Below are 67205 nucleotides of genomic sequence, written 5' to 3'. Positions count from 1 at the left end.
CGTATAACAAACGTATGAGACGCGAATAAGAAACGAATAAGTAACAGGGTAACAGTCGAGCGCTCAAAACGGGTACATACGCGCTTATAGGGTTAAATCACCCCTTAGAACCCAAATTTACCACCAGTGATAAGAAAACGATTGAAAATCTTTTTTTTTTAATGTGCAACGCATAACACACGTATTATACGCGAATAAGGAACGAATAAGTAACAGGGTATCAGTCGAGCGCTGAAACTGCTACATACGCGCTGATAGGGTTATATCACCTCTTAGAAACGCAATCTACCACTAGAAACAAGAAAACAATTTAAAATCCTTTTTTTAAAAGGTGCAACCTACACCACGCGTATTAAAAGCGATTAAGGAAATCATAAGTAACAGGATATAAACCGAGCGCTGGAACGGGTAGATACGTGCTAATAGGGTGATTTCATCTCTAAGAACACATAGTTTCTTTCCACCAGAGACAAGAACACAATTGAAAATCATTTTCTAAAAGATGCAACGTATAATACGCGTGTTATAAACAAGGTATTAGTCAAGCTCCGAAACGATGTACACCCAGCTAACATATTTTATAGCTGACCATGCGGTATGGGCTTAGCTTATTGTTGAAGGCCATATCGTGACCTGTAGTTGTTAATTTCTGTGTCATTTTGGTCTATTGTGGGGAGTTGCCTCATTGGCGATCATACAACTTCTTCATTTTTATACAAGCGCTCAAAGGTGATTTCACCTCTTCGAACCAAGAACCAGATCTTCAAACATACGAATATAAAACATTTAAAAGGTAGAACGTATAAAAATCAAATAAGAAACAAATAAGTATCTAACATAGAGCAACAGGATCGGTTAAGCTGAAACACATATAAATAGGTCATGAAAAAGGTCATTTTACCTCAACAAATTAAGAACTAAAACCACAAATAAGAATATAAACAATTTAAAAGGGGGAAGGATATCAAAAATCGAATAAGTCACGAATAAGGAATAAGTAATATGTAACGAATAGGTAATAAGGAATAAGTAACGAATAGGTCACGAATAGGAATAAGGAATAAGTAACGAATAGGGAATAAGGAATAAGTAACGAATAGGGAATAAGGAATAAGTAACGAATAGGTAACGAATAGGGAATAGGGAATAGGGAATAAGTAATTAATAGGTAACGAATAGGGAATAGGGAATAAGTAACGAATAGGTAACGAAAAGGGAATAGGGAATAAGTAACGAATAGGTAACGGATAGGGAATAGGGAATAAGTAACGAATAGGTAACGAATAGGGAATAGGAAGTTAGTAACGAATAGGTAACGAATAGGGAATATGTAACGAATAGGTAACGAATAGGGAATATGTAACGAATAGGTAACGAATAGGGAATAGGGAATAGGTAACGAAGGAGGAATAGGGAATAAGTAACGAATAGGGAAAAGGTAACGAATAGGTAACGAATAGGGAATAGGGAGTTAGTAACGAATAGGTAACGAATAGGTAACGAATAGGGAATAGGGAATTAGTAACGAATAGGTAACGAATAGGGAATAGGGAATTAGTAACGAATAGGTAACGAATAAGGAATAGGTAACGAATAGGGAATAGGTAACGAATAGGGAATAGGGAATAGGTAACGAATAGGGAATAGGAATAGGGAATAAGTAACGAATAGGTAACGAATAGGGAGTAGGGAATAGGTAACGAATAGGGAATAGGGAATAGGTAACGAATAGGGAGTAGGGAATAGGTAACGAATAGGGAATAGGGAATAGGTAACGAATAGGGAGTAGGGAATAGGTAACGAATAGGGAATAGGGAATAGGTAACGAATAGGTAACGAAGGAGGAATAGGGAATAAGTAACGAATAGGGAATAGGGAGTTAGTAACGAATAGGTAACGAATAGGGAATAGGGAATAATTAACGAATAGGTAACGAATAGGGAATAGGGAATTAGTAACGAATAGGTAACGAATAGGGAATAGGTAACGAATAGGGAATAGGGAATAGGTAACAAATAGGGAATAGGGAATTAGTAACGAATAGGTAACGAATAGGTAACGAATAAGGAATAGGGAATAGGTAACGAATAGGGAATAGGGAATAGGTAACGAATAGGTAACGAATAGGGAATAGGGAATAGGTAACGAATAGGGAATAGGTAATAGGTAACGAATAGGTAACGAGTAGGGAATAGGGAATAGGTAATGAATAGGGAATAGGGAATAGGTAACGAATAGGGAATAGGGAATAGGTAACAAATAGGTAACGAATAGGGAATAGGGAATAGGTAACAAATAGGGAATAGGGAATAGGGAACGAAAAGGGAATAGGGAATAGGTAACGAATAGGTAACGAGTAGGGAATAGGAAATAGGTAACGAATAGGTTACGAATGAGGAATAGGGAATAAATAACGAATAGGTAACGAATAGGGAAAAAGTAACGAATAGGTAACAAATAGGGAAAAAGTAACGAATAGGTAACGAATAGGGAATAGGGAATTAGTAACGAATAGGTAACGAATAGGGAATAGGGAATAGGTAACGAATAGGGAATAGGAAAAAGGTAACGAATAGGTAACGAATAGGTAACGAATAGGGAATATGGAAGTAGTAACGAATAGGTAACGAATAGGGAATAGGGAATAGGTAACGAATACGTAACGAATAGGGAATAGGGAATAGGTTACGAATAGGTAACGAATAGGGAATAGGGAATAGGTAACAAATAGGTAACGAATAGGGAATAGGTAACAAATAGGGAATAGGGAATAGGGAACGAAAAGGGAATAGGGAATAGGTAACGAATAGGTAACGAGTAGGGAATAGGAAATAGGTAACGAATAGGTTACGAATGAGGAATAGGGAATAAATAACGAATAGGTAACGAATAGGGAAAAAGTAACGAATAGGTAACAAATAGGGAAAAAGTAACGAATAGGTAACGAATAGGGAATAGGGAATTAGTAACGAATAGGTAACGAATAGGGAATAGGGAATAGGTAACGAATAGGGAATAGGGAAAAGGTAACGAATAGGTAACGAATAGGTAACGAATAGGGAATATGGAAGTAGTAACGAATAGGTAACGAATAGGGAATAGGGAATAGGTAACGAATACGTAACGAATAGGGAATAGGGAATAGGTTACGAATAGGTAACGAATAGGTAATAGGGAATAGGTAACGAATAGGTAACGAATAGGGAATAGGGAATAGGTAACGAATAGGGAATAGGGAATAAGTAACCAACTTGACGTCCATTATAGTATAGGGGAGGGTTGAGATCTCACAAACATGTTTAACCCCGCCGCATTTTTGCGCATGTCCCAAGTCAGGAGCCTCTGGCCTTTATTAGTCTTGTATTATTTTAATTTTAGTTTCTTGGGTACAATTTGGAAATTAGTATGGCGTTCATTATCACTGAACTAGTATATATTTGTTTAGGGACCAGCTGAAGGACGCCTCCGGGTAATGGAATTTCTCGCTACATTGAAGACCTGTTGGTGATCTTCTGCTGTTGTTTTTTCTATGGTCGGGTTGTTGTCTCTTTGGCACATTCCCCATTTCCATTCTCAATTTTATTCAGAGAACTAAATAAATGTTCAACTCACAAATTTTAAGGCTTGTTGAAGACCAATACTATTGCTTTTACACGCAATCAAGAGACAAATTTTAATACAACATTTTATATCTTACAACAAAACGTTAAAGCAAATACATAGAATAAAATAAAATAGCATTCTGTGTGTGTTTACTTTTTCACAGACAATTGCCTCTTATATAAATCTATCTGCAAAAAAAAACGTTTTGTGGCTCAAATGATACTGCGTTAGACGGGAAATCAAATTAAACTTTTGAGAGATTGTTGTAAATTATATGAAACAAGAATGTGTCCCTAGTGCACTGATGCCCCATCCACACTATCATTTTCTATGTTCAGTGGACCATGAAAATCGGGTAAAAATCTGTAGTTTGGCATTACAATTAGAACGATCATATCACAGGGAACATGTGTACTAAGTTTCAGGTTGATTGGACTTCAACTTAATCAAATAATACCTCGACCAAAAACTTTAACCTGAAGCGGAACAGACGGACAAAAGGACGGACGAACGGACGCACAGACCAGAAAGCATGCCCATAAATGGGACATAAAACCGACCTGCGACAGTCAAATTAACTAAAGCAAATAAAAGTACACAGATACTAACTTTTGGAATGTCCTTACCCTTCATGTGTCTCTCAGCTTTTAGGTTGTTGTATATTTGAGTAATAGAGTATGAGGCATCACTGATAGTTTTTGCATACAGGTACATAGACACGGGATTAGGAGGTACTGGTTTTGTTTCATTTAACTCCTCTGTCAGCTGACTTCTAATGCTTAATGATATTCTGAAAGCATAAATAAATAACTTTTTGATTCTCTGAAAGCACAAATAAATAACTTTTTGATCTTCTGAAAGCACAAATTAATAACTATGTGAAAGTCAAATAAATATCTTTGTGATATTCTAAAAGCACAACTAAATAACTTTGAGATATTTTGAAAGCACAAAAAAAAATTATATTCTGAAAGCACAAATAAATAACTTTTTTTATATTCTGAAAGCATAAATATAAAACTTTTAGATATTCCGAAAGCGTAAATAAATAACTTTTTTGATATTCTGGAAGCACAAATGAATAACTTTTTGATATTCTGAAAGCACAAATAAATAACTTTTTAATATTCTGAAAGCACAAATAAATAACTTTTTTGATATTCTGAAAGCACAAATAAACATATTTATGCCCCACCTACGATAGTAGAGGGGCATTATGTTTTCTGGTCTGTGCGTCCGTCCGTCCGTCCGTCCGTCCGTCCGTCCGTCCGTTCGTTCGTCCGTCCGTCTGTCCCGCTTCAGGTTAAAGTTTTTGGTCAAGGTAGTTTTTGATGAAGTTTAAGTCCAATCGACTTCAAACTTAGTACACATGTCCCCTATGATATGATCTTTCTAATTTTAATGCCAAATTAGAGTTTTTACCCCAATTTCACGGTCCACTGAACATGGAAAATGATAGTGCATGTTATTTATATATATATATATATATATATATATATATATATATATATATATATATATATATATATATATATATATAGCGTTACCTGTTCTTGGCCAGCACTCATATCCATGTTATTTTTTTCAAGTTTATTGTTATCTTATATATAGTTTTTCATATATAGTTTTGCATATAAGTCAATTGACAATTTTAGCCATGTTGTTCTTTAAATAGATAGAAAAATGATCATTTAGACCAAGTTTGGTTTCATTAGGCCTAATCATTAAACAAAAGAAGGCTTTTTGTGCAAAAGTAAATATACGATCGGCGACGGTTGCTAATTGATGAGAAAAGATCACTTATATTGTTATAATTAGTTAGGTCGGGGCCATGTATAAACGTAACGGATTTTTTCGTATTGTTGAAGACCACACGGTGACCTATCATTACTTAAATCTTCGTCTAAAAATTTCATAATTTAAGAAGAAGAAAATGATATTCCAAAAATAAATGTAGAAATTATTTTCAGTAAAAAAAGTATGAGATCGAATAGTGTCTTATAACTGGTTTTTATGTAAAACAACATAAAGAAATCACAATGATTACCTTTTTAAAACTTCAATTTTTAATTCCTCTTGTCGAATGAATTTATCCATATTTTTCACCAATTTAACGGCAGTCTTTTTGGATTCCTGCAAATTTTCCGTGCACGTGAACAAATGTCCCAGAACACAATATAAATTAAATAAAAAGACGAAAGAAATCCACATTTTGTCCACTATCATCGTTATAAGTAAACTCTTCCGCTACATAAATCTGACAAAAAAATGATTGATTGTTATATTACATGTAATACACTTCTGTGTGTTCGAAGAGACGACCCCACTTAAATTTACCTCTATGAAGGTACTAAGTACAACCAGTCTGGTTAAAGTTTTAACCACATTTTAACAAATATCGAATACATACCGGTATATATCATACTATAAACTCATAATATAATAGTTGTTTGTCGCTTCTGTTTTTTTTTTGTTTTTTTTTGTCTTTTCTGTTATAAGCTATTAAGGTTTGACAGATACAAATATATAATAATATAGGTATAGTCCGTAGAAAAATTAACAGAAATGATATTTTAATCTCAGAAAAGAATTTTAACCTCATTTTTTCAAAATATTTATCAAACTATAATACATTTATGATAGATTTTGGCCTTGATTTATCGCTTCTGCTTCTCGGTCTTTTCTGTTATAAGGTTTGATAGAGAATACTTATATATACATGTAGGTATAGCCCGTAGAAAATTGACACTAAATAATATTCTATTCTGGAAACGATTTAACACTTAACATAGACGGACTATAATATCAAGATATCGTGAAGGTTTAGACGAATAAAGCTTCAGGAAATATTGGTATTTTAAATATTACGAATTATTACTTAGAAAATTTATACATTTACAGATATTATTCATTCTGATTAAATTTTCAAATTAGATGATTTGCTTGAAAGTGACTTGGGAATTCACCATCTGCCAATTGTCTTTGATAAAAGTTTGGGAAATTGGTTTTATTTATTTTGGTCAATAATTACATAATTGAAAATTCCAATAATATTTTACAATGATAATCAAAAAGGGTTGCGCAGAGGAAAGGGCGAAAGACGGAATATGTATATGACTTGTTCAAAAATATCATAATGTGCCTCTGGCTCAGTTTTATTTCGAATAGAAATTGAAATTAGTTCTGCGTTTAAATATAGGAATAAAATGTATTCCTTTTATTATTTCATTTCTAAAATAGGGCCATTTTATTTTTTTTTAAATTCTAAAAACAAATTTTTCCTTTCAATGTATTGCGAATTAATCTATTTATTAGTGCATTTGCATTGCATGTTTTTATTTGGGAGGTATGATTTGTCCACATTTGTTTAAAACAGACCACTACGATGAAGTCAAAGTATTGAAAATAGTATTACACACAAACTATCAATCGATCTTTCACATATATTTAGTTTTACTGTGATTTATTTTACATTTGATTAAAAAAAAAAAAATACCTGTCAACAATTTTAAATTAAGCGTACCAGATGAAGATAATACCAGAAACCGTAGAAATACGCATGGAATATAGTGAATCGGCAAACTTCGGTACATTCCGCTACCCTACATGATTGGTACATTTGCCGAGATTTGCCGATTTGGAGTTTGATAATTCAATATAACAGATTATTTCGTTACTAAATGTGTAAACTTATTTTGTGTAATCTAAAGAAAAGTATGTATCAGGATAACTTGTATTTTCATACTTGAAATCATGCAAATCTGTTAACCTATATATGGTATATTTCTAAGAACAGTTTTGGACACATCAGAACTATTTTACATAGTATCTCATTTGAATATCCGAAATACAGTTTTGTATTTTTCGATTATTGTAGGTAGATTTCCTGGTAGAAAAATAATCAACACAAAACATTAAAAAAGAAGATTAACAGGAAAACCCATTTTCAGTGATATTGTTTGCCTCAAATTACAGCCGAAATTCGGCCTTTTCCCCTAGAGAAAATTCCCAAATTTACAAAAAAAAAGGGCTTAAAATTCCTCCCAATTTTTTTGACATTTTCCCAAAACAGTGATGGCATTGGTAGTAATGTTTGTAAATTTCGTATTCATGTTATTATTTTGATATTAGAAAGCACTTTTGAGATCCAGTGTTCTGATCAGAATCATCATGGTGTTTGTAACACATGTGGTTTTTTAATGCATTAAGTACCATCATTGTTTTGGTTTCTTCCCCCCCTCTGAAAAGTACCTTTCAGGTTGAAAATGTATGACAACCAAAATATGCATGAAAAAACAGTGCAAAAAAGACAGCAAAGTTCAGCAAAAAATCGGAAATGTGTTAAGAATAAAAAATACAAATTTCCCAAATTCAATAAAAAATATGCATTTTTCCCAATAAAAAACGGTAGAGGTAGTTTTGAAAAAAGACAACAATATCACTGATTTTATTATTTTTTTCGGAATCATTTATATTTTAGATTTATATTTTAGATATAAATATATCTTATTATCATTCTCCTCACAATATGCATATAAGTTTACAATAAATGGGTATTTATATTCATGATTTAATCACGTCACTCAAGTCAGGAACCAACAGGTGTAATATCCTTGATAATAATCGATAGTTAAATCTCAATGTCAGATGTTTGCCTGAGGATTTTGTTCTCCTTGTATGTATCATGTACAACATACATGTTTTGAACATCTATATATATGTACAATATTTATCACTAATAAGTAATTTCTAAAATATCAATTATATTGCTTGTAGATTGAGAGATAACGGAACTTCAATATTTGTCGAAGATGGCACATTATATTGCTTCTGTAAGCTGTATGAACTTGTTTTCTCGAGAAATGAATAGTATATGCTATCCACAAGTTTTCCCTGGCTTAGGGATAATATGCATAAAACCACTTAAGTAAAGATATCCAATCAAAGTAATAATGTATCATGGAACATGTAGAACAAATCCACCCGTTCGGAACAAATCTGACTTAAAAAGTGTTATTCATATCAGCTCTTTAAATACCAGGAAAGTCGTCTGATATGTAAATTTACTTCGTGACAAATCGGTCGATCCGTACCTCCATCACGAGGGTTTGCCGATAGGTAATTTTACTGATTTTGTCTTTTTCCAGATTGTGACATTTTGACTGAGTGTGCAATATACATGTAGTGTATCACGAAGTGAATTGATGACCCCCCCCCCCCCCCCCCCCACCCCCCCCCATTGATAATAAGACATTGAAAATAATGTATATACTAGCTAGAACCTGATGTTCTGTGGTTGTCGTTTTGACGTTTTTGACCACTGATGTTCTGTAGTTGACGTTTGCTGCTGTTCGGTCTGAACCAAGATTCCGTATTAAAGGCCGTACAGAACATTGACAAATTATAGTTTACTTTACAAGTTGTGACTTGGATTGAGAGTTGTCTCATTGGTACTCATACCACGTCTTCTTATATCTATATAGTTATATGTACATGTTTGTCACATTAGTTGGGTTTTTTTTTTCTCTTCTAAAAGTGATAATTGATTTGTGTTCATTTCCCGTACCTGATAATTATACCAAGAACAACAATATGTTATTTACTTGCTATCAATATATTATTGTTTCGGTTAATATAATACTAATGAATTCATATAATAGTAGCTTTGTTTCGATGTTTCCATACGGTTACTGGCAATAATGAATATAAATGAGGATGTGGATCTTGTTAACACAATATAAAATAACCGTTCAGGTCTAAAGAAAAATCTACTATGAAAAATATGACAAAAAAAATAAATAAAAAGAGAATAGTGGTGTGCTGAAATAAAAATAATATTGAACGAAAGAAAAACTATATAAATAATAGAAACAAATTATTTAAATCATTAAAGAATAAGAAATGAAAGACCCCCCATCAAGCCCCTCACAAAAAAATAATATACCCAACGGCAATACTTACAGACTACAACCACCTGACATCGAAAACCGGAAGACATTTTTTTTTTTTTTCATTTTTTTTATTTTAGGATTTTGCATGATGTCTGTCCGTAAATTATTAGTATTCGTAATAATAACAGTGAATATTTTCTCTTGTATTGGAATATTGTTTACGTGCACACAACATTTTGAAGATTCTAAGAGGATAGCATATAATCTATCGGAATACATAGCATCTTTAAACGGTTATAACGAGTTAAAAAGGTAAATAAATAATTATATTATACAGTGACGGATTCCTTGGGGAGAGGCGAGAGGACTCTCTTTTTTAATTAAGTTGGTCAGCTCACTCTCCGACTATCACGACAAGCCAAGTTACTTTTATTTTCATGGGAGTGAAGCACTGTTTAACTGTGACAAGATATTTCATTTACATACTTTTTAATTTTTGATATATTTTGATGAGGTGCATTCAATACTCTTCCACCAAATTGACCATTATTCCGACGAAGCGGAACATATTCGGACATCTTTTTGCATTTTTGCGCCTGTCCCAAGTCAGGAGCCTCTGGCCTTTGTTAGTCTTGTATTTTTTTAATTTTAGTTTCTTGTCACGGTACAATTCGGAAATTAGTATGGCGTTCATTATCACTGAACTAGTATATATTTGTTTGGGGGCCAGCTGAGGGACGCCTCCGGGTGCGGGGGTGTCTCGCTGCATTGAAGACCTGTTGGTGACCTTCTGCTGTTGTTTTTTCTATGGTCGGGTTGTTGTCTCTTTGACACATTCCCCATTTCCATTCTCAATTTTATCTTGAAAACATTTTTTCTGGTGTACGGGAGATAACTCCCATAACAATAGACGTCGATTTTCCCGTTTTCCGCTAGAGGCGTTCATTTACGTACCTCTCACCTTAAATAACTTTGGTTTGTTTAAATAACATTGAAACAGGAGCTATCTTCTTACAATCGGCCGAAAGTTCCAGTGATGAAAGAATCAAGCAATTTTGAAAATATTAAGCAAAAAATATCCCAGAAAAACTCTCTGCCTAACAATCATATTTTTAAGTTATCTTCATCCTGGGTAAAAGATAGTACGTTTTTCGTTTTTGAATGTCTGGAAGATTATTTTTGCAAGAGTTAAGTAAATTACGGGGTTAGCTCCCCTTAATTGTTTATTTCTAATGCATTTGTTGTAGAATATCAGAACAGTAAAATGACAAGAATGTTATATTTGTGCAACATTATACAATTTGAACATACATTAATGTTTTCTTGAATGGGTTTTTCATATTTTCACCACCGTCTGATTCTTAGGCAGAATTTCACTTCTTAATTGAAAAATCATAACCTTTGAAAAACGACACGATAGAAACTTTATTTCGATTAGATATTGAAACAATTTCGGACGTTTTTATAACCCCATTATTTAATTAGAGAAGCAATGTAATTTATGCTTTCGTTCACAGAATTTCAGAGAGATTAAAGGATCAAATATCAGAGGAATGTAACAGAAACACAACAACACTTCCTAATCCTGTTTCTATGTACAAATATGCTAGAACAGTCAACGAAGCTGTAAGTCCAATCAGAGATATAATTAATAAGACAGACGATGTTTTACTAAAAGGTAATTATTTTTAAAACGATGTGGTTATAATATGAAAATCAATGCTTTTCATTACCGTCCAAACTTTGTAAGTGCCAAAATCAGACCATTTTTTTATAAATTTTTGCAAGTAGTTTTCGTAAAAAGACCCCCCAAAAAAGTAGATCTCACTCCCCGTCTCATTTTTTTAAACAAAATCTGAATAAATTGTTTTTGTTTGACATTTGAATGATTTGGTATGGCGTTGAGATAACTTTCTATTATATTGACAGCATGTGTTAAATTTGTTTGCTCGGCGAAGTAAATCGGCAGATTTCGCTACCTTATTGTATCAGATTTCCAGAAGTCTTTCTACGTCATAATAAATCGGCAAATCTCGGCAGATTCCTCTACCCTTCAGATTGTTATATATGCCGAAGTGTGCCGAAGAGCCGTTGCCTGAACGTTGTATACTTAACCCTTTATTGATAACTCCCAAATCATTAAGCTCAAATTGGTGCTACGGGATCGTTTTGAACATGCAGACTATTGTGCGATTTTGATCTTTGAACGCTGTGACTGTGAGATCAAACACTTCAACGTACAAAACACAGCACAAATAATTTTGCTGACACCTCGTTCATTTTGATATACATTTAAGTAAATGAAAACACTTTTTGATATCTAGACAGAAGAGGCTACAAGTAACCATTCTACAGAATTATTTAGCAAAATTTCACATTTTTTACAGAAACAATGACATCATTCATTTCAAATTTACCGACGGGAGCAGACTTAGAAGGTGTTCTACTGTCATTCGTAAGGTTACAAAACACGTACAACGTATCGTCACGTGACATGGCTAGTGGTTACATACTTGGAATTAAAGTGCCAACTTTAACAGGTAACATCACAATTTTTTTGTTTAACAAATGGATAATTGTTTGTATTCTTTCATAATTTCAAGTGTTAAGAGTGACAAAGCTATACATTGTATCTATATTCAGAGATTTACCTGTATAATCAAACTTAAGAGAACTCTTAAAAGAAAGGTTGGCATGCCTTTTTTAATTTATTTGTGTCGTTTGTTTGCTGTCTTGTTGATGTATACCCGAAATCTCACCATGCAAGTGACATACCGTTTGATAAATACAACATAAAAAAGAAGAACGGGAAATAACTGTCATGTTCCTGATCCAGTAAGTTGGTTTAGCGAATGGGCTCAAAAATGCGCCATATTGTGTTGGGCAGCTGATATTGTAAGTTCTAGTTTTAGCCATGGCGACCATCTTGGTTGGTTGGCCGCGTCACTGGACATATTTTTTAAACTAGATCTAGTCACTTGTTTATGTACAAACGTATAGAGATTTAAATTCACTGTCTGTAAATTTACAACATATTAACAGTAGAATTAATAGGCATTATGAATACTTTTTACAAAATTATTTTACACATCTTGAACAATAAAAAGTATTCATAATGCCTATTAATTCTACTGTTAATATGTTGTAAATTTACAGACAGTGAATTTAAATCTCTATACGTTCGGCCGTTTTAGGCTATATTCTCACAAATTAGAGACAACCCAGTTCTCGTTATTTGCTGTTTTGTTGTTTGTTTGTTTAAAACTACGATAAATTCACAGTAATCTACACATGATAGTACTTAGTTTTCAGTCAGTATCACAGACACGTAATATAAATGCGGTGGTTGGAAAACAGTGCGTTGTACAAAAGTACACACGAATGCTTCTGTGAACATTTCATTTCAGGTTATTCATAGTGCTTACGTGTTGAACAGAAATTCTTTTTAAAATAGTGAAGACATTTTATATAATATCATTGTTCAATCAAAGTACATCTGAAAGACAAGACAGAATTTTGCTTCCGGTATCATGAATTTTAATTTCGTTTAGGAATGTTGTTCCTTTTTATTTTGATGATAATTACTCAAAATCATTAGAAAATCTAAGACTCCGTTTCCAATAACAATAAAGATCGATCATTTCTGAGATCGCCGATCTTTAGTATTGCAAAAATGAGAAAGGTCGATCTTCAATCGGACGTAAACATTCCATCCCCATGCAGACGTAGTTTTAAAAGAACGATTTTTTTATGAACCGATTTTTCTTCAAGTGAAAACGCTTTAGATACATCGCGATCGACTTTTCAATCAATCAATCGATATAAAATTCCAGGTGTTTTATGTAGATATGAAAATAAATCTGCGCATGGTCAGTTTAAAAATGTTTTCAGTGTTTATTCTCAAATGATTTGACAAAACGTGCCTTGGACATAATAAAAACCAAATTAATATATTCGACGTTGTTTGCGTCATTCTTCTGAAAATATATTAATAAAAAAAGAAAATGTGGTATGAATGCAAATAACAAAATGCTCCACAAATGACCAATTGACACTGGAAATATTAACTATGGGTCACCGTACTGCCTACAACAATGAGCAAATCCCATACCGCATACACAACTATAAAAGGTCCCGAAAGGACAAATGTAACACAATTCAAACTAGAAAATAATAAAAAAAAAATTAATGAAAAACAAATGTGTGACTCTTTTGCAAACAACAACCACTTTAAATTACATACTCCTGCGTTGAGACAGGACCCGTTACAGTGCTCGACTGATACCGTTACTTATTCGTTCCTTATACGTTGAAACACATTGCACCTATTACGAAACAAATCTTTTAAATTGTTTTCTTGTCTCTGGTGTTAGCTATAGGTTCTTAAAAGTGAAATATACCTATTAGCGCGTAGGTTCCAGTTTTAGCGTTAGACCGATGTCCTGCTACTTATTCGCTTACAATATGCTTGTTATAGGTCGCGCCTTTTTTGTTCTTGTCTCTGATGCTATATAATGGTTCTAAGAGATAAAATAACCCTATTCTAAGGCGTAAATACTCTTTTCAGTGCTCGACTGATGCCCTGTTACTTATTCGTTCCATATTCTCTTACTATACGTGTGATATTCGGTGCACCTTTTTAAAACAATATCTTTTCAATTGTATTCATTCAGTATGTTTTTTTCTGCAGATTACTCATCTTCAAACGAAATGAGCGTTATAAGTAATTTTTTTCTGACAATTCTTTTTTTTTTAATTACTTATGACATGTTAATCAAATATAATATTAATAAATGCAGAAGCATATAATTATCTAATGAACCAAATATTTCCTTATTCAATTTTTTACGATTTTTTGTCAACGAAATGGTTAGGCTGATTATTTTAGATATGCAATGTATACTAAATGTAAACGCACAAGTTCTTTTAAAAAGATCGAAAACGCGAGATGCTCTTCAGAGATCGATTTTATTCAATTCCGTGCAAGTATAAACGGGGTTTAATTAACACCATTTCTGTTTTGATCACTCATCCTTAGGCATCTATGAATATCGAAATATTCCGTAATGAGGGCCCTCATGGGGTTTTTGATTATGTGATTAATTGACCGTTTTTTTAATGATTATTTGATTATTAAGCCAAATATTTCATGATTATTTGATTACCTAGGACTGTATTTTTAGTTTATGATTATTTGATTACTAAAGATAAGCAAATATTTAATGATTATGTGATTATATTGGCAAAAAAATGGTGATTACGTGATTACTAGGACCCCCCATGAGGGGCCTCCGTAATGTTGCTGGAAACTCAGTCTATTTCGTTTCTTTACGGTCATTTTTGTGTATTTGTTGTTGTTAGATTGCTGTATAGTTGACTCTCTTTTCATTCTCATATGTTATCCAATTCTGGAACATGTCTATTATTTAAAAACAATTTTCATTTTTTTCTTGGCAAATTAACCTATCAAAACGATTGTCACTCTCTCCATCGGCTCAAAGAGGAATAACTCTAATAAATGTTTCCAGTTCGCGGAAACCGCGACGTCATAAAACCACTGGCAGATGGCAGTTAGGTCCGCTGCTGTATGCCCTGAGGTAATCGGTGCCCTCAGGTAATCGTGGCAATAGTGCCCATTTGCGTAGTAATAACATGATCTAAAAATAGAATAAACTAAAAATACATCATTGTACTTTCTATTTCGACTGACAGTATATGTGCGAAAAATAGGAGAAAACAGGAACACATACAATTTTTTACAATAAGTTACGACAAATAATTCACGAAAAAGAAATCAAATATTTGGTTTATTTGTGATCATTGCAACGTGAACAGATATTTATTTAGTGAAACGTAAATGACTTAAAATAATTAAAAAGAAAACACTTTTTGAATGGCGATTTAAACTTTTATAATAATAGTTGTCAAAAACTGGTTTCATAGAGATTTGTGTAAATAAATGTATATACAATTATTTAAACTAACTATTAAAGAATAAAAGTTATCCACACATGCCTAAGGCAGCAAACATTTGATTTTCGGGGGGGGGGGGGGGGGGGGGGGGCGGCTATGGATTTTTTTTCCTTCGGCGAAAGACAATATTTTTTGGAGACAGGTCGAAAACATTTTTTTCTTTCATTTCAATTTTAGCATTACATATAGTGGCAGAACAATTAGAAGCAAACCATAGCCCCCCCCCCCTGAAAATGAAATGAATGCCTAAGTTTCGTGAATGTCCTGTTGAAAAGTATTCTATCAATTATATCAAAGTATATTAAGCAAAGCATACATTTATAGATCCGTATTTTACTCGATTGGCTTTAAAATACTAGTAGTTAATAATATATGACACTAACATATGGACAGATTACGCATATATTGATTTTGGTTACTTCTTTTAAAGTAACATATATAAGTAGAAAATGATAACATTTAATAGATAGGTTATTGAAAATCAGTCCATCTTGTCCGACTGCATGAGGGGCAGTGGCGGATCCATCCATTTAAAAAAGGGGGGTTCCCAATTCAGGACACAAGGAGGGGGTTCCAACTATATGTTTCCATTCAAATGCATTGATCTAAAAAAAAAAAAGTGCCTATACTCAGAACACCCCTGGACCCGCCACTGTCCATTGTTCAACTACTAAATTGTCTGTTTTACTTACTAGTACACTTGGTACAATAAAAAACCTGATAATAAATTGTTCAAATAAGGCCCTTGAAAATAGTGGAATTAATTACTTTTGGAGTGTCAAAAAATTGCATGCATATAATGGTGATTTTAAATCTGTTCAAAGTTTAGATTTTTCTACTCTATATACCACTTTGCCTCATATTATTATTAAGAAAAAATTCACATCCCTAATTAACTGGACATTTAAAAAGTCGGAATGCGAGTACATATGTTCAAACTCTTTGCGATTATTTTTTAGTAGCAATAAACAAAAGAACTATGTCAATTGGACATGCTTTGATACTATTTATGCGCTTGAATTTTTATTTGATAACATTTTTGTTCGCTTTAGAGATTCCGTATATCGTCAAGTTATTGGAATTCCAATGGGGACTAACTGTGAACCAATTATTGCGGATCTATTTTTGTATTGTTATGAGTTACAATTTATGACTTAAATTAGCAAAGACCCATCAAAACAATATTTGATACAAAAATTTAACAATACTTTTAGATATTTGGATGATATATTGGCTCTCAATAATAACGACTTCCGTATGTATAATAAAGAAATTTATCCTGTAGGACTTACTTTAATTAAAGCTAATGATAACAATGGCCACTGCCCTTTCCTCGATCTTGGTATCTATATCATAAACGGGAAGATTAATACAAAAATTGTTGATAAGAGAGATGTTTTTTCATTTCCTATTGTTAATTATTCATTTGAAGATGGTGACGTTCCCTTGTCATCATCTTATGGTGTTTATATATCTCAACTTGTACGCTTCTTTCGTGTATGTAACAACGTATTAGATTTTAGCGAGAGAAATTTATGTATTACTAAAAAATTATTACACCAGGGTTTTCGATATCACAAACTGGTCAAAACATTTACTAAATTTTATCATCGGTATAAGGAAATAATTCGTAGATTTAACTCAACATGCAGACATCTTATACGTTCAGGTATTTCACATCCAATTTTTTATGGAAATATTCTATATAAAGAACAAAAATGTCAGTATTCTCCTCAGAAACTAACAAAACCTTTAAATAGACTTATTAAAAAGGGATATAGTTACGATACTGTTGTCAGGTCATTAAAGATTGCATATTTTGGCTTTAATATTGATTCACTGATAGAGTCTTTGAATCGGAACTAAACACATCTATTTCTAAAAAAAACAGTTGTTGGCATGACACGGGTTATGTTCTTCTCATATATTTTATGATAGTATAATACTAAATCCCTAACGGGAGGGATTGTGCCTGATATTCATATGATGAACACATAATCTTTCAATCAGTTTAATTGAGGTCTGGAGCTGGCATGTAAGTTAACTGCTAGTAGTCTGTTGTTATTTATGTACTATTGTCATTTTATTTATTTTCTTTTGTTACATCTTTTGACATCAGACTCGGACTTCTCTTGAACTGAATTATAATGTGCGTATTGTTATGCTTTTACTTTTCTACACTGGCTAGATGTATAAGGGGAGGGTTGAGATCTCATAAACATGTTTAACCCCGCCGCAATTTTGCGCATGTCCCAAGTCAGGAGCCTCTGGCCTTTGTTAGGCTTGTATGATTTTAAATTTCAGTTTCTTGTGTATAATTAGGAGTTTAGTATGACGTCCATTATCACTGAACTATTATGCATATTTTTAGGGGCCAGCTGAAGGACACCTACAGCTGCGGGAATTCTCGCTACATTGGAGACCCATTGGTTGCCTTCGACTGTTGTCTGCTCTATGGTCGGGTGGTTGTCGCTTTGACATATTCACCATTTCCTTTCTCTATTTTAATAACTATGTTTCTGATCTAATTTTGTATTCTATAAACGGCATCTATATATTTACACTACAAATCTACAACTCTCAGTCTATGGCTACACGTGCTGATCTTATCTATATTCATGCATAATATTCATTAGCTGTGTATGAGTATCAAAATCGTATCATACGCGATGATGACCAGCCAGTACATACTAAAATGATTTTATTCACCATTATTAAAAAAGAGAAACATTGCAGTACGAACAGTAATCTATTTGTTTTTTCATTTGACATTACTTTGAAAGTAACGTAGTTACAAGCACAGGTTTTACAGTATATAACTGCTTTTTTAGAATGTTAATTGTCTTAATCAATCTTATTTGAGAGATGTTGGATATTTTCAAGGAAAAACCTCACATCTCCAGTGGACTTTTGTACATGGTCAGATAATCTTAGGTCATCTCTAAATTACTGTGTATTTCCTGTATCTCAGATCATATCTATGATTGCTCACATGGTGAGGCTACCTCAGGTCACCTCTGTATGATTGAACATTGTGAGGTTACCTAATATTACCTCTGTATTGCTGTACATGGTGAGGTTACTCTGTATTACTGCACATACTCGTATTACCGTATGGCGGGTTATTTTCGCGGGTGTAAAATTTCGCGATTTTCATTGAAAAGGGTATACGAAAAATTTTGGCGGTTATTATTTTGGCGGATTCAACATTTTTAGCATTACCTTTGCATGTACATTTTTAAATTGGCGGAATTTATTTTGGCGATTTTGTTCTATCCGCGAAAATTTACACCCCGCGAAAATAACCCGCTATACGGTACCACATTTTGTATAAACTTTACAAAACACTATTTTTTTAGTTTTCCTCTGCGCACTTCTGCATTTCTATACATGGTCAAGTGCACATGTTAACTAATGTCATTTCTTAACTACTGTATATAAATATGTAACCTCAGAATACCCCTGTATGTTAGAATATGGTGAGGTTACCTAAGGTCGCAACTTCATGGTCATTGTACCAGCTGCATGTTACCACAGATAAACTTTGCAAAACGCTAATTTTCTACAAACCTCAGGTGACCACAATTGAATGTTCATAACTCCCTTCGTCAGCTTAGTCCCTCCAGATAACATCTATGTTATTTTTTTTCACGGACAGGCTACCTCAGGTCATCTGTAAATTACTGTACATGACAAGGTTACCTCGGGTCATATGTAAATTGCTATACATGACCAGGTTACCTCAGGGAACCACTGTACTACTGTGCATGGTAAGGTTACCTCAGGGAACCATGGCACTACTGTGCATGATGATCGGGTTACTTAAAAGAACCATTGTTCTACTGTGCATGGTCTGGTTACCTCAGGGATCCATTGTACTACTGTGCATGGTCATGTTACCGAGGGAACCATTGCATTACTGTACATGGTCAGGTTACCTCAGGGAACCACTGTTCTACTGTGTATGGTCAGGTTCCCTCAGGGAACCATTGTACTACTGTGCATTGTCATGTTACCTCAGGGAACCTTTGTACTACTGTGCATGGTCAGGTTTCCCCAGGGAACCATTGTACTATTGATATGGTCAGGTTACTTTAGGGAACCATTGTACTACCGTGCATGGTCAGGTTACCTCAGGGAACCATTGTACAACTGTGCTTGGTCAGGTTACCTCAGGGAACCATTGTACTACTGTGCATGGTAAGGTGCCTCAAGGAATCATTGTACTACTGTGTATGGTCAGGTTACCTCAGGAAACCATTGTACTACTGTGCATGTTCAGGTTACTCAGGGAACCACTGTGTAACTGTTCATGGTCAGGTTACCTCAGGGAACCATTGTACTTCTGTGTATGGCTATGTTACCTTAGGGAATCATTGTTCTACTGTACATGGTCATGGTACCTCGGGGAACCATTGTACTGTTGTGTATTGTGAGTTTACCTCAGGGAACCATAGTACTACTGTGCATAGTCAGGGAACCTCAGGGAAAAATTGTACTACTGTGCATAGTCAGGTTACCTCAGGGAACAATTGTACTACTGTACATGTTTAAGTTACCCCAGGAAACCATTGTAATACTGTGCATTGTTAGGTTACTCAGGGAACCATTGTACAACTATGCATGGTCAGGTAACCTCAGGAAAACATTGTACTACTGTGCATTGCCAGGTTACTTCAGGGAACCATTGTACTTCTGTGCATTGTCATGTCTCCTCAGGGAACCACTCTACTACTGTGCATGGTCAGGTTACCTCAGGGAACCATTCTACTACTGTGATGGTAAGGTACCTCAGGGGATCATTGTACTACTCTGCATTGTCAGGTTAATTCAGGAAATCATTGTTCTACTGTGCATGGTTATTTATCCTCAGGAAACCATTGTAATACTTTGCATTGTCAGGTTACTCAGGGAACCACTGTTCAACTATGCATTGTCAGGTTACTCAGGGAACCACTGTTCAACTATGCATGGTCAGGTAACCTCAGGAAAGCATTGTACTACTGTGCATTGCCAGGTTACCTCAGGGAACCATTGTACTACTGTGCATGGTAAGTTTATCTCAGGGAACCATTGTACTACTGTGCATTGTCAGGTTTCCTCAGGAAAAATTGTGCTTCTGTGCATGGTCAGGTTACCTCAGGGAACCATTGTGCTTCTGTGCATTGTCAGGTTTCCTCAGGGAACCATTCTGTTATCTATTTGTTTTATGTGTTTGGACTTTTGATTTTGCCTTTTGATTTTTGATTTTCCTTTTTGAATTTTCCTTGGAGTTTAGTATTTTTGTGTTTTTACTTCTACTACTGTACATGGTCATGTTACCTCAGGGAACCACATTACTACTGTGTATGGTCAGGTTACCTCAGGTTACCTCAGGGAACCATTGTACTATTGTGCATTGTCATGCTACCTCAGGTGACCGTTGTACTACTGTGCATGGTCAGGTCTCCCAAGGGAATCATTGTACTACTGTACATGATCAGGTTACTGCAGGGAACCATTGTACTTCTGTGCATTGCCAGGTTACCTCAGGAAACCATTGTACTACTGTGCATGGTAAGTTTATCTCAGGGAACCATTGTACTACTGTGCATGGTCAGGTTACCTCAGGGAACCATTGTACTACTGTGCATTGTCAGGTTTCCTCAGGGAACCATTGCACTACTGTACATGGTCATGTTACCTCAGAGAACCACTGTACTACTGTGCATGGCCAGGTTACCTCAGGGAACCATTGTACTACTGTGCATTGTCATGTTACCTCAGGGAACCATTGTACTACTGTGCATGGTCAGGTTTACCCAGGGAACCATTGTACTACTGTACATGGTCAGATTAGTTCAGGGAACCATTGTACTTCTGTGCATGGTCAGGTTACCTCAGGGAACAATTGCACTACTGTGCCTGGTCAGAATACTTCAGGAACCATTGTACTAATGTGCATGGTAGGTTTCCTCAGGGAACCATTGTACTAATGTGCATGGTCATGTTACCTCAGGGAACCACAGTACAACTGTGCATGGTCAGGTTACCTCAGGGAACCATTGTACTCTTGTGCATGGTCAGGTTACCTCAGTGAACCGCTGTACAACTGTGCATGGTCAGGTTATTCATAAAGATAAACAAGAATGAGATTAACAGATAATTTAGTAGACTGAATTTTTTTCTGAACTCATTTTTTTCTGTTTGTTTATAGGTTTTATGGTGAATGGAAACATAAATATAGACTTTTTAAAAAATCTTGCATCTTTTTGGGATATCATTCCAGGAAAATAGAAGGATATCATGTTTACTTGAAGTGGTGAGGTCTAGTAAAAATAGCAAACAGACAGTAGAAAAAAAATGAGTTGACTTCACGATTGCGTAACGTTTTATTCTTCGTGGCATTACCCCCTTTTTTCAATTAAATCACAATTTCACTTTGGTACATACATGATATGAACATGATTTTTTTTCTAAGATCAGCTGTTTTGCATGTAAGCCTATGGAGCAGTCAATAACAAGACTGCAACCTTATGTTAATTTGATTTGAATCGATTATATTTGTTGTTATTTTTTGGGTTACCTGAGGTAATCCTGTTATGAAAGAATACTTCGTAGATACTTTGCTGGTATATGCATTTATGCTGTAATTACACAATTTCTTAATTTAAAATGTAGGACTTCATAGATTTGTATTGTTTATGCGATTATATGTAAATGTTACATGAGTTCACTTGAGTTAAATGGATTGTATTTGTCGTTATAATTGGGTTTACCTGAGGTAACCCTGTCATGAATGAATACTTCCAAGATACTTTGCTAGTCTTTACACTAATTGTAATAAACTAACTTATTCATTTTGAATGTAGAAATTCATTGAAGTTATATTGTTTATGAGATATATATGTAAAAGTGATCTCAAATAACTTCAGTTAAGTGGGTTATATTTGCAATTATATTTGGGGTTACCTCAGGTACCCCTGTTATGAAAGAATGCTTATTAGATAGTTTGCTAGTGTAAACATTTATGTTGTAATCAAACAATTTCTTTATTTTACATGTAGGACTTCACAGATGTAAATTGCTAACGGAATATTTAGAAAATGCGATCTGTTTTAACTCGATTTAAATGGATTATACTTGTAGCTATTTTATGGGTTACCTGAGGTAACCCTGTCATGACAGAATACTTAGTAGATACTTTGTTAGATTATGTATTTATGGTGTAATAAACCAACTTCTTCATTTTCAATGTAGGAATTCATTGAAGTTATAATGTTTATGTGATGTATATGTAAAGGTGATCTGAATTCACTTGAGTTAAATAGGTTGTATTTGTTGTTATTGTATTGGTTACCTCAGGTAACCCTGCTATGAAAGAATTCTTAGTAGATACTTTGCTAGTGTATACATTTGTATTGTAATCCCACAATTTTTTTATTTGAAATGTAGGACTTCATAGATTTGTATTGTTTATGTGATGCATATATATTTAAAGGTGACCTCAGTGAACTTGAGTTAGATGGGTTATCTTTGTTGTTATTGTTATGGTTACCTAAGGTAACCCTGTAATGAATGAATCCTTCGTAGACACTTTGCTAGTGTTTACATTAATTGTAATAAACAAACTTCTTTATTTTAAATGTAGGACTTCATGAAAGTTGTATTGTTTATGTGATGCACATGTAAAGGTGACCTCAGTTAACTTCAGTTAAGTGGGTTATATTTGTAATTATGTCTGGGGTTACCTCAGGTACCCATGATATGAAGAATGCTTTTGAGATAGTTTGCTAGTGTAAACACTTATGTTGTTATCGGACAATTTCTTTATTTTAAATGTAGGACTTCATAGATGTGTATTGTTTATGTGATTTTTCTGAAAGGCGACTTAAGTTAACTTGATATGAATGGATAATACTTGTTTCTATTTCAAGGGTTACCTGAGTTAACCCTGTCATGACAGAATTTTTAGTACATACTTTGCTAGTATATCCATTTATGGTGTAATAAACCAACTTCTTCTTTTTAAATGTAGGAATTCATTAAAGTTATATTGTTTATATGATGTATATGTAAAGATGATTTGAATTAACTTGAGTTAAATAGGTTGTATTGTTGTTATTGTATTGGTTACCTCAGGTAACCCTGCTATGAAAGAATTCTTAGTAGATACTTTGCTAGTGTATACCTTTGTATTGTAACTCCACAATTTTTGAATTTGAAATGTAGGACTTCATAGATTTGTATTGTTTATGTGATGTATATATATTAAAAGGTGACCTCAGTGAACTTGAGTTAGATGGGTTAACTTTGTTGTTATTGTTATGGTTACCTGAGGTAACCCTGTAATGAATGAATCCTCCTTGCTAGTGTTTACATTAATTGTAATAAACAAACTTCTTTATTTTAAATGTAGAACGTCATGAAAGTTGTATTGTTTATGTGATGCGCATGTAAAGGTGACCTCAGTTTACTTCAGTTAAGTGGGTTATATTTGTAATTATGTCTGGGGTTACCTCAGGTATCCATGTTATGAAGAATGCTTTTGAGATAGTTTGCTAGTGTAAACATTTATGTTGTAATCGGACAATTTCTTTATTTTAAATGTAGGACTTCATAGATGGGTATTGTTTATGTGATATTTCTGAAAGGCGACTTAAGTTAACTTGATATGAATGGATAATACTTGTTTCTATTTCATGGGTTACCTGAGGTAACCTGTCATGACAGAATATTTAGTAAATACTTTGCTAGTATATCCATTTATGGTGTAATATATCAACTTCTTCATTTTTAATGTAGGAATTCATTAAAGTTATATTGTTTATGTGATGTATATGTAAAGGTGATCTGAATTAACTTGAGTTAAATAGGTTGTTTTTGTTGTTTTGTATTAGTTACCTCAGGTAATCCTGCTATGAAAGAATTCTTAGTATATACTTTGTTAGATTATGTATTTATGGTGTAATAAACCAACTTCTTCATTTTCAATGTAGGAATTCATTGAAGTTATAATGTTTATGTGATGTATATGTAAAGGTGATCTGAATTCACTTGAGTTAAATAGGTTGTATTTGTTGTTATTGTATTGGTTACCTCAGGTAACCCTGCTATGCAAGAATTCTTAGTAGATACTTTGCTAGTGTATACATTTGTATTGTAATCCCACAATTTTTTTATTTGAAATGTAGGACTTCATAGATTTGTATTGTTTATGTGATGCATATATATTTAAAGGTGACCTCAGTGAACTTGAGTTAGATGGGTTATCTTTGTTGTTATTGTTATGGTTACCTAAGGTAACCCTGTAATGAATGAATCCTTCGTAGACACTTTTTTGTTTTTGTTTATGTGATGTATGGATGTATAATACTTGTTTCTATTTTATGAGTTACCTGAGGTAACCGTGCATGACAGAATATTTAGTAGATACTTTGCTAGTATATGCATTAATGGTGTAATAAACCAACTTCTTGATTTTTAATGTAGGAATTCTTTGAAGTTATATTTTTTATGTGATGTATATGTAAAGGGGATCTGAATTAACTTGAGTTAAATAGGTTGTATTTGCTGTTATTGTTTAAGTTACCTCAGGTAACCCTGCTATGAAAGAATTCTTAGTTGATACTTTGCTAGTGTATACATTCATATTGTAATTCCACAATTTTTGAATTTGAAATGTAGGACTTCATAGATTTGTATTGTTTATGTGATGTATATATATTTTTAAAAGTAACCTGAGTGAACTTGAGTTAGATGGGTTATCTTTGTTGTGATTGTTTTGGTTATCTGAGGTAACCCTGTCACGTAAGAATACGTCGTAGATAGTTTTCCAGAGTATACATTTAACTTCTAATAAACCATTTACTATTTCATTTTGGACTTCATAGATAAGTATTGTTTATATGATATTCAGGAAAGGCGACTTTAGTTATCTTAATTTGAATGGATTATATTTGTTGTTATTTTTGAAATAACATGAGGTATCTCTGTTATGCAAGAATACTTCGTAGATAATTTGTTGGTATATGCATTTATTCTGTAATGACACAATTTCTTAATCTAAAATGTAGGACTTCATAGATTTGTATTGTGTATGCGAGGTATATATAAATGTAACCTGAGTTAACTTGAGTTGAATGGGTTGTATTTATTGTAATTATTGGGGTTACCTCATGTAACCCTGTCATGAATTAATACTTCGTAGATACTTTGGTAGTGTTTACATTTATTGTAATAAACAAACTTCTTTATTTTAAATGTAGGACTTCATGAAAGTTGTATTGTTTATTTGATGTTCATGTAAAGGTGATCTCAGTTTACTTCAGTTAAGTTAAGTGGGTTATATTTGTAATTATGTCTTGGGTTACCTCAGGTACCCATGTTATAAAGAATGCTTATTAGATGGTTTGCTAGTGAAAACATTTATGTTGTAATCAAACAATTTCTTTATTTTACATGTAGGCCTCATAGGTGTGTATTGTTTATGTGATATATCGGAAAAGCGACTTTAGTTAACTTGATATCAATGGATAATACTTGTTGCTATTTTATGGGTTACCTGAGGTAACCCTGTCATAACAAAATACTTAGTAGATACTTTGCTAGTACATGCATTTATGCTGTAACAAACCATTTTCTTCTTTTGTTATGTAGGAATTCATTGAAATTATATTGTTTATGTGATGTATATGTAAAGGTGATCTGAATTAACTTGAGTTAAATAGGTTGTATTTGCTGTTATTGTTTGGGTTACCGCAGGTTACCCTGTTATGAAAGAATTTTTAGTACATACTTTGCTAGTGTATACATTTATATTTTAATAACACAATTTCTTAATTTAGAATGTAGGACTTCATAGATTTGTATTGTTTATGTGATGTATATATAAAGTTACCTCAGTTGACTTGAGTTGAATGGGTTGTATTTATTATAATTATTGGGGTTACCTCATGTAACCCTGTCATGAATTAATACTTCGTAGATACTTTGGTAGTGTTTACATTTATTGTAATAAACAAACTTCTTTATTTTAAATGTAGGACTTCATGAAAGTTGTATTGTTTATTTGATGTACATGTAAAGGTGATCTCAGTTTACTTCAGTTAAGTTAAGTGGGTTATATTTGTAATTATGTCTTGGGTTACCTCAGGTACCCATGTTATAAAGAATGCTTATTAAATGGTTTGCTAGTGAAAACATTTATGTTGTTATCAAACAATTTCTTTATTTTACATGTAGGCCTCATAGATGTGTATTGTTTATGTGATATATCGGAAAAGCGACTTTAGTTAACTTGATATCAATGGATAATACTTGTTGCTATTTTATGGGTTACCTGAGGTAACCCTGTCATAACAAAATACTTAGTAGATACTTTGCTAGTACATGCATTTATGCTGTAACAAACCATTTTCTTCTTTTGTTATGTAGGAATTCATTGAAATTATATTGTTTATGTGATGTATATGTAAAGGTGATCTGAATTAACTTGAGTTAAATAGGTTGTATTTGCTGTTATTGTTTGGGTTACCACAGGTTACCCTGTTATGAAAGAATTTTTAGTACATACTTTGCTAGTGTATACATTTATATTTTAATAACACAATTTCTTAATTTAGAATGTAGGACTTCATAGATTTGTATTGTTTATGTGATGTATATATAAAATTACCTCAGTTGACTTGAGTTTAATGGTTGTATTTGTTGTTATAATTGGGGTTACCTCAGGTAACCCTGTCATGAATGAATACTTCAGATCATTAATTGAACTTTTATAAAAAAAAAAAAAGTTTATAATTTTACCAGCCATCCCCACCCTACACGTACATACGAAATAAATGATCGGTGAATACAATAATAAAATCATTTGGGAAGTTTGTTGACATCTTTGGTATTTGGTCACATTAAAATTTGGTATTAAGATCTATCTAAATAAGAACTATATTTTCGTGCGTATTTAATCAATGGCGCATTACCACGATTACCTCAGGGCACCGATTACCTCAGGGCACCGATTACCTCAGGGCATACAGCAGCGGACCTAACTGCCACCTGCAAACCACTGACGGCATAGTACTGTTCCGCTTGTATATATATGCGCATAAACAATAAAGGGATTTGTCTTTAAACCAAGAATTCGACTGAAACGTTGTTTCTAAGCAAGTGCGACATTCTTGTAAGACTCCGCAAAATCGACGGTGTTTCAGTTTAACTGCTTGTTGAAAATTGGTGTATTTTAGTTTTTTTTTAAATTTAGAGGAATAACATTTTAAAAAATCATAAAAATCTACCATTATAAGAGCTCTGATCAGCAAACAATTGACGTAAATTTGAGTTGAGTTCGTTTTTACGTCAAAAATGGCGGTGCGACAACCTTGTAAGCCTTTGAAAAATCGCTCATAAAATACCAGATATCATTTTTCATGATATTTGTCTAAAATTTCATAGAATTAAGCAAATAAACATTGATGTAGTATGGAACGCTTTTTTTTCTATGGCGTCATCATTATTTTTAAAATTATTTTTTTGTTTTTATTCTAAAAAACATTATTTTTCAAAATACGTACAATAGCAATGAATATGATATCCCAAAATTATATATTTTGGACTTGCATCTTGCCAACTGCATCGATTTTCCAATGAGATACGAACATCGCGCGTAACGTCTAATAATTCTTTTGAAAGACAATCATTATCTAAATGACAAAATTAGTTACATTGTCTGAAGGGCATGATGAATAAGTTAACAGTCGGTCTTTTAAGGTGGTACCTAATACTACAGGGAGATAACTCTGTAAAACTAGCTAAACGTTTTAATTACGTTGTGTTGGTAAGGGAATATTAAGCTTCTCAATGATAAAAATTAGTATTTGTCAAACTGCTATATATCCAGTGTATTTTTTCTGATAATATGGTTGGTTCAAATTTTTTGAAATTTGTATATTTTTGTCAAAGGGTCAAAGTAAATACTTTGTCAAAAATTTATGAAAATTAAACGAGCCGAATTAATTTTAGTATTGGAGACCACCTTAACACTAGTAAACAATTGTCCTTATTTACAATCAAAATTTAACGTGCGGCAGTCAATCTGTTTGTGAAAATGAGAGACGAAAGATACCAAAAAACTCAAATGACAAAATGAGGAACCACCTTTTAACTAATGTGTAATTCCTTTTTTTTAAGTATTTTTCTTCTATTTAACTGTGTTTATCGTTATTTTTTTCAGCGTTTGATTGTTTCGACATTGGACTTTTTATGTTTAAAAAAGGGTATAACAGATTGGCAATACAATGGTTCTTTACAACATTAACCAAACAGCCAGAAATCAAATCTACAAAACAGAACATAAAGATATTACGTTCAATAGTCATTGGCTTAATAGAAAATGCAAAACGACAGGTAAGTTATAGCATGTTCACTCTTCTGTTTATAAAAAAAACCTAGTTTTTAAAAAAAGCTTGTATAAGTTGTAAAAAAGCTTGTATAAGTTGTAAAAAAGCTTGTATAAGTTGTAAAAAAGCTTGTATAAGTTGTAAAAAAGCTTGCATAAGTTGTAAAAAAGCTTGTATAAGTTGTAAAAAAGCTTGTATAAGTTGTAAAAAAGCTTGTATAAGTTGTAAAAAAGCTTGCATAAGTTGTAAAAAAGCTTGTATAAGTTGTAAAAAAGCTTGTATAAGTTGTAAAAAAGCTTGTATAAGTTGATAGTAAAATAAAGGAAGTAAAAAAGTATGGGAAAATGAAGTGTGCTTGTTTTTGAGATATATAAGTCATTGATAATTTGACAGAGAATGATTATCTCTTTCTAGAATGTTCATACATTTTTATCTTTCAACAACTATGAAAAAAGTTCAAGGATGGTATAAGATTTTCAAAAATATCTTTTTAAACAACATGTTATAAAATTATGTAAAAAAAAGTAAGGGTTAGTAGGACACATTTTTATTGGCATTTCATGGATAAAACTAGAGGATTCTGAAAATCTGACAAAAGGATAGCCACCTCAGTCTAAGGTCAACTTTGCCTGGGTTAGTAGGAACTTTAGTTCGTGGTGTGAGCAATCACAATTAATCGTACTGCCTCCGGCAATGAACAAAACACATGTTGTTTAGAGAGTTATTTATAGTAAATTATTACAAAATGATAATGTGAACAATTGCATGTTATCGTACGGCTTCCAACACTGAGCAAAATATAACCGTTTAGAAATTCTTCAAGGCACCCGTATGACAAAATTTGAAACAATTTAAATCGTGATATGTTAAAAAGTTTTCGAAATCACCAACCGTTAAATCATATTATTATCTTCTTACACAATTATTATGAAATAATTTGGTATTCAAAAAATCTCCAAATATTTTGAAATCTTCACGTTAGAAGATTATATAAATAATAACTGTTCTTAGTTCATTTTAAATGGTTACATGTATTGGCACCATTTTTGACTGAAGTGTACAGTTCACCGGCAACCGCAGGCACTCGTTTCTATCTATGAGAAAGTCGACTATTTATATGCAACCGAAGCTTCTATTACGAATGGATAGTTGACATTTCCCATGGGTGGACAAGTGTATGGGTAGAGAACCCACATGATCATCTGTCTTTTTTTTTTTTTTTTTTTTTTTTGTTTTTTTATTTCATTAACAGTTCGTTTGATTACAGGAAATTAAAGCAGAAAAGGAAACAAGAATGAGAATTGCATTTACTACACTTCAGAAAGGTAATACCAAAAGACACTTCGGTCCTAGAATGTTTTAACTAAACTTGTTAATTTAAAATGAATAATAAATTATTTCAATATAATGAAATTAAGGAATGTATCTCCCTCATTCAAAGCTTTGATTCCTTGTCCGTGTTTGGCTTTACTTTTGCTATGCTTTTGTTTGTCAGCTCTACGCTGGTATTTTTATGCTTAATTTTCAAATATATTCTGCGCATCACTGAAGTGACATTTGTCATTAAAATGCGCATGTGGTGCATTAAATTTGTTCTGCTAATTCTATTTAATTCAAGAACTGATTAAAAATCTGAAATAATATAAGTTTTTGATAAACTGGGGTTAGCATTATATAATATTTGGACATTTTCCCACCCACACTTTGATATATTCAGCATCATAAACAATAAACATTTCAGTCTGTTCTTTCATAAATAATGCAAAGGTTCTTATATCATAAGAGTATTTGGGTCTGAATGTCATCTATGAGTGGCATATTATGTGGCATATATAAATCTATGTTGAGTCTCATATTTAAAACTCTGATGGCATTCCGTACATGTATGACACAAAATATCCAGCAATGTTCTTCAATAAGAATTTTTTTAATACCTGTAAATCAAATGAATTTGATAGTATATTAGAATTAACGGTAAACCGTAAGAATCATTCATATTCTGGTTTTATTGATAATAAAAAAAATATATTATGGAAACCAATAAAGTTTACATAATCTAAAGAGAGGAGAGAAAATACGCACGACTGATATGCAACCGTTTGATACATGTATGCACGCCTCTTTTGATCGTGTATAAATCTATAACTGGAAAATTATCTGATTGTTTCAAATACAGATTTACGGAAAGTCTCGGATCCGACTGTTGACTCCGACTCCGACAGCAAAAATTACAGGGGTCGTCTTAAAAAAGATTTACAAAAAAGATAAACATATCCTGCATTCTGGTGTAAACATTTTCCTGTTTCACAGATACAAAGATAAATGGAACATCAATGTTAGGGAGTAATAATCTTTAGGATAGATATCGGTGTGTGTGTCGGGGCGGGGGGGGGGGGGGGTCTACCAAGTTTTTTGAATAAATATCATTAAAATAACGGAAATGTTTGGCATTTTTGATCCCCCCTTTCTTTTTGAGCAAGTAGAATAGTCCGTCCTGAGTCACAATATTGCGTTACGGATGGTTGACATGTTTTACTGCGCAGCGGACAGTTTAAAATGTAAAGCTATACATCGTTTTGTTTTCCAGTCGCTAAAGATGACGGAAAAATTTACTGATGCCAAGTGGCTATAACTCACAAATACCTTTGAGCTAAGAAACAGTGCATAAGATTTGTGAATGTTCAAACTAGAATGAAATTCAAAACAGTGTGGCTGTGGCCATTGATTGACACATTAAATTCATCCATTGACTGGGACAATTTAGGTGAACGTTTGTATGTAACGACCACTGCTCACTATGTACTTTTTAAAGACACTTAAACTATGGTGTCATCAAAGGTTCTCAACACCTTAATAAAGTAATTCGAAAAATTAATCAGAAATAACACGATGTTTTGATTTATATCAATTATATAAATCAAAAGATAAAGGTTATTCCTGATTATTTTTTCGAATTATTTTATAATAAAAGGCGTTAAGAAACCTTTGGTAACCCCACAGTTTAAATGTCTATCGTAGGTACGTCGTGAACAGTGGTCGTTACAGACAAACGTTCACGTAAATTGTCCCAGTCAATGGATGAATTTAATGTGTCAATCAATGGCCACAGCCACACTGTTTTGAATTTCATTCTATATAATATATAAATTAAAAATGAAGGAAATAAATTTTATTTGCAATCAATCGGAATTGTTTTCAGAAGAACTTACACCGATAACTTTTATTATTTTTGGATTGTTTTTGGGTTAATAAAATCGGTTTTATGCCATCTGGTTTTCGCGGATGATGTCCATCAACGGTCGCTTTTAGGCCTTTCGCTTGTGTTTCTCTGGTGTTTGTAAAGATCCAGCTTCATTTTCAAGAGATGGTTCTTTGTCAACTGTGGCGACCGCATTGAGCGCTCCTACTTCTGTTTCTACTCGGACTACTTCTAACTCTTCCGCTGAATCTGACAGATCATGCATCACCGTTTCCTGGATGCAACATTTTTGTATGGAAAGCTTTTGCTATGTTGAAAGCAGATTTTTAGGCCACCAAAATGATCCGCAGCAGTATAGGATGATGAGACAAATTGTAGCCATGAATGGACCACTAAATTTTCCAGAAGAATGTGTGCTGTTGGGAGATAAATCTATCATACTCGGCATCCCGTAATTACGCCATTTACGCAACGTCACAACAAATTACAAAAAAAAACAGATCACCAGAAACGCAAGAGTAGAAAATTTATCAGAGTTATTACAGAATAATTAATTCTTGTTGAACATGCAAATTATAAAGTGACGGGTACAAAAACTTAAGACTGATTGTGACACTTGTGCAGGATTTGTTAGAAGACAAACCTTATTTGAAAAATTAGATCTTTGTGTAAAATCTTCTTAAATTGTTACATGCAAATTTTTCTTGAAAAAATAAATTATTTAATACTTTTTTTTTCTATTTTGAGATGACTCCCTTCATTTTACCTGTCAGAGTCGGTGTCAACAGTCGGATCCGAGACTTTCTGTAAATCTCTAATATTAAAACTATTGTTAATTATAAACAAATAAACAAGGTTTTTCTCAGTTTTAATGTTGTTAACTGGAATTTCAGTATTTCGTTCCTAAAAATGAAAATCGTAACTTAAAACATAATTATAATCCTCATTTGTTTTATGTATAGATGATGACTCAAAATTTAAACAGAATTTGACTGCAGAATTACACGCAATGGTAAAAAACAAAACAATCCAATTCTATGGACCAGAACTGGATAGAAACTTAAAAGTAAACAAGAATTATGAGTTCTTATGCAGGAGACAGGTAAATAAACAATCATTGAGAAAAACACGAATTCAAATTTCGTTTATTTACGTCTATGTCTTTTTAACAATAATACTAGTGCCAATTCATTTTTTATTGGATTTCATATTCAACTTTGTCTCTATTAAGAGTGGTATAAATATCTTAAACTATTTTATTTTGGTAGCTTTTATTGGTATTTTGAAGCATTACACATAACGATTCATACGCATACCATATCTTCTTATCTATACTATTAAACGAGAAGACCTCATTTTGGGTGTCGCTTCTCTTCTTTCCACAATAAATTAATCAACACGCCTCTATGTCCTATAGGTACAGTGCATAGTCGCTTTTGTCATCCATTCATATGATTTTTCAGATTGAGTTATTTGGGAGAAAATCGAGAAAAAGGGCATCCGGATATTGTCCCGTCATTGGGCAAAATTTTAAGTCAGATTATACTTCCGGTTTGCGTTTTTCTGTATACTTTGAACATACATATACTACGAATAAAGTGTATTTTCAGAATTCTATCTGCTATCATTTTCAAGTTTACTATCCACGGTGGTCACAGAGTTTATTAAATATAGAGAGGTCTGTATACTATATCAATTACCACCATGGATAGATTAGAAAACTTAGAATTGAAAGTAAATACACTTTATTTATATTATAGTGAATGTTCATAATATACAGATAAGCGCTAAAATTATTCATGTGCACTTTTGATACCTTTTCTGAAATTCTCCAGTCATTAAATCTTTTACAAAATTCATTGATTACATAAAAAAGAAGATGTGGTATGATTGCCATGTTGACAACTCTCCACAAGAGACCAAAATGACACAGAAATTAACAACTATAGGTCATCGTACGGCCTTCAACATCGAGCAAAGACCATACCGCATACTCAGCTTTAAAAGGCACCGAAATGAAAACGTAAAACAATTCAAACGAGAAAACTAGCGGCCTAATTATTAATGTACAAAAAATGAACGAAAAACAAATATGTAACGCATAAACAAACGACAACCACTGGAATACAGGCTCCTTACTTAAATGTTCATAACATACTAAATGTATATTCATATTGAAATTGATAGAAAACCACACATTGGGAATTTTGGAAATAAAGGAGGAGGGATTAAAAAAACATTTTCCTGTCCCCAATAACCTATGATTTATGATAATTTTGCTGAAATTCTCCAATCATTCAATATTTCACAAAATTCTTCCAACAACACTTTACATACTTTAAACTACGCTCTGAATGCCCGCGATTTCGCGGGTGTGTTCTAGTGTCTATAATAAACAGTTATGTGGTATATATCAAAATCTATAGAGATATTGTCTAGTTTATTTTATATATGTATGTAATATTTGTCGCTGTGCGTGAAACATACAACACAAAACAACCAATCAATCATGTAATTTATACATTTCAGATCCTATATTCAGAAGGATACTGTAAATATTTAGGATATCCCTTCATTGGATTTGTCTACCGACCAATCAAAATCGAGGTCATCAACAAATCACCAAGGATATTAGTTGTTCATGACATAATCAATATGGATGTCATAAGTCACTTTACTGCAAAATCTTTTCAAGTAAGTTAATACAATGTATAAAAAAGAAGCATAATTGCCAATGAGACAACTTTACTCAAGAGACCAACTGACACTGAAATTAACAACTACTAGTATAGTATAATTAACCGTACGGCCTTCAACCATGATCAAGCGCATACCGCATGATCAGCTTTAAAAGGCCCCGAAATAGCAAATATATAACAAGAAAACAAGAAAACTAACAACCTTATTTATGTTCTAATTTTATAATAATAAACGAAAACAAATATGTTTTACATTGCAACAAACGACATCCATGCACTGAATTACAGGTTCCTGTCTTGGGAGAAGCACTTACAAAAAATGTAGCGGTGTTAATCATGTGTCGGGGTCGATTTTCAATAATGATTATAAAAAATGAATTAAACAAGTGGCTTACATAAATTAAATACACAAAAGAGTGTGATATACGATATTTCTCTTTTCGAGACGAAAAAAAACCATCGTATTGAACGAGATTCGGTAGTCGAGTCTGTCTGATAAAGTTCAATTATCTAAGCTGTAAAAATAAAATATTAATAGCTAACAAACCACGTAAAGATTATAAAAAAATATGCTCAAAGTAAAATCACAAAAATACTTAACTCCGGAGAAAATGGCAAAATCAAAAGCTCAAACACATCAAACGAATGGATAACAACTGTCATATTCCTGACTTGGTACAGGTATTTTCTTATGTACAAAATGGTGGATTGAACCTGGTGTTACATGTACAGCTACATTGTAGCTTAACCCCTTACTTGAATAACAGTCGCATAAAATTCTATTATATTGACGACAAGTCGGAGAAAACAAGCGAACTTAAAGAATTAGAAAGAAAAATATGTGATTGCTCAAAAACGATAATCTGCATGAAACTACTGAAGTTAGTTTTTTCTCATTAGGCGATACACTAGACTAAATATAGAAAAAAATGAGGTGGTATGATTCGACAGTTGGCAGAGCTTAAAAAGAGTGGATTAAGTATAACTAAAGGCAAATATATAGAAATATAGTATACAAATCTGATTTTTTTTTTATAGCTTTCAAGATCTGAAGTAGTGAATTTAAAAGGCAGGACCATCAATGATAGCAATGTCCAGTCTGACCACAGAACAAGTTCAACGTAAGTTCATTATGTATTAGATATAGGAAGAATTAGATGTGGTATGAGTACCAATGAGACAACTCTCCATCCAAGTCACAATTTATAAAAGTTACCATTATAGGACAAGGTACGGCCTTCGAAACGGCTCACACCTAACAGCAAGCTATAAAATACTCTAAAAATAACTAATGTAAGACCATTCAAACGGAAAACTAAATGTCTAATCTGTCATGTACACTTTGAACAATCAGAGTAAACAGCGATGTGGGGTACATATCAATTACACAATGATACTAAAATCAAAAACAATTACATATAGAATTAACATACATGTACCACTAGTATCTCCAAAATATACAGGTGTCAATACAAAATGCTAAATATCCATGCATTTAAGATTCAAAAGAAACCCGGTTCCTATGAAGTTAACATCTATGTATCATATTTAGGAAGATGTGAAAGTTGAAAATATTGGTTGAATAGATAGTAATTTTTAAATTGGTGGTTTGACACCTTAAACTTTGAAACTAGAACATTTCGTTTTCTTTTTTTTTATTCCTAACAGTAACTTTTCGTTAAAATAAAAGAGTGGTGATAGATATCAAAGGTACATTCAAACTCATATGTCGAAAATGTACAGAGAAATATATCAATGGCAAAACTATAATACACAAACACAACAAAAAAAAAAACGAAACCGAAAGACTGAGCAATATCTAAGGTGCTCCGGTAGGGAAAGCAGATCTGGCTCCACACGTGGCACCCGTCATGTTGCTTATTGTATTTCAAACCTGGTAATAAGTCTAATTCGATAGGTCACATTCGGGAGAGGGTAGGGGATTGTAGATGCGACATTCGTAACATATGATTATCTGTAAAACGGATATTCCATAACGGTCAACCAACTCTAGATGGAGTCCGACAAATTTACGAAGGGATGATTGACCTCATCTTCACCACTTGGAACTCTTGGCTTGATAGCTTTCTTGTGAGCAGCAACCCTCTATCAAAGAAATCATGGTAGGAAAATACAAGCCCTGAGATACCGTATCAACTGGGGGATATATACTCCGTATAAAAGCGCTGCTGGAATGTTGCTACATAGGGAGAAAGATCACAATTGGGAAGCTGAAATCATCTCTTTTGTCGTAAAATTTTGTTTTCAACCTATTCTCATTGTCAATATCTAGATGTAAATCAAGATATGAGGCAGGCTTAATTGTATCTGTTGTATCCTTTTTCTCAAGTTCGTTGGTATAGATTCTTTCAGTTAATAACATTGTCACCAAATTTTGAATTATTAAAACGCGAATCGCGAAGTGGACCTAAAACGATGTATACAGAACTTTTTTTATAACAATTTAATTTAACTCGATATATAGAAACAGGATTCCGCGATACTTTACTTGTATAATAAACAAATGAAACAAAGAACATGTGCTTGTAGCATGGAGCCTGCCGCATATGGAGCAGGATCTGCTTACCCTTCCGGAGCCCTGAGATCACCTCAGTTTTTGGTCGGATTGGATTCTTGTTAATCAGTGTTTGTGTTCTATGATGTTTTCTGTGTACTATTGTTTGCTTTTTTTCTTTTTTTTAACGGCGTTATCATTTTATTTTCGACTTATAAGTTTGGGTGTCCATCTGGTGTTCTTCGCCTCTCTCTTACTATATTTCTGATATAAAATTCCGAGATTTGTTATTACTAAGTTTCTTATAAATTTATCTTTGTATCAGGTTTAAGTATTTAGATGACACAGATTATCCAGCGGTTAGTAGACTTAATAACTTCCTTGAAAGATTAACTGGATTGAGAATGAACAACAAACAAGCCGACCACTTTCAGGTAAATTTAATAAAAGTAGATTATTAAATGTAATTCGTCTGATTGGGTATCCACCTTTTAGACTAGACTAGGTTTCAGTCAGTCATCTTTTAATGTTGACCTTTTTAAAATAATAACGAGGGGCATTGTTCAGATAAGCGCCCATGTTGACTTTATTAGGAATTTAACAAAATTGTTTAACTATTTGTGCTTTTGTTTCTATTTTCTATTAGTGTTGCAAGCTATTTTAGGTGTAATACCACCAAATCATGGTACGTCACATCCGGTTGTATTCGAAAATAGGTCGAAAAAAAATCCCTTGAATTTGACAGTTGTAGGTAATTAATTCTACATTTTATTGCAGAAAAACATTTCTGTGTCATAAACATATGTCTTGGGTATTTCAAAGCACCATTTTTTTTTTGGGGGGGGGGGGGGGGGTTCCGGCTTTAGAATATTTTGGAAACTTGAACTTACATGGTTACTAAATCTTGTACACAGGTTAAATAAGGGAAGAAATTTTATTGGTTAGCTTCCAGTGATGGTTATTTTCTAATATGCAATGAAATGTTATGTGTCAGATTATATTTTTCTTTAGTACTTGATTCCCCCAATAATTCAGTCTTTATATTCCGCTGGTCTACGATGGCTACATCAACCTCGAGTTGAAGGAAATCGGACACTGAGAGAGATTGAATTATTCGAGTTAGTACTGGACAGGATAAAACTTTACTCATGCTAAGTATTTCTTTATTTGAAACAAAGATACATTCTGCACATTTTCAAGTTTGAAATTGCAAATTTAGCGTAGACTAATAGGGGGAAATCAATGGTGGTATTACACCAGAGAAAGGGAACCGCTGTAATAAACAGTTTTATATTATTTTTTGGTTTTTGTTTTTTATTTAGATAGTAAACTACGGCATCGGTGGAGAATATAAACCACACTATGATTGGGTTGAAGAGAAATATGTAAGTCAAATTTAACTTGGGCAAATGTAAGGGGATGGCACTGTCTGGTCGGAGGATTCTTATATATAGTAACTTCACTGCTAAACGAGCGTTCCCCTAATACATTTTTTTTCAACCATGGGTACTCTTACCATTTTTTTCTTCAGCATAGCATTCATCTGGCTTTATTGACTAAATTAACTCATCATAAATACCAGGATTGAAACTTTGTATTTGCGCGTTTTGTCTACAATTGACTCATCATTGACGCTCGGTTTAAAAGGCCAAAAAAGTTACGAAGTTGAAGAACATTGAGGACCAAAAAATACTAAAACTTTTGCCCAATACAGCTAAAACGTACTTTTGGTGCCTTTCTAATGCCCCATTTACGGGCATTATATTTTCTGGTCCGTCCGTCTGTCCCGCTTCATGTTAAAGTTTTTGGTCGAGGTACATTAAATTTTGATGAAGTTGAAGTCCAATCAATTTGAAACTTAGTACACATGTTCACTATGATAGGATCTTCCTAATTTTAATGCCAAATTAGAGTTTTTTCGGCCCAATTTTACGGTCCACCGAACATAGAAAATGATAGTGCGAATGGGGCATCCGTGTACTATGGACCCAATCTTGTTTTATTATTGATATAATGCCATTTCAACAGTTATATGTTTCACAATCTATATTTTAGGTAAGTTCACGAATGTATACAGGAACAAACAGAATATTAACAATATTATTGTATGTACGTATTAGTAGAAACACATGTATATATAAAATTGAGAATGGAAATGGCGAATGTGTAATAGAGACAACAACCCGACCACAGAACATAAAACAACAGAAGGCCACCAATAGGTCTTCAATGCAGCGAGAAACTCCCGCACTCGGAGGTGTCCTTCAGCTGGCCCCTAAACAAATATATAGTTCAGTGATAATAGACGTCATACTTAACTACAAATTATACACAAGAAACTAACATTAAAAATCAAACAAGACTAACAAAGGCCAGAGGCTCCTGACTTGGGACAGGCGCAAAAATGCGGCGAGGTTAAACATGGTTTTTTTTTAGATCTCAACCCTCCCCCTATATCTCTAGCCAATGTAGAAAAGTAAACGCTTAACAATACGCACAGTAAAATTAGGTATGATATCAAATTTAACATTGATTAGTTTCGATACTCACTTTACAATCAAATAAATGTGCCGTTTCTTTCATATTTTTATCTTGATTTTACTTGTAGTTTTAAAAAGATTTGAAACATCTGAATAAATATTATTTTCTGTATTCTTCTTTTAAATTTGTTAAATTCAAATCAAATATTCAACAAAATGAAAAAAAAATGCTTCTCTCTTCTCTGGCTGTGTGTGTAAAAAAATTTAACCCTGATAGAGATGCTCTCTTTGACTTTGTTGGCATGAACTATAATATTTTACTTTGCTAAACAATCAGCAAAATTTCATATATTGATGAAGATGGAGATAATCAGAAATGCTGTTGGAATATCCATTTAAGTCAATATGACTTAGATGTACACAGTATTTATTTCTCATATATAATTCATGTACTATATACTATATGAAACAAAGTTGGTTTTTAACGGTATCGTAACTGTGTATGTAAATTCTATGTACAGTTAAACCTCTTTAAACCGAACCTCTTTGGGACTTAGATTTTGTTCGATTTTGACCGATGTACGGTTTTATCAGGTGCACCAATATGACGGTGCTTAGTTACAAACATGTTCAGTTCATACAGGTTTTCAGTTCATAAAGGATTCGGTTTCACTGTATATATATATCTATTCTTTTTTGCTAATACCCCAGTCCCACTAGGCCACGATCGCACTACGATCTGTGAAAAAAATGAAAAGTTTGATGATCGTAGTGCGATCGTGTAGATCGCAGTAAGGTCGTATCGCGGTCGTGGTGAGGTCTTCAAGATCGCGAAGAGCGTGGCCAACTTTGAACATGTTCAAAACAATCGTGGTGCGGTCGTGGCGAAATCAGGTCGTAGTAGAAGCGTAGTGAGAGCGCACTAAGATCGTAGTAAGATCGCAAAGGTCGCTGTACAATCGTAGAGAGAGCGTAGCGAAAGCGTGATTCTATTCGGAGAGACTGCGCTACGACCTCAGAGCGACGTTATCACGACCTAACTACGACCATCACGTTCTCACTGCGACCCAACTACGCTTCCACTACGACTATACTACGCTGTTCACGACCATAGTACGATTCTAGCACGCCCTTGCCGTCCTCATCACGCTCTTCGTACGACCTGACTACGTTCACACTACGACCATCATTCTCATTGTCATTTTCACATAAAATATATAAAAAAGCTCCCTAGATTTCGTTTGCTTGAATGTAATTATCCATTTCCTCTAACGGCTCAACCATGCTTCTCGTTTTTATATGGAATAGACCGTTGGTTTTCCCGTTTAAATGGTTTAACACTAGTAATATTTTGGGTCCTTTATAGCGTGCTGATTGATGTGAGCCAAGGCTCCGTGTTGAAGGCTGTACCTTGGCCTATAATGGTTTACTTTTATAAATTGTTACTTGGATGGAGAGTTGTCTCATTGGCACTCATACCACATCTTCTTATATATATTGATACATCTATGTCATCTCTGCTATCGTTCACTAAAATATCGTCATTAAGCTTTATGGACCAGCAATAGGTTGTAATTTAGGTTGGATTGGTCGGTCCGACATCTCTGCTTGATCAGGATTCGTTACTTTGCTCCCTCTGCCTCTACATCAACTCCTACCACCATGCCCAAGTGTTCTGGTAGATTTTGGTGGCATGACTGTATTGTTTCCGAGAAATCTACGATTTAATCAGAAATAGAAGGAATTGAACTGTATTGATATAGAACACGATGTTGACGTTATTGCTGAGAAAGTAGTAAGATCGTGCTATGAACGTAGTATAATCGTGGTAAGAACGTGTTATAAACGCAGTAAGATCGTTTTGCAATCGGATAACTCGTGGTATGGTCGTAGTAAGAACGTGAAGAGCGGAGAAAGATCTTGATAAGCGTAGTGATGTCGCAGAATAAGCGCGGTGAGAACGTGGTATAATCGTAGCGGGATCTTTGTAGAAGCGTGAAGATGACGTAGTAGCATCGTGAAAGCAACGAAAATTTACATTTTCATGCCGCTCATACGGCGACCTCACCACGATCTTAATTTATTTTAGATCTTAGTGAGCGTGGTGCGATCGTGGTCTAGTGGGACTGGGGCTTAATCAATGTTTTTTTGCCTTATACTTGTATTCTATATATGTCCATTGTGAGACCATAATTGGATGATAAAAATATATCTTGTCTTATTTATTTATTTTAATCAAAATTGATTTAATATTATAAACTCTTTGTAGAATTGAATGGAGAGTTGTCTCATTGGCACTCGTACCACATCTTCCTATATCTATGAAGTAATTGTACATCTTGTTTTCTTTCAGCTAAGTGATGTGGATATTGGTGGATCAACAGTTTTTCCACATCTGAATATCGCGGTGCCTCCTAAAAAAGTAATTATACAATTCAATTCAATTCAATTCAAATCAAAACTTTATTGTCATAAAACTACATATTTATAGTGTGTGACACAACATAACAAAATGAAAATAAAAAATAACAACAAGATCATTAATATACACAATAATAGTACATATTTTAAGAGTCCCCTGTCTTCAGTTCAATAGACTGTTTTAAAAAGGATCCTAGCTTATTTACCTGAATGTGTGAAATTGGGTTGAGTATATATGTTATTTTATCTACTATGTCATTTAAATTTATAAAGTGGATATTCACATTTATCAAAAAATCAAAATAATCTAATCTATTACTAGTATTATGGTTTCTATTACAATATAAAAAGAAATGAATTTCATCTTCAATTTGTTTACAGTTTTTGCATAATATATAGGAACTTGAAGCTTTAATAGATTACTGAGATGTCAGAAGTCTTTTTCCCCCATGTCAACCAAAGTTGCCACCATTAATTGTGTCTGGTGTGAATATTTTTGTTCCTTCATATGAACAAGCAATTATTTTCGAAGATATTAAAGAAAAAGTTTCATTTTTATTAAACTGAATGTCGTACTCCTCTGATTTTGTTCTAATTTGTAATGGAAAATAATTTATATTTTTCACCTCCTTAATGAAACAAATAATCTGTGCAATACACCGTCCGAAACACCCACACACACACTCCCAATATATCCATAAAGAAATAAAATGGGCTTTCATCCGTGCAAATATCATTTATCTTTTAACTATTTGTTTTCAGGGTTCTGCTATTTTTTTCACAAACCTCGATGAGAAAGGACATGGGGACTCATTAACATTACATGCTGGATGTCCCGTTTTCTTTGGTTCGAAGTGGATTGCTAATAAATGGGTCCACACTAAGAATCAGGATATGAACTTCCTACAGACCGTTCCATCAGTGTGGATGTAACGAGTCTCACTTTCTGTTTAGATGTTAATTTATTTAGTAATAAAAGTCATTAATAATTTTCATCAATTATTTGCATGGTTTATGTATCTTAATGCGAGTTTATTGATTGCCGAACAAATGCACATGCTCCTGGAATTTCCCTTTATCAGGTACCTTATAAAATTAATAGAGGAGAGCATCAAAATAGAAGACACCCAACTACAGAGCTAAAATTTGAAACATCTAATGTGTAGATACATGTAATTTGACAAAGGTTTAGTTGAAATATGCAATGAAAACATATAGAGGGCAACTGGAAGACAGCGTGACATGGGGTGCTCATTGTTAAAAAAATCCCCACTTTTTACACACAATATGCCACATCCCTACTTTTCACTCCTAATATTCAACACTTCTCTTTTTCTACCCCTTTAGGTGTAATACCACCATTGATTTTCCCATATTAGTCTTTGTTAAATTTGCACTTTTAAAACAAATGTGCAGAATTTGTCTTTGTTTCAAATAAAGAAACACTTAAAATTAAGAATGGAAATGAGGAATGTGTCAAAGAGACAACAACCCGACCATAGAGAAGACAACTGCAGAAGGTCACAACAGATCTTCAATGAAGCGAGAAATTCCCGCACCCGGAGGCGTCCTTCAACTGGCCCCCAAACAAATATATACTAGTTCAGTGATAATGAACGCCATACTAAACTCCAAATTGTACACATGAAACTAAAAATAAAAATAATACAAGACTAACAAAGGCCAGAGGCTCCTGACTTGGGACAGGCGCAAAATTGCGGCGGGGTTAAACAGGTTTATGAGATCTCAACCCTCCCCCGATACCTCTAGCAAATGTATAAAAGTAAATGCATAACAATACGCACATTAGAATTAAGTTCAAGAGAAGTCCGAGTCTGATGTCAGAAGATGTCACCAAAGAAAATAAACAAAATGATAATAACATAAATAACAACAGACTACTAGCAGTTAACTGACATGCAAGCTCCAGACTTCAATTAAACTGATTGAACGATTATGATTTCATTATATGGATATCAGGCACAATCCTTCCCGTTAGGGGTTTAGTATCATACCATCATAACATATATGTTTTAGCATGAGTCAAGTTTTATCCTGTCCAGTACTATAGAAAATATTTCACATCACATTTCATTGTATATAAGAAAATAACCATCACTGGAAGTTAACGAATCAAATGTCTACCCTTATTTAATCTGTGTACAAGGTTTAGTAACCATGTAACCTCAAGTTTACAAAATATTCTATAGAAATCCCAAATAAAAAAATAATGGTGCTTTAAAATACTCAAGACATGCATATGTTTATGAAACCGAAATGTTTTGCTGTAATAAATTGAAGAATTAATTACCTACAACTGTCAAATTCAAGGGAATATTTTTTTCGATATATTATCGTATACAACCGGATGTGAGGTACCATCGTTTGGTGGTATTACACCTTTATACCACATCTACACTTTTGTACTTCATATATTCCACATCCCCACTCTTTTACCCCCTGTATCCACATCCCCCCTTTCCCCCATGTATCATAAATGGCAGAAGCGTGTCACCCTCTCATTATCTATCCTCAGTTATGTGTCTTACTTGCAACAACCGGAGTTACAAGAGATACAACCATGCTATTTCCAAATCCCAAATATCCCTAGTCCGATAGTTCCGATCTATACGAAAGTAAAATGATGTGGTAGTGTTGCCAATGAGACAACTTTTCACCAAAGACAAAATGACGGAAAATTGGAAAATATAGGTCACCAAACAGCCTTTAACAAGGTGCAAGTTCTCATTAATACTATAGATGTTAATATAATTAACCATAATAGATAAAATAAAGGACAGTCACAATAGTTTCTAAACGACGGATGCCATATGTGGAGCACGACCTGCTTACCCTTCGGCAGCACCTGAGGTCACCCCAATATTTTGGTGAGGTTCGTGTTGCTTAGTCTTTAGTTTCTATATTGTGTCATATGTACTATTATATGTTTGTTTGTCTTTTTCATTTTTAGCCATGGCGTTGTCAGTTTGTTTTCGATTTATGAGTTTCACTGTCCCTCTGGTATCTTTCGACGCTCTTTTATAAACTAAATGAAAAGTAAACTGACTGGATCTTCTATAAAACAAGTTTGAAACCAGGTGAGGAGACCTGCATGCATTGTTCTAATTTTCATTAAATGATTTGATAGCTATGTGAACGTGGAAAAAAGTCGGACTAATTTATGTATTTCTTATTTCGGACATTTGGACTTGTTTATTATATTATTTATAGTTTCTGTTTAATCTTTCAGACAATTTCATTCTATTTCAACAGACCGTGTGCTTTGATTTGCATTTTTAAAGATCTTTCATGTGTGTCACTTTTTAATCTAAAACTGTGAGAAAAACTATGCAAGGGATTGTGTTAATTTATGTTACACAACTATTTCATTTCATAATTATTTTAATCTGTTAATATCGTACAAAGATAATTGTTTTCAATATCTGTTTTATCAGTTCTTGTCCGGGACATGTATGATAACAATGACATTAATCCGTTTTTCAATTACGGTCAATTGTTACTTTAAAGTGTTTATCTTATGTTTTTAAAATTTGTCAATTTTATTATTATGTCATCTTAATTCTTTGGCAACCTGCAAACATCGTCTATCTTTATAATGTGTCGACTGAAGTTAATTCTTTAGTCGGAGTCAGCCTTTTGAACTGAAAACATCCGTTCATTAAAGTGAAAATAAAATCCATACTGAAAGTCTTCGTTTGTATTCGCTCTACCAGTCTTTGGGTTAGTTCCGCCAGTGGATTTATGGTCAATAGGCAGGGGACCAGTCTTCGGTCACTGTCATTCGTTCCGGCATCTTCGCCAGTTTCAGCAACAGAACCTGTTGCACTGTATCAAACATTTCAGTAACAACAACGTTGTCACAGCTTAACTGAATGAATCAAATATTGACTTATAAACGACAGAAAATTCTCAGTATTACATGATGTAGAACTTCAGTGTAAGGATGTAATCGGCATCACTTTGTTCCATCCATTTTTTTACGAAATATAACAACCCTACATTTATATGGAAAAACAACATTTTGAAATCTCCAAAGTTAAAAATTACTGTGAAACTGATGGCGATTTTCGGAATAAAAACGGTTTTTATAGTAATGAAAGTACTTTGATTCAAACATCTTTGAAAATAAATGTTATATTCCTAAACTTATAACAATGATCATATCCTTTTTATTCATAAAGGGAGACCCATACAAATTCCTCGACAAATTCTGAGTCAGGCTTGCAATTCAGCTAACTTAATCCTTAAATACTTATTGGCACATACACAAATACAATAATTGGCAAAGGCCATTATTTCGGTACAATATAACAATGAATACACCGTAATAAAGTATGTTATAGTTAAGAAGATAAAATCATTTCTGTATACCATACCTTTATGTATATTTATTCATATTTAAAAATATCCACATAATGGAATTTCCAGACGTCTAAAAATAAACGTGAAAACAGCGAATGACAAGATCAAAATTCCCATTCCTATTGGACAGAAAACAAATATCGATATACGTCATCACGATTCATAAAATTAATTTTAAAACAACATTTAAACAATCCACATATGTACATCGGGAATTGCAGGATGAAAATAAGACAAAGTTTCATTTCGAACCATTTGATATGGATAACGAAGAAAATTTCAAGGTTTACTTTCATGAAAATATCCATTTTGGAACATTCCTAAGAGATAATATAACAGGCGGACTGATACATTCAGAATTTATCCCAAATAAGGAATTTAATGAAATGAGGCTTTCAAATTCTGCTAAGAGGACCAGAGACGTGCCAAATGCAGGAGGGAGTTTTGTCATATCAGAAGTGTTATCTTTTGAATTCCTGAACCAAGTTTGCCAGGCTGAATTACTGGAGGTAAATAATTTAGAAAATTGATAAGTTTTAACAATATATAATCATGATATGTACACACAATATTTAGTTGTTACTCGATATGACTGTTTCTAGTGTCATAAATAATACCCCTGCTTGAGTTTTAAAATTATTGCTGAAAAAAAGTAAAATAACAAAAAAAAACTCCGAGGAAAATTCAAAACGAAAAGTTCCTAATCAAATGCAATGTTCAAAGTCATAATTATATTGTGTATGGCAGTATAATAATAATCTGATACTTTTTCGTGTCTTAGTAAAAATTTGTACATGTATAATCGACAGTGAATACAATGAATAATAGCAACAGTAGTATACCGCTGTTCAAAATTCATAAATCGATAGAGAAAAAAACAAATCCGGGTTACAAAAAAAAACTGATAGAAAGGTACCAAATATAAGAGAACTACGACAAAAAATAGTGGGTCGAACCTGTTTTTGTTTTTTGTTGCATACTAAAACCTCCCGCTTTAATGGCAGTGTTAATTATAAAATTAAAATGACAACATTAAACGACAGGGTTACAACAAATAAACAGATAAATGGGAGAAAATATAGGACAGGGAAACAAACTCACTGTTTTACCCCATTTTCACGGTCCACTGTATATAGGAAATGATGGTGCGGTTGGGGCATCCATGTACTATGAACCCATTCTTGTTTTATTATTGATATAATACATAATCAACAGTTTTATGTGTCAAACTATATATTTTAGGTGAGTTTACGAATGTATACTGGAACAAACAGAATATTAACAATATTGTTTTATGTACGTATTAGTAGAAACAAATGCATATATTACAGCCGATTTCATTGAGTGTGTAGCTCAAGGTAATGTCTTTGGTTAGCTTGCTTGCTTGCAGAACAATGAAGTCATTATTAGGTAAACTGCCCTCCTTTAAGAATAGTAGCCTTGACCGACAGATAACCAATCCATCTGTTTGTAGGACTAGGCTACTTTGAATGGAGGTGAGTATACCTCACCTGATTTCACGGTTCAGCTAACCATATATTGTCTTTAGGTACACACTCAATTGAATCGGCTGTAATAGGTTTGATATCAAATTTAATATTGATTCGTTTCAATACTCATTTTAAAATCAAATACGTGTCCCGACTTTGTCATAGTTATCTTACTCTATGATCTTCTTTTTTATTTGTTTTTTGTCATCCCATTTTCTTAATTTTTTCTTTCTTTGTTTTGTCAATTATATATATATGCACTAATAATTCTGTAAAACTCATGCAGACCTTTTTGTATGACGAAATCGGAACAACAATATATTTAATATTCAAAATATTTAAAAAATCAAATATTCCACGACTGAAAGAATTTGCAAAAATATGCTTCTCTGGCTGTGTCGAAGATGATATCATTTTTTTTTAACTTTATGTGAAAAATTTAACCCTGATAGAGATGCTCTCTTTGACTTTGTTGGCATACAATATCATATTTTACTTAACTAAACAATCGGCAAAATTCCATATATTTATTGATTAACCTGTGAAGATAATCAGAAAGGCTGTTGGAATATTTATTCAAGTCATTATGACTTAGATGTACACAATGTAGTTATTTCTCATATGAATATATCATATACTGTGGATTCATTAGTATTCGTTGGATACTAATTTCCGTGGATTTCGTGTTAACAGGTCAACCCCTACAGTAAATGTTCAACGAATAACAAATTTTCTACATGTTTGTAGGCACACTTCGGCAACACTATTAAATTAAATATAAAAAAACATGCAAGTTTTTCTTAATACACGAAAATTGATGACAACAAAAATAAATGAATCCACAGTACTATAAAGAAACGTGTTTTTTTTTTACTGTCTAACTGTATCGTAATTGTGATTCTATGTAGATGCTAATCAATGATCTTTTGCCTTATACTTGTATTCTATATATGTCCCTTGTATGCATTGTATGCACTTTATAGAAAGATAAGAAATATTGCAATACCTGTAGATATATAGCTAAAGATTTTGATTTTCTTATTCTGCCTAGAATGATTTACTGTAGTGAAGGATTTGAAAATAAACAGGGATTGGAATGGATGCACTTGCAGTTTTGTAAAAATATTCTGCACGTGAGAAAAGGTACCCCAAATTTTATGGTTAACGGGGAACTTGGTCTTTATCCCTTTGATATTATTATTAAACTTCGCATGGTTATGTTTTGGAATGATATGCTCTCTTATCTAATACTTTATATAGACTTATTTTACAACTTCACCAGAGTAAACCAACACATTTTAAATGGGTTATGTCCATCAAATCCATTTTTGATGAATGTGGTCTTACTTTTATATGGAATGATCAAATACCTATGAATAGAGAAATATTGAAATCTCTTGTAAAACAAAAACTTGTTGATCAGTTTATACACAAATGGTTTTCTGTAATTTATAATTCTTCAAGAGGAGAATGCAATGGTAAATTCATAAGTATATTTGAATTAGAACCCTATCTACTGTGATTGGGAAATACTGTTAGATTGTACATGGCTAAATTTAGATGTTCAAATCTTAAATTCCCAATTGAAACGGGAAGATGGAAAAATATTTTAAAAGAAAATAGGATATGTCATCTTGTAATCAAAATATTGGCGATGAATATCACTATTTGTGTGATTGTTCACATCCTAGTGTGTCACTTCTTAGACAAAATATTGTACCTAATTATTACTTACAATATTCTTCAAGGCAGAAATTAATCGGTTTACTTTCATTTTGCAACATTAAGGTTTATGACCCCTTCTGTAGCCCTTTTTGTACAAATTTTTCAAACATTAATTGTATCAAAACTACAGATATAATGAATAATTGATGCAGGCCATTTTGTACATATACCAGGGGGAAACTTGATGCAAATCATTATTATTTACTGTTCCATTGCATTTAACAGAAAAAGAGTATTTTGTGGCAAATAAACCAAGATTTTTAAAGAAAATCCACAGCCTTTAATACAGAGTTTTTTGTTATAAAATTTGAAACATACATTACTCACTCAATTTTCTATGATGTGATAGTGTTTATTTTTTACAAAAAGTTCTAACCAACCTGTTAATTCCAAAATACCTCGTGCAGAGTCACTAAAGTCGAGCGTACCCTAAATGGTGTACTTGATTTGTTCCATATTATTATTTGTTTTAACCAATACTGTAACTACATAAATCAACTTGTTTTGAGGAAATCAATGCTAGCACTGCATGCAATAACCCTATATATATCAGTCTCAAAGATGAGAGTACAAGGATAAAGGCTGTGTATTTTCTATAAAACTGTCCTATATGTTTAGCATTGAATTAACAGAAGGGTACATTATAGTATAGGAAAGTATGTATTTTCATTAGAAAGATTACTTATTTGTTGTAGATGCAATTTTTATGATTTTATATATATTTATGAACTCACAATCACTGTATGATCAGGAGGATTTCTATGCACACGTTATCCTTTAAACTCAATAGGTAATATAATGTATATATCTCAATGTCATGAAAATCGCGTGCTATTATCGTTCACTACTCTGTTGTCGATTTATATATATACTTTATCACGTTTTGACCTCTTGTACACGTTTTTGTCTGAGGAAATAAATTATTTTGTCTTTGTTTTGTCTTGTGGGCCCATAATTGGTAATTAAATATATCTAATTGATCTATTTTAAACTAAATTGATTTAATATTATAAACTCTTTGTATGTAATTGTACATCTTGTTTTCTTTCAGCTTAGTGACGTAGAGGTGGGTGGATCAACAGTTTTTCCACATCTAAATATCGCGGTGCCTCCTAAATAGGTAATTATACATGACCTTTTAATTGGGAGAAATCCGTTTGCGCCAAAAATGCGTCCTTTTGCGCCACAACTTTTTTCTCCTATTCTACGTTTGCGTCACCTGTTTTAAAATTATATACTATAATTTGCGCCAAAAGAAGTTTTAGTAGATTACTACGATGTCGGAAGTTGTTTTTTTCATGTCATGCAGCCAAAGTTGTCACCACTCATTGTGTGTGGTGTGAATTTTTTTTATCCTTCATATGAACAAGCAATTAATTATGAAGATATAAAGAAAAATTATTTTTTAACTTCATGTGACAAATTTAACCCTGATAATCTCTTTGACTCAATGTCGTACTCCTCAGATTTATTTCTAATTTGCAGTGGAAAATAATGTTTTCCATCTTCCTAATGAAACAAATACTGTAAATTCGGAAATTATTGCGAGGTTTTTATTATTGCGAAAGAGTTGAAAACGCAATAATTTCAACTCACATTTTGAAATATTTTATATGTGATTAAATTAAACAGGATTTTTCTCAAAATCGTAAACATTAAAATCGCATTTAAGTCTATAATGACAAAATCGCAATAATAAATGAACTCAATAATTTCTGAATGTTCAGTAATCTGTACAATCCTCCACCACCCACCAACTCACATACACTTCAAATTTACCAAGAAGAAACAAAATGTTATATCAACCGTGCAAATATTATTTATCTTTTTAATTGTTTGTTTTCAGGGTTCTGCTCTTTTTTCGCAAACCTAGACGAGGAAGGAAATGGTGACTCATTAACATTACATGCTGGATGTCCCGTTTTCTTTGGTTCGAAGTGGATTGCTAAAACATGGGTCCACACTAAGGACCAGGATATGAACTTCCTACAGACCGTTCCTCCAGTGTGGATGTAACGCGTCTCGCTATCCGATTCAATGTTTATTTATTTTGTAATAAAAACAATTAATTATTTGCATGGTGTATGTATATTAATGCGAGTTTACTTATTACTGAACAAAAGCACTTGTCCTGATATTTTTCTTTATCAGGTACCTTATAAAATCAATATATGAGAGCATCAAAATAGAAGAGACCCAACTACAGAGCTAAAATTTGAAACATCTAATGTGTAGATAATTTGACAAAGGTTTAGTTGAAATATGCAATGAAAACATATAGAGGGCAACTGGAAGAGAGCGTGACATGGGGTGCTCATTGATAAAAAAAAATGCCCACTTTTTACACACAATATGCCACATCCCTACTTTTCACTCCTAATGTTCAACACTTCTCCTTTTCTACCCTTTTAGGTGTAATACCACCATTGATTTTCCCATATTAGTCTTTGTTAAATTTGCACTTTAAAAAAAATGTGCAGAATTTGTCTTTGTTTCAATTAAAGAATCACTTAAAATTAAGAATGGAAATGGGGAATGTGTCAAAGAGACAACAACCCGACCATAGAAAAGACAACAGCAGAAGGTCATCATCAGGTCTTCAAGGTAGCGAGAAATTCCCGCACCCGGAGGCGTCCTTCAGCTGGCCCCCAAACAAATATATACTAGTTCAGTGATAATGAACGCCATACTCAACTCCAAATTGTACACAAGAAACTAAAAATAAAAATAATACAAGACTAACAAAGGCCAGAGGCTCCTGACTTGGGACAGGCGCAAAAATGCGGCGGGGTTAAACATGTTTATGAGATCTCAACCCTCCCCCGATACCTCTAGCCAATGTAGAAAAGTAAATGCATAACAATACGCACATTAGAATTAAGTTCAAGAGAAGTCCGAGTCTGATGTCAGAAGATGTCACCAAAGAAAATATACATAATGACAATAATACATAAATAACAACAGACTATTAGCAGTTAACTGACATGCAAGCTCTAGACTTCCATTAGACTGATTGAAATTATAATTTTATCATATGGATATCAGGCACATATTCCCGTGAAGGGTTTAGTATCATACCATCATAACATATATGTTTTAGCATGAGTCAAGTTTTATCCTGTTCAGTACTATAGAAAATATTTCACATCACATTTCATTGCATATAATAAAATAACCATCACTGGAAGTTAACGAATCAAATGTCTACCCTTATTTAATCTGTGTACAAGGTTTAGTAACCATGTAACCTCAAGTTTACAAAATATTCTATAGAAATCCCAAATAAAAAAATAATGGTGCTTTGAAATACCCAAGACATGCATATGTTTATGACATCGAAATGTTTTGCTGTAATAAATTGAAGGATTAATTACCTACAACTGTCAAATTCAAGGGAATATTTTTTTCGATCTATTATCGTATACAACCGGATGTGACGTACCATCATTTGGTGGTATTACACCTTTATACCACATCTACACGTTTGTACTCAATATATTCCACATCCCCACTCTTTTACCCCCTGTATCCACATCCCCCCTTTCCTCCATGTATCATAAATGGCAGAAGCGTGTCACCCTCTCATTATCTATCCTCAGTTATGTGTCTTACTTTCAACAACCGGAGTTACAAGAGATACAACCATGCTATTTCCACATCCGAAATATCCCTAGTCCGATAGTTCCGATCTATACGAAAGTAAAATGATGTGGTAGTATTTCCAATGAGACAACTTTTCACCAAAGACAAAATGACGGAAAATTGGCAAATATAGGTCACCAAACAGCCCTTAACAGGTGCAAGTTCTCATTAATACTATAGATGTTAATATAATTAACCATAATAAATAATATAAAGGACAGTCACAATAGTTTCTAAATGACGGATGCCATATGTGGAGCAGGCCCTGCTTACCCTTCGGGAGTACATGGGGTCACCCCCAGATTTTGGTGGGGTTCGTGTTGCTTAGTCTTTAGTTTTCTATATTGTGTCATGTGTACTATTATTTGTTTGTTTGTCTTTTTCATTTTTAGCCATGGCGTTGTCAGTTTATTTTCGATTTATGGGTTTCACCCTCTGGTATCTTTCGACCCTCTTTTATAAACTGAATGAAAAGTTAACTGACTGGATCTTCTATAATAAAAACAAATTGAAACCAGGTGTGGAGACCTGCATGCATTGTTCTTATTTTCATCAAATGATTTGATAGCTTAACTGAATGAATCAAATATTGACTTGTAAACGATACTAAATTCTCAGTATTACATGATACCAACCCTACATTTATATGAAAAAAACCATTTTGAAATCTCCAATGTTAAGAATTACTGTGAAACTGATGGCGATTTTCGGAATAGAAACGGTTTTTATAGTAATGAAAGTACTTTGATTCAAACATCTTTGAAAATAAATGTTATATTCCTAAACTTATTACAATGATCATATCCTTTTTATTGATACCCATTCAAATTTCTCGACAAAATCTGAGTCAGGCTTGCAATTCAGTTAATTTAATCCTTAAATACTTATTGGCACATGCACAAATACAATAATTGGCAAAGGACATTATTTCAGTATAATAGAACAATGAATACACCGTAATAAAGTATGTTATAGTTAAGAAGATAAAATCTCATTTCTGTATAACAGACATTTATGTATATTTATTCATATTTAGAAATATCCACATTTTGGAATTTCCAGACATCTAAAAATAAATGTGAAAATAGCGAATGACAAGATCAAAATTCTCATTCCTATTGGACAGAAAACAAACATCGATATACGTCATCACGATTCATAAAATTAATTTTAAAACAACATTTAAACAATCCACATATGTACATCGGGAGGTGCAGGATGAAAATAAGACTAAGTTTCATTTCGAACCATCTGATATCATGGATATGGATAACGAAGAAAATTTCAAGGTTTACTTTCATGAAAATATCCATTTAAGAACATTCCTAAGAGACAATATAACAGGCGGACTGATACATTCAGAATTTTTCCCAAATAAGGAATTTGATGAAATGAAGCTTTCAAATTCTGCTCAGAGGATCAAAATCGAGCCAAATGCAGGAGGGAATTCTGTTATATCAGAAGTGTTATCTTTTGAATTTCTGAACCAGGTTTGCCAGGCTGAATTACTGGAGGTAAATAATTTAGAAAATTGTTGAGTTTTAACAATACATAATCATGATGTGTACACACAATATTCAGTTGTTACTCGATATGACTGTTTCTAGTTTCATAAATAATACCCCTGTTTCAGTTTTGAAAATATTACTGAAACAAAGTAAAATAACCAAAATTAACTCCCAGGAAAATTCAGAACGATAAGTTCCTAATCAAAGGCAATGTTCAAAGTCACAATTATATTGTGTATGGCAGTATAATAATAATCTGATACGTTTTCGTGTCTTAGTAAGAATTTGTGCATGTATAATCAACAGTGAATACAATGAATAATAGCAACAGTAGTATACCGCTGTTCAAAATTCATAAATCGATAGAGAAAAAAACAAATCCGGGTTACAAAAAAAAACTGATAGAAACGTACCAAATATAAGAGAACTACGACAAAAAATAGTGGGTTGAACCTGTTTTTGTTGCATACTAAAACCTCCCGCTTCAATGGCAGTGTTAATTATAACATTAAAATGACAACATTACACGACAGGGTTACAACAAATAAACAGATAAATGAGAGAAAATATAGGACAGGGAAACAAACGAATAATACCCATCAAAAGGTAACAGGTTAAAAAAACATTAGTATACGCCAGACGCGCGCTACGTCCACACAAAACTATGATCATATGTAAAAAGTTTGAAAGCTGTACCAACTTAAAAGTTGAAGATCGCCGAAAACCAAAAGTTCCAAAAAGTTGTGAGGCCAGGGTTATCCGCCTTGGACAAAAACATCATTATTATCAAGAATAATACATAGTTTTGCAAACAGTGAATTTTATTAAATAACTATATAATAGATATACTTGATTAACCTAAAGTGGTGACTAGCTATAGAATAAAAACGAATACATTACAAAATCACAGCCCAATGAATTTGATCCCACACAGCTGAAAGTTTAATGAGGTAATCAAAACTTACATCTTAAATGAATAATAGAAAATATTCATTGACATTTTAAAATGATAAGACTCGGTATTTTAAATATGTTTTCAATATAATTACAATCCGGAAGATATATTCTTATACTGCAACTAGTTGTGTTTATTTCCTAAATATAGTAACATAGCCATATTTTGTATAATGTCAATTTCATCATGGAACACATTTTCCACAGTGAGGGGTCCATTAAAAATTTAAGGTAATAACTTTATGCCTAAGCGTTTGCTGATTAACTAGGATTTAAGCTAAATGCCTCATTTCACTTATTGCCGCTAACATTTACAATGTTTATTTTACCTTTTTAACACTTTCGTATTCAAGATGAGTCTTTTGAAGACGAAACGCACGTCTGGCGTAAATATAAAATTTCAATACGAGTATCTATGATGAGTTTATTTAAAATTTGTGTGTATTTGTATGGCTCAATGCTTTATACATGTAACAATGAAGGTTTTTGTACGTAACGACTTTGTGCTACAGTACACATAGAGAGTAGTGATTGTCATACTCCAAACACTCTGTCACACCGAAAAACTCAGGCAACTCTGTCTAAATTTTTGTCTAAATTTTTGTATCACAAGTTTTAGAAATATTAAAGGATTAAAGGACGATACTGAATTGAAAAATAAAAAAAAAGTGGCTTTACATTTTATGAGTTTCGTAGTAATGGTTGAGAATTCATCGGGAGATTTCATAGACACTTCGGCTATTGCATTTGATCTAGGAATGGACATGAATTTGTGGTTTGGTGTTTAGTCGAATTATTCAACTACTCTTTTTGAAATAATCTTCCGTGCGCAGACTCATTTTAATTTTGCGTGGATAGTTAGGGCAATGGACAAATTTTATTTCCTTTTCCTTTTTGTGTGTGTTTATAACTATTAGTAAATATTCTGTTGGTTTTTTCATATTTTCACTGACTAAGTGTATTTTGCTTTTACCAATACGATATAACAAAAACTATAGGCAGTTGCTATTTGTCCGGCTAGCCGGACGAATAGTACCAGGACTATTTGTCCGGCCAATACAATGCGCATGTCACTATAATATTTGTGTGTGCGAGTAATATTATCTTCAGCATCACCAGGGGGTAGCACCTGTTTGAAATCTTTAGTGTTAGGGCCTAATCTTGTTACTGGTAATTGAAATTGTTGTTTTCTTCATACTAGTATATAGTCCAATGTTGATAACGAATAATTAGAATAAAATCATATATATCCCATATTTTTATATAAGAAGAGAGAATAATTTACTTGTAAAACAAACTTGGGTAGTGTTTGACTCGTGCATTTTAAGTTAACGTAAAGGATTTTGTCTAGCTGAAAAAGGTACAAAATTTTTATGTCTGTATAGCTGTCAAAGAGAATTATATAGACCCCTTGACATAACGTTATCCATTCCACTGTTTTTTTATTTTATTTACGTGAGGGGATCGGGTGTCACAGTGTGCTCCTTTTCCCAAATTTCTCTTTTCTTTTCTTGTCTTGCAAGACTCATTTTTGGATTATAACTAAGCTAAATTTCAATCAGTTAGACAATTCTTGCAATTGTATAGGCCTTTTTCAACTACACTTGCTTTGAACATCTTTTCCACCTGTACACAGCTGTAGCGAATCGAATAATTTTGTAAAACTGATTCTCCGATCAATTATATATAATTATCTTTTATTTTCCATTTTCATTGTGATTTCAATTTTTTAGAGTCCCTTTCATAAGATTTATATCATTCTTGGAAGTTCATAATATCGTGTTCCATTGTCAAATTCCGAAAACTGCAAAATTTATCACAAATATTTCAGCCATGATCTAAAAATCAAAATCAGTGATCAGATTACACGCGCCCCCTTGGTGCTACTGAAGATAATGTTGCACGCACTTCCGAACGCACATTATATGACATGCGCATTACAATGGCCGGACAAATAGCCCTGGCACTATTCGTCCGGCTAGCCGGACAAATAGCCACTCCGAAAACTATATTTTATAGATGCTGCCCCTCTATTCTTCTTATTACAAATTCCCGTTGTATAGGAATGTTCAAATCCTACCAAAGATCTCTTTTATCAGCAAATTAAAGATTAATTCAAGTCAAATATTTATATTGAACTTCGCGAGGCAATATCGATATTGATGGTTTATTATTTATAATTATTTTTGTACTTTTTATTAGATTGATCGTTAAATTATTCTTATCCGCGGTAATCATTAAAAAGTTACCACTGTCAAACAATATTTAAACACAAGGGACAAGGAGTCGAATCATTTTTGGCAGAATTGACTGACCATCAAATTGATATACTTATAAAAGCCAAAAAATTAGCAGTGATTTTTATGAAGGTTGGATAAAATTGGTAGTGGATTCATTATACAAGACCTGAAGGATTTGTCTGTTGCAGATATAATAGTCCAGTCAATCTAGCACGAATTGACCCTAACCCGAAAGTAATTGCAACAGAAGATTTTTAAGTTTTAATCTTAAGTATTATACCCCAAATATACAAAAAAGGCTCATAAAATCTAACTTGAGTAAGACTAAAAAATCACCATTTAAAATTCCTATGGAGATTGGCATTGACAAGGGAGATACATCTTGTTCTTTTGTACAACAGTAAATGGTTTGATCTACGTGGGCGTATCGTTATCTGCAAATTTCACAAATACAGAAAGTATAAGATGATAACGGAAACTATATTGAATACCTGTCATAGTTATAACGGAGGGCTTCACACTCGCTATATTGCACCAAAATCTGTTAAAAATATTTAAACATGAATTGTCAGATAATTAACTCGTACAAGATGTATATGAGTCCAATAAATGAAATTGATAAATTTTTTGTCAAAAGTTCTGTCAAGTTTGATTACATATTGGGTACTAATAGATTAGCAAAATTTCAAAAGGGAGAAACTAAAAGGGAATTTTATTTGGGGAAAAGAACACTTGCAACAAGATTGTACCAAGCAGGAGTCAGTGATCAAATGATGCACAAAACAGGTCATAAAAGTGTGCAAGGCTAATCGTACGTACACACGACCTGCTGATTCTATTATTTAAGGTGTGTGTAATTTTTGGAATCAATTTTATAACCAGATAAAATTTTTGTATCCCAAAACATTGACAGATAACCGTGTAATATTTCTTTCACAGGATAACATTGAAAATAAAAAAAAATGCCTTTAATGAATGAAAATCAGATGGAAAATTTTGTGGACTGCCAAGTATTAGTTCTTTTCAACATCCACCCCCCCCCCCCCCCCCCCTGTATCCGCCTTTGATACATTTATACACTTAACTTGTGTTACAAAATGAAGAATGACAAATATCAGTAGTAGCAGTTGATTCAACAAAAACGTAAATAGCTTGAAAGAAGCAATTCATTATTATCTTTAACGTAATTCGATTTTTTATGTCATTTTTCTTGACAACGAAAAGGCTTTTGACCGAGTGTGGCAAGATGGCCTACTTTACAAACTGATTTCAAATTGGAATTCAAGGTACATTGTGGAATTTGATATATATGTCGTATAAAACTGCAACAGCAAATGTGCAGCATAGTAAACTAACAAGTCAAGGGTTTCGAATATAACAAGAAGTAGCTCAAGGCCATGTGTTGATTGTCTAGTTATTTTCCGTATTTATCAATGACTTGATTTGTGAACTCTTATAGACATATTGTTGACTACTAGTAGGCCCGATTAGCATACCAACAATATGCGCTCAAATTGTGGTTAAAATATAATGCATCGAAATGACTCTGCAGCATGTCTTAACCTAGGTAATATTGTATTCGAAAGAAAACGTACATGTTCTTACATATACCTACGCTGGAACACTTATTAATTCAGATGGAAAAAAACTTTCGATAGATCAGATAAATCCAGTAAAAAGTTAAAACAGAAACTTCACTCACTATATACTGTTGGTGTTAATCCACGAGGGATGAGTGCCTTAACAAATTACTTGATATTGAAAAGTGTTTTCCTTACTACTGCACTTTATAGATGTGAAGCTTGGGGTCAGCTACCCTATCGTGAAACTGAAATGTTGGAAATAACTCAAAGATATTTCGTCAGATTTATCCTAATGATGGATAAAAGCAGTCCGACTGACTCTTGTATTAGTAATGTTGGTTTGTGGTCTGTCAAAGAGTATATTGATAAAATAAAACTTTTGTTTTTTTGGGGAGATTGTGTCGTGCAAAATCAACAACAATACATAAACGGATATTTAATTTTCGTATGGGACAAATATTAACCGGTGAGTCCAGTCAAATATCATTGACTTACGATTATATCAAAATTTTGATGAAATATGAATCTGATGTTTTTGTTTAAAACTTTGTGGCCGAAAATTTCTTTCCAGACAAACTACTGAGGAGCAAAATCGTAAAACAGACTTTAGTCATATACGAAGAAAACAAATAAAAACACTCAGTGTTGAACGGCGACCAGAACTTAAGCGGTACTATAAAATACATACATGTTAGACGGAGCATTGTTTGTTTCGACTAGCGGTAACTTATCCATCTCTAAATTCAAAATTTAGAAATCTTGTGAAGTTAGGAGCCATAGCTATTAAAACCGGCAAATGCTCCTTGAGTAACTTATATAATACGGTTATACTTATGCATTATATACTTTGCTGTACATCTCTTTTACAAAATCGGACAGAAATGTTCTACAAAATTGTTGATATTCTTAACGTATAAGATTCCGTTCGTTTCTGTAATCAAGATGATGACGAAATTATAGAGTCGTTACTTGGAAGAATTAATCATAACATGCAAACTATACATGCTGATCTATGGAGCCTCTTGATGTGCCACATAGCAGATTATATGTATTAACTATATCAAGTCTTCAATTATGATCTTTATAGTCACATATTTAACTAATGTTGTTCTTTTATGAAATTGGTGAATTATAGACGCTTTTTTTTCCGACTGTATTTCATATAATTATGTAACTACCTATGGACTTTTGTATTGCTGTTCATATACTTAGATGTTGTTTAGAATATGTAAATATGTTAGTGTTATGTTCTTGATTCTGTTCTTATAAATTGTAAAATCTTCATATATATGGAGGAAATAAAGATAATCAATCAAACATAAACGTAAATAACTGTTCAATGGATTTGACCCTCTGGTATTAGCGTCTAGTATATGTGACCTGGCCAATATAAATACAGAAGATAAATAATGTAGACCTTACCTGTGCATTATTTAGATTGAACCACACCAAGGATTTAGTCTTTGTCATGTGTTTAATTATTTCTATTTTCTTTTAGTCTATGTCATGTGTTTATTATTTCTGTTTCAATTTTTACAGACGGAGATGGAAGTTAGTTATTCTCAAGAAAGCAGTACAAAAGTTGACTTCGTATGTAAAATCTGCGACAAGAAAGTTGGCGTTTCCGTAACTAGGGCAATGAAGTACAGAGGGTCATACACAGAAAACGACGCAAACGACTTACTGACAAAAAAACTAAGGGGTGAGTTAGACCAGATATTTTGTATAAAAATAAAAATATTTAACTGATTTTACAGGAGTTTTTCTGTAAACGTAAGTCTAAGATTTCAGATACGTTTGTACAATCTGTGGTGGTTTCAGGATATGAAAAAAAATATTTTGGCAGAGAAATGTTACTATCGGCTCCAATTTGATCTTTGCCGACCATCATTTTTCCATTTCTTCGAAACCTGTATCCGGTATTGGCACACAAAAAAATCAATAGATCATTATACTAAAAAAAGTAAAGTTTACGATTGATGAATAAAACATTGTGTCTTTGTCATACAAGTACATGCATTTACATCAATCATAATTCAATATTTAAGAATCAAGCATACATAACTCTATGTAGTATAGATCGTGGCATTGGCATTGCTAGACAGATCTTGTATACAAATGATAGTAAAAGATTCAACATTGGGAATTTTTAAGTTTAAAAGATATATAAATACAACATTTCATAACTATAACATCAGATGCCGATTATGGTAAGACCGTAGTGAATTGCGCCAAATGTAAATTTTATATCTGATCTATTAATGCCATTGTTTACTGATTTAAACGGCATTTCATTTAACTTTTTATTTGCGTTTCTTTCAATATTGTTTTTTATTGTTTTATTTCAGGAATAATTCGATCAAGGAAAAACTGTATGGAAAAATGGAGCAAACAGATTTTACACGTTTGGGTACAAAACGCTGAAACTGCTAACATCATTACAGTGGTATACAACAACCTGCCGGCTAATATTCGCTCTGACACTATCGTCTTGGTTACTTTAACATCGTTTTCATCTATTTATAAAGATGAACGGAATAAAAACACACAATGAACTTCCAAGAAGAATATAAGCAACCAATATATCACAAACTAGTTCTCTTTAGCGTGTCAATTATTTGAGTTAATTACTGAAACTCGGAAAGAAAGAATAACTCAGCTCTTACATGAACATAAGATCGCTGACTACAGGTCACCAAAAGATTGTTGCTGAATTTGTGTTTGCTTTTGAATTAATTGAAATAATTGTTTGAAAGTCACATGTTAAGTTCTTACTGTCGTATCTTGAACTTGATTAAAGACATATGAAACGAGTGACTGGTGAAAAATAATGTTTATACTATTCTTGAACCAATGCATATATATATATATATATATCATTAACTTAGTCTTCTGTGCAAGATTGTTTATCGCATAATCATCACTTTTGTTCTCTGTCTGTTTATATGTGAAAATATGGCAGTTCATTAAATGTCGTGTTTAGAAGCCATAGCTTACCGATAGTCACCTTATAGTAAACAATCAACAAAGAAGAATGGATATTGAGCACGTGAATAACATGTACAATCAGATAATAGTTTATTTCAGTTACATAACCATGCGTGTTGAAATCGCCCGAATTTTACCAGAAAGGGCAACACTGAGGTCACTTACATACGGAAAATTTGTCGGCCAATTGCTTCCTTCTGACTTCAATTGTTGTTAGTTTCTACAGAAATATAATTTTAGTATGTATTTTGTATATATTATTTCCTTGATTTCTATCAAATTAATCAAAATTTAATACTTTTGGTAATATTTTCTTTCTATTTTCCGATCTAATATAAATATTAACACCAGAATGTTCTCTCCGAAGTCTGTGAAGAAAACACACAATATCACCACACTTGGTTCTTGAAACGAGTGGCTGGTGAAAAATAATGTTTACCTAATTCTTAAACCAATGCATGTATATATCATATACTAAGTCTTCTGCGCACAATTTTATCATTTTTTGCGCAAATATATCGTATATTCGTCAAATATTTTCTCTCTGTCTGTTATGATTTAACAAATATGTCAGCTCATTAAATGCCGTGTTTTGTATCCGAAGTTTGCCGATTGTCACCTAATAGTATCAACCAACAAAGAAGCATGAATATTGAGCACGTGTACAACATATTCAATCAGATAATAGTTTATTTTAATGACAGATCCACGCCTATTGCGATCACAGGATTTTTATGACACGGGTCACGCTAATGTAACGTCTTGCATATACGGAAAATATGTCGGCGAATTGCTTCCTGGAAGCAAGCAATTATAATAAAAGTACACTTCTTTTAAATTTATAACGATTAGAAAAAATTCTTCATAAAGAATATTTCATAAGTTTTATAATGAAAACTATCCATTTAGTTATAAAAAGCATATGCATCATTTTTTTTTTTTATTTAAGGTTTTCTTAACATTGACTTGTAGAATATTAATATAAAAAAAAATGGGAATTTTTGCTTTGATTGTTTGAGAAATATATTTATAAAGCATAAGGTCTGTGGATTTAATACAAGAAGGCGGGTCTTGAAATATTTTTGTTTGGACTCTTTTCTCTTAATTCCGTATTTATATGAGACATTTTTCTTTCTGTATCATTGGAGGACTTTTATATTAAATGACACAAATAAACACAAATCAACAATAGTGTAGAATGCAGAAAAGACATTCCGCTCTTTTCTGATCTAGGGGAAGTAATTCAAACATTTTTAAGTGAACACATTTTGGATTTGTTTCTTGAATATTCCTGTCTAGAAGTTTTTAAAGTTATAATTACAGTACAATTAAATAATTGTTACTGATTTACAATGTTGGGGGTTGGAATATGTGTGTCGTACATTTACCAAATTGTTGACTTTATATCATTTGTTAGTTCTAAAAACATATTTCAATGAAGTAAATGCATTTGCAAATAAATCTTCTTTGAAAAGTTTAATCTTAATTTAGCTTGATGGTACCCCGTATTGTAATTCATTACGCTATTACATCTCCTACTTAGACTTTGTAAAACGTCATCAGTGTCTGAGTAGAAAGTTGATGAACCAGGAGTATGTCAAAGAACGTCTCGTCCTTTTTCTAAAAAAAATCATCGGAAGGTACCAAGATCTTGTTGATAAATATTCTGTATCAACTTCACAAACAATACATGACGGTATTGATGTATAGATTCTGCGTACTGAAGCTGTTTATCATCTTAGCAACGTGTTATATTGTTCTTTCATTTGTCTTTGTTCTATTATTAATAGTACTTTCACTGTTGGATTGTTTTATATATATGTGACATTCATTTAACGTGGCTCGGTACTTAAACATCCCGTCAATGTGTTTGTATTATCTTTCAATTTTTGCTGGTGTGTTTTGTATACTAGTATGCGAATTTTTTGGTTCTTATAACGTGACTCTGTACTTTAAAAGATCCCGTCAATATGATATTGTTCTATTATATGTCATTATAAAATATTCCTATTATGAATTAGAAAAACCGTTGAACCACAAACGTCAAAATTATTCAATCGCGTAGTGGAATCAACTATTTGTGGATTCCTATAAATTCTATATAACTTTTGAACTGTTTTAAATCTCGGTCTATTTCTGAAATTAATTCTTACATACTTTGATTTTTCAACCCTGTCTGCTAACATTGTCTATTTGAAATTTTTTAATTGTTTGTATATACATTGAACGTCAAATTTATATGACGTCAGACACGCGAATCAATGTATGTGTTTGTAGATAGATGTTTTTTTGTGTTCTGTTAAATTGTTCCTTTTAAAATTGTTACACGATGATGACTGCTGTACCCATATTTTGACTATTTTATTTATTATGTCTGTTTAGTTCACGCATCATTGTAATTATAACGGAATTTGATGAGACTGTCATCAAAGTGAGAGGTTTAGCGCTTTAAAACCAGGTTTACTGCACCATTTTCTACATTTGAAAATGCCTGTAACAAGTCAGGAATATGACAGTTCTTGTCCATTCGTTTTTTTTTGTGTTTTGTCATTTGATTTTGCCATGTGATTATGGACTTTCCGATTGGATTCTCCTCTGAGTTCAGTATTTTTGTGATTTTACTTTTTACCCAATTTTATCAACCATTATCTACATAAGATTTCAAATTCAAAACCTCCTTTATGAAGAATACTAGTAAAAGTATCTCATCTAGAAATAAAACATGTTAACATAACTTTAACAACAGAGTAGAATTGATAAAGGACATACTTGACTCTTCTGATCTAGGGGAAGTAACTCAAACATTTTTAATTCAATGTAAATAACAAAATTTAATGTATTAAATTTGCAAGTATTTTAGAGTACAATTATAGAGTTGTATATAATGTTGGGGCGTGGAAATATCTGTGTTGTGCATACTCAAAGCATAATCTGATGGCTGACTGTATGTGCCATATGCGAGTTATAACAAAATATATATGAATGACAGTCAAATTTATTTGCTATGTACTTTTATCTGCTTTAAGTTTGATAATACAAAATGAATTGTAAGTGATTACTTTTATCTGTCTTGTTTACATAAAATATTAAATTAAGAACAATATTTATGATAAATACATGTAGCCTTACTCAAAATAATCCATGTAAACATAGCTTTGATATCAAGGACATTATGTACTTCTCTGATCTAGGGGAAGTAACTATTTTTTTATAATTATTAGTTATAACCATTTGGTATGGTGAGATTGTTTGAATTGTTTATGGTTTTTTTATGCTTTTTGTTCATATATATCAAATTGTTTTCCCAAAAAAATAAAAATAAAATTTGATTCTACTCACTGAAACAGTTTTATCTTTAGTTATCTTCACATTCATTGCTTTTAGTTGACTTTTTTTACTCACAATTTCCAAACCTTCTTGATATTTCAAATGAAAAGAAGATCTTAGTATAATAAGCATGTGAATATTTGTATTTGTTTTTTTTTATTTGCTGAAAGGTCATGTAAAGTTAATATCTGATTAATAGTATTGGTAATTTCATAAAATATGCTTTTTCATAGGTTTTTCTTTGAAAAAAATGTCCCACTGTTTATACAGGAGGTTTTTTTTTATCTAATGAAAATTAAATTGACTATACTGACGAGGTTATTTCTGATTTTGTCTTATAATTGTTTTATTGACGAGTACACACTTTATCAGAATATTCAACTGTGCCATATTAACCGAATTTATTTAATAATTAAAGAGAGACAACTCCAAAACTCACGTTCTATATTCTGATTTGTTGATGAATTAATTTAATGAAATTCAAATGAAAAGATGTTTTATGTTGTTTTAGATGAATGGCTTATAATACAGTCAGATCTAGCTGATATCTTCCAAAATGAAGTTATAACTGTTGTGGCTAGTAATTAAAATTAGAACTTTACTTTGTTGTTTTATTCTTATTATTTCTGACAAAGAAAAAAGGATACTAGTTGATGTTGATGGCATATTTGTTTAAAGAACAGGCCTAGGGCAGATGTGGGATAAATTTCAGCAATAGTTATCAAAAGTACCAGAATTATAATTTAGTACGCCACGCTCGTTTCGTCTCCATAAGACTCATCAGTGACGCTCATATCAAAATAGTTATATAGCCAAACAAGTACAAAGTTGAAGAGCATTGAGGATAAAAAATTCCAAAAAGTTGTGCCAAATACGGCTAAGGTAAATAAAGGCAACAGTAGTATACCGCTGTTCAAAACTCATTAATCCATGGACAAAAAAACAAAATCGGGGTAACAAACTAAAACCGAGGGAAACGCATTAAATATAAGAGGAGAACAACGACATAACACTAAAATGTAACACACATAGACAAAATCCCACGAGAATAACAAATATAACATATACATGTATATATAACATCAAAACCAAATACATGAATTTGGGATAGACAAGTACCGTGACACGTCTTTTCGCAATGTGAATTTACACTCAAAAATAAAAGAAAAAAAACGACACAACGTTATAATGTAATACACACAGAAAGG

The 67205-nt window shown here is 32.8% G+C and overlaps 2 protein-coding genes across 2 annotated transcripts; both read left to right on the top strand.

Annotated features, from left to right (window-relative positions):
- Positions 1 to 11797: 11797 nt before the first annotated feature.
- On the top strand, positions 11798 to 43090 carry LOC139497774 (prolyl 4-hydroxylase subunit alpha-1-like). Its single transcript, XM_071286010.1, has 10 exons — positions 11798 to 12034; positions 28678 to 28850; positions 30111 to 30168; positions 33005 to 33144; positions 34572 to 34736; positions 35780 to 35862; positions 37582 to 37690; positions 38579 to 38641; positions 42090 to 42158; positions 42920 to 43090. The coding sequence occupies exons 1-10, from the start codon at positions 11887 to 11889 to the stop codon at positions 43088 to 43090; spliced, it is 1179 nt and encodes a 392-aa protein (XP_071142111.1). The 5' UTR covers positions 11798 to 11886.
- Positions 43091 to 54627: 11537 nt separating this feature from the next.
- Positions 54628 to 62283, top strand: LOC139498333 (AAC-rich mRNA clone AAC4 protein-like). Its single transcript, XM_071286705.1, has 3 exons — positions 54628 to 54911; positions 61222 to 61384; positions 62031 to 62283. The coding sequence occupies exons 1-3, from the start codon at positions 54657 to 54659 to the stop codon at positions 62234 to 62236; spliced, it is 624 nt and encodes a 207-aa protein (XP_071142806.1). The 5' UTR covers positions 54628 to 54656; the 3' UTR covers positions 62237 to 62283.
- The last annotated feature ends 4922 nt before the right edge of the window (positions 62284 to 67205 follow it).

The sequence above is a fragment of the Mytilus edulis genome, chromosome 12 (genome assembly GCF_963676685.1).
Source record: "Mytilus edulis chromosome 12, xbMytEdul2.2, whole genome shotgun sequence".
Classification (NCBI taxonomy): domain Eukaryota; kingdom Metazoa; phylum Mollusca; class Bivalvia; order Mytilida; family Mytilidae; genus Mytilus; species Mytilus edulis.
This window is presented reverse-complemented; position numbering and strand designations above follow the sequence as displayed.

What these genes read in the sequence shown, in the direction of transcription:
- LOC139497774 (XM_071286010.1), top strand. Translation starts at nt 11,887, where the DNA reads ATGACATCATTCATTTCAAATTTACCGACGGGAGCAGACTTAGAAGGT. An exon ending in TAGAAAATGCAAAACGACAG is followed by an intron (nt 28,851 to 30,110) that starts GTAAGTTATAGC and finishes GTTTGATTACAG; the next exon opens with GAAATTAAAGCAGAAAAGGA. An exon ending in ATTGGGTTGAAGAGAAATAT is followed by an intron (nt 38,642 to 42,089) that starts GTAAGTCAAATT and finishes GTTTTCTTTCAG; the next exon opens with CTAAGTGATGTGGATATTGG.
- LOC139498333 (XM_071286705.1), top strand. Translation starts at nt 54,657, where the DNA reads ATGGATATGGATAACGAAGAAAATTTCAAGGTTTACTTTCATGAAAAT. An exon ending in GCCAGGCTGAATTACTGGAG is followed by an intron (nt 54,912 to 61,221) that starts GTAAATAATTTA and finishes CAATTTTTACAG; the next exon opens with ACGGAGATGGAAGTTAGTTA. An exon ending in ACTGACAAAAAAACTAAGGG is followed by an intron (nt 61,385 to 62,030) that starts GTGAGTTAGACC and finishes GTTTTATTTCAG; the next exon opens with GAATAATTCGATCAAGGAAA.